General features: G+C 39.3%; 3 protein-coding genes across 5 annotated transcripts in view; 2 read left to right on the top strand and 1 right to left on the bottom strand.

Annotated features, from left to right (window-relative positions):
- myb (v-myb avian myeloblastosis viral oncogene homolog) overlaps positions 1-3,817 on the bottom strand; it is an 8,826-nt gene extending 5,009 nt beyond the window's left edge. The window contains exons 1-6 of one of the 2 annotated variants that reach the window (XM_061707056.1): positions 3,641-3,817; positions 1,506-1,638; positions 1,297-1,414; positions 1,039-1,110; positions 770-862; positions 1-118 (exon numbers count right to left, since the gene is read on the bottom strand). The exon at positions 1-118 is cut by the window's left edge and continues 103 nt beyond it. In XM_061707056.1, coding sequence (XP_061563040.1) covers positions 1-118; positions 770-862; positions 1,039-1,110; positions 1,297-1,377 — 364 coding nt within the window. In that variant the 5' untranslated portion in view covers positions 1,378-1,414; positions 1,506-1,638; positions 3,641-3,817. The remainder of the gene's footprint in view (positions 119-769; positions 863-1,038; positions 1,111-1,296; positions 1,415-1,505; positions 1,639-3,640) is intronic. The other variant, XM_061707055.1, reaches the window with a different exon arrangement.
- Positions 3,818-12,393: 8,576 nt separating this feature from the next.
- Positions 12,394-45,762, top strand: hbs1l (HBS1-like translational GTPase). 2 transcript variants are annotated; one of them, XM_061707314.1, is made up of 19 exons: positions 12,394-12,532; positions 13,119-13,184; positions 14,791-14,922; positions 16,438-16,689; positions 17,304-17,474; positions 29,580-29,688; positions 29,856-30,106; positions 30,906-31,071; positions 32,472-32,589; positions 38,139-38,285; positions 38,752-38,826; positions 38,955-39,072; positions 40,947-41,015; positions 41,089-41,193; positions 41,374-41,464; positions 41,985-42,093; positions 42,682-42,782; positions 43,936-44,080; positions 44,248-45,762. In XM_061707314.1, exons 1-19 carry the CDS (start codon positions 12,490-12,492, stop codon positions 44,257-44,259), a joined length of 2,280 nt encoding a protein of 759 aa, XP_061563298.1. In that variant the 5' UTR covers positions 12,394-12,489; the 3' UTR covers positions 44,260-45,762. The 2 variants fall into 2 exon arrangements, with proteins under 2 accessions (XP_061563298.1, XP_061563299.1); XM_061707315.1 differs by lacking the exon at positions 17,304-17,474 and having other exon boundaries at positions 12,400-12,532; positions 44,248-45,759.
- Positions 45,763-47,598: 1,836 nt separating this feature from the next.
- aldh8a1 (aldehyde dehydrogenase 8 family, member A1) lies at positions 47,599-55,169 on the top strand. The gene is made up of 7 exons (XM_061707004.1): positions 47,599-48,048; positions 48,792-48,939; positions 51,057-51,212; positions 51,299-51,448; positions 51,554-51,810; positions 53,802-53,963; positions 54,044-55,169. The coding sequence occupies exons 1-7, from the start codon at positions 47,902-47,904 to the stop codon at positions 54,494-54,496; spliced, it is 1,473 nt and encodes a 490-aa protein (XP_061562988.1). The 5' UTR covers positions 47,599-47,901; the 3' UTR covers positions 54,497-55,169.
- The last annotated feature ends 16,920 nt before the right edge of the window (positions 55,170-72,089 follow it).

Raw genomic sequence — 72,089 nt, 5'->3', positions numbered from 1 at the left:
CCTCTGGGTTCAGGTGGTTGTGCCAGCGCTCGCGGCACTGCTTGCCGATTCTTCCCTTCAGGTGCTTTGCGATCACCGACCAGCGCTTGGCTCCGTACTTCTGGACCAGCTCGATCACCTGCGGGCGTTGGGAAGAAAAAGGAGGAAAGGCAAAAAGAGGAGGCAGAGAAGGGTTGAGAAGACAAGAGGCGAACGTGGGAGGCGGACGTGGGGAAAGGGGAAGGATGGAGTAAGAACAGGGAGGAGGGGGAGAAGTTACAAAAAGATAAAAACGGTTATCAACAAAAATTCTCAAACTTCTTCATCATCTCATTAAAAGCTTCTTTCTTTTCCATCTTTTTTTCTCTTCCAGTCTATGAAGGTGATTCCGAACACCTGCTGGGGAGTAGTGAGGGAGTTTCCAGTGGAACGTTAGCCACTCTGCTAATCATTACAGTGGCATCTGGGTGGAAATATAACCCTTTTGGATCAGCTTGATAAATACGCTCCTGGTTTAAGCGAGCAAGTTGTGTAACTGCAGCTCGAAATGTGCAACATCAGATTGAGTTGCTACAGAGGGGTTGCTTTAATCAAACAGGAACATAGGGTAATTGTGTCTTTAACCTTATGACCAATTGCCTGTGAGGTGAAATCAACTACATTATTTCAGACAACTTTCTAAATTAAGAGCTCTCTGAAAATAAGCATCTTTATGTTTATAATGTTATAATAACATTGGAGTGTATTCATCATTCCTGATGTGAGCTCATGAAGTAACGTAATCTCCTACCCTCTGGTCCTCCTCTTTGGTCCAGGGCCCTTTAATGAGTTCCGGGTTGAGGACCTTCTGCCACCTGTGTTGGCACTGCACATCTGTACGATTCTGGTGGGTTTAGATAAGAAAAACACATTCAGTTATCAAATGTATACTCTCTGGAGTTACACGCCTATGTAAATTAACATCAAGAAATATCCAAAATAATACAATAGTTGGTGTGTACACATTGAAGAAGTTGTTTTCAACTGTTGCATGTATATACTTCCTGAACGACCACTTACAGGTAACAGACTTGCAATGATTTTCCAGTCTTCAGATCCATGTAGTTCGACAAGTTTCTTCAACTTCTCATCCTGAATTACAGAAAAAAAAAACAACCATGTTTGTCATTGGAATAAAATCATCCCCTCCAATTAAGTAATTATCAGTGAATGAGATCAGGCAATAAAACGTGAGATAGACACATTCCTGGGGAATGATTTCAGCTAAGATAATTGCTATCTGCTAGGGTTTATTTGGACAGGTGATATTGTATGAACCTCTTCTCGTGTCCAGCGTGTTTTGCCGAGGTGGCGTTTCCCTGCCTTGACCAGTGATCCGTCATAGTCATGTTCATACATCTCTGTCTCCTCGTCATCCTCTTCGCTACTGTAAACACTGTAGACACACAGAGAGAAGGGGAAGGAATTATAACAACAATAATAACACTCGACATTGGAATAATGGCAAATAATGGAATAATAATCACCTGTCTATTGCCACGCTAAACTACTCTCCAATCATCTCTTTAAAAAGAGCTCATAAGGAACAAGCCCACTCTTAAACTCATCAGGTGTCGAGGCCGACAGAGAACCAGTCATTCTAGAAGGTCTGGGTGCAGGCTTTTAGCCAAGACACCCACAAGCAGAGAGAGAAAGAAAGAGAGACGGAGAAAGAGAAGAACAGCAGCATGAAGGAAGGGAGGGGGACGGATGAACAGGTTCCAGTGTTTTTGGTTTCCACAGATACTGGGATTGGCACATGTGATCATAATTTTGTGACACCCTGGCGTGTTCAGACCTGCAGTGGCATTGTACTGCACAGCCATGCATGCAGGCATATACACACACACACACTCACTCACACACACACACACACGGATACTAAGTAGTTGGTTAACCAATCAGGATGTTGGGCTACAACAATGCGGAAACCAGGTAAGGTGGTGTGTGGACAGCAACAGGTGAACAGGAACCCCACTGTGTGCCTAAGAGTTATTTACCTTCCTTAACCCCCCCCAAACTAAAACGGTCTAATTACTCTATTAACAACACTATTTCTGTTATACTGAACTTATCTTACACTCAAAGTCACTACTTTAGTCAAAATGTTACATTTTAACCAAATAATATGCATGCATTTCAGAACAAGATGTCAAATTGCTAAGACATAAACACACAGAGGCCAGATAAGAATAATTAACCTGTAAAAATGACCCCAAAAAAGTCTAATGAAAACTTAGACCCCCCCCCCACAAACTAAAACGGTCTAATTACTCTATTAACAACACTATTTCTGTTATACTGAACATATCTTACACTCAAAGTCACTACTTTAGTCAAAATGTTACATTTTAACCAAATAATATGCATGCATTTCAGAACAAGATGTCAAATTGCTATGACATAAACACAGAGACCAGATAAGAATAATTAACCTGTAAAAATGACCCCAAAAAAGTGTAATGAAAACTATCTCATGCCTTCAATGAACATTACTTTCACTATCGTGAGTCATTTTTTCGCAGACCAACTTACTCCACATTATCAAAGCGAGAGCAGAAAAATAAACCAATTAACCCGCAATGAAAAAATACCATAACCCGAGAAACGAGTTTACGCGCCAGCTTAATGGAAGCAAACTTTTACGTGTGTTTGCTTATTTCTCCAGGGAAAGGTGGAGAAAGAGAGAGGGGTGGGAATAACCTGATGAAATTGCGTTTGTTGCGATCTGAGTGTCTGAACGAGAAGGGAAAAGAAACAACAACAAAAACGAAATAAAGGACAAGTGTGCGCACTGCAGAGGACGCTGTTATTTTGGAAAGCGCACTTTCCAAAATAACAGTGAGGGAACCTCTTCTCTCAGAGATGCTGCGAAACATTTACCAGCTTCGCAAAACCTGTTTTTAAAACAGCCTTTAGGTCAAGTACATGCGACTCATCTGCAAGTCAAATAACCTAAAAAAAGCATGCAAGGAAATCCAAGTTTGTGCAAGCGGCTGCCGAACATGATGCATTCACACATTCACATATTCACACATGGACCTTTTCTTTTCTTCCTTTCTTTCTTTTTTATTTTTTTATTTTTACTAAACAAACTCTCATGAACTGCTCTTTTTATTTCTTATAACTTTGAGTTATCAACATCTTGTGAAAAGTGGCGTCCACGCGCGCCGGGCTCGCAGCGTGGCGTGAACGCGTCTCAATAAGCCCGAATTATGGTTCCGCGTTAAATCGACGCAGAGTTACGCCGTAGGGTACGGCGTACGGTGCGCGTCGCCGCGTAACGCTACGCCGTAGGCTCTGCGTTGGGGTAACGCGGTACCATAAAGCAGCCTTCAGTGACAGCAGCGCGAGCAGCGCACATGCCAGATGACCACCACCTGTCACAACTACACCAACTACACAAACTACACCAGTAAGGAGCCCAAACCCGCTCAAATACCAGAATAAAAAGGAGCAAAAAAGTAAAAGGATTAAATAATAAAGATTAAAAAAAAGATAGAGCTTTGAACACTCAAACTCATTGAGAAAATTCTGTCTAACTTGAGAAATGTGTTAAGTATTTGTGAGGGAAATGTGAGGGTAATATCAATAATAGTACAGTTTGAACTCATTTCTGTACCTGTTTCTCGGCCGCCGAGTCATGTTTGGGTCCGGACGGCTTGCAGCAGGTTGCTCCGAGCCTGTACTTTCGCTATCAGCGTTGGTTTGTTCTCCCGGCTCGAAGGCAGGTTGACATTAATTTAAACTGCGGCAGAGCCTGTGCAGACTGCGCTGCTCCTCCTCCTCCCTTCCTTCCTCCCCATCCCGGTTAAATTGGCGCTCCTCGGCCTTTGTGCTCCATTGCGCATGCGCAAGAGTACTTCACTGACAGTCTGACTTTTCCCCTTTACAGTTTTAAAAACGACACATCAGACTATACGAGGCTGATAAAGAAGATATATTTATATATTATATATATTTATAGATATACATATATATTTATATGTATCTTTTTAATATCTATATCTATATATGTGTATATATATATTATATTTTATATATATATATATATATATATATATTTTATATTTTTTATTTTATATTATATTTATATAAATATATTTTGATGCCTTACTATTATTTTGACTATACGAGGCTGATAAAGAAGATATATTTATATATTATATATATTTATAGATACATACATACATACATACATATACATACATATATATTTATATGTATCTTTTTAATATGTATATATATATATATATATATATATATATATATATATATATATATATATATATATATATATACTTTACATTTTTTATTTTATATTATATTTATATAAATATATTTTGATGCCTTACTATTATTTTGACTTGTCAAACCAGTTAATATGTAAACCAAACTCGGTTTGCCTTTAATAGACCAAATAACACAATGCAATTTGGGTGGGTAATATTTAAAAAAAAGTTTCATATATATATAAATATAGGCTATATATATATATATATAAACTTATCATCCTGAATTCTCCATACTTCTCAGAGTACCAAGTAGTAGTGTCCACATTTACGTGGGTTTAGTGAAGTATTCAGTCCACACTACTACTCTCGCGGATCAGTCTGTACTCCAAGCGCGCTAAAATCTTTACTGTTAATACTTAATTACTGTCTTTTCTTGTTTTCGTCAAAAAAAAACAAAACAACCCCGATGTAAATTCGTGTATCTTGACGAAGTGGGCAAAAACAAAAATGTATCTAAGGAAAGTGAAGTTTCAGTACTTCCACGCCACCTGTTCGTGGAGTGGTGCTGCAGATGTTTCCCCTGTGATAAAACTCGCAACAAAACCTTGTCTTATCGTCCCGCGACAAAAAGAGCTTTGAGCTCGCCTACATAAACAAAGTTAAAGGAATCCAGTAGCAATAAAACTATTTGCGGTAATTAATTGCAAGCCAGCCCGTAACTCAAACGCGAACTGTCTTTATTGAAAGGATGAGCGAGTTGTTCTTAAAGTTTCCTCTTGAGTCAGATAAATAATGGAAACAACTTATATATATTAATTAGGAAATATTTGATCCTGTTTTTTTTTATTTATTTTTCCCCCCTCTGCAGCAAGCTTCTTTTAATGACGAGTACTACAATAATGCCACGATAAATCCAGTATTGTTCTTTTTACAGCAACTGCAGACTCATCATGTATTATGATTATTTTGTTTTGGCTGAACTCTCCATTCTTCATCTGCAAGGACCGTCATCTCTCAACCATTCAGTTCAGAAAAAAAGGAGGGGGCGTGGGGAGGTTAGGGCTTTATTTGTATAAATGTGTCTTCTCATTGTATTAGTTCCTCCATACGCGACCGTATTGTCCTGGTCACTTTTAATTACCATCACCCCAGAACAGCCTATTGTCCCAGGGAAGTCCTGATAATAGTGGGCTGATAATACACATGCGCAAGCACATGCTGCTGCAGACAGAGTTATTTTTTTTTATTGATGTAATAGCTTGTATTATTATTGTTAAGTCCACTTAAGGAAAAATATCTCGTAAAAAGTGCTGGACCTGGATGGTGTTTGAATAAATGCTTTAGGATGATAATATGTTTTAATAAATAGTGAAAAAAGGTGGTTTGTAACATCACAAATACTGTATTCTGTGCTAACTTAAAATGCCATTAAATGCAATTAAAAACCTGTGATTAAAAGTGTTAGATTGGTTGCTTAGATGCAGTTCCTCGGAAGTTTCAAGACCCATACACACCTGTGTACACAAGCATTGTTCCAGTTATTTTTGCCTTGAGGAGGTGGTATCTCTTATCTATTCAAATCCTTAATTATATAGTCACTATGGTGCAAGATTACAATACTAGATGTCCAAATAGGGGGGAAAAGTGGACTGCTAAAAGAATTAGAGAATGAAAAGTGTCTGAAACATCACTGAAACCATAGTGTTTTAACACATTCTTATTCCTGTTTTATGGCTTTTTTACTGCATAGGCCTTAAATTTTATAGGGAATTAGTTTTCCCTCGAGGGTAACATTTTAAATCTACCTCTTGTTATCTGAAACCACATTGAGAGAAGGGAGCCATGGTATGCAAATCAACCTTTGTAGGTCAAACAGGAAGTCCAAGACCTATTGACTCTTTAGCTGAGGACATTTGCATGGGCGCGATTGGACAGGTTAAGGGCAGGTATTGTCATGGCTGCCCCCTTTGCAAAACACTGTGTGCACATGTTGGTTCATTTGAATGATTTTAATGATGACTCCCAGGCCTGAGGTATCACACCACCAGACTTTCAAATCCAGAGTTGGGATGGCCAAACAGATGTCCATTGTCAATTGTTTGAGCATGTCTGCGAGTATGTGAGCTTATACATGAGTGTAAATACATGCGCTGAGGAAGGATGATCCCAAATCAAACAAGTTGTGAATGTGATTGTGTATGGTTATGTGGTTAATGGAACCACATTTATTCTGATCACCAACAGGTAAGACATTTATGTAAACATTCTTTAGACTTCTGCATTACAGGTGTGCCATTATGCATACAATTTGGACTATTTTTTCAGAATTTTGTATGGAAAAGCTTTACATCTATTAATAACGTATTAGTTATGATGCTTTTACTTGAAGGGCCGTACATACCGGTATACTTTTCTTTATTGACTTTATTTGTAGGGGCTTGACTGCCAGTGGTGCAGGTTTTGCATTTTCCCTGGGGGTGAGTTCCCGTGAAAGACTTCCCATCATGCCTTGTGCCCTTGGCAAATTATGTAAACCATTACCTCATATCCACTGCTAGCTCTAAGGATGGACTTCCACCCCCTCACCCACATGTCCTAAAGCTTTGTCTTCTACAATTACACCAGGATTAGAGTGTTTTCAAATTTACATGCTGTTGTCAGCAGATCTGCCGTCTTTTGCTTTCACTTGATGCCACGTACACCGTGGTCAATTCCCTACGCATTGTCATTTGGCATAATTGACATGTGAAACAAAACATGGAAGAGGTACTGTATGTTGCAAATTTTTCATCAGTGTTGAAATTATTTTAGACATTGTCTAAACAATGCACCACCCCACTCAGCCACCCCTCCTTCTTCCACCAATCTGTTCATCCATCTGTTTAATCCAACTAATCATCTCAACATTTTTTTTTCTTTCAGAAATCCAGCAGAAGTCTCAGTTTCAGAAGTCTGCCTCTGATTCATTGATCAGTGTTTCCGAGAAGTCCGTGGCCTCGTCTGCAACACAGATTTTGACCAGATCACGCTTGAAAGTCATTCTAAGGAAGGAAACAAAACGCTAAGATCCTGTGTAAAGGTGTTAAAAATCACACCCTAGCCACGCTGCAGCAGCACCAATATGATGTAAACTTTCTTACCCTGAAATGAAAGAGTTCATAATAGAGACATACATATATGTGTATGGCTACAAGTTCTGTGATTTTTGAACCACAGAAGACTCTGAACAATAACAGAATAGCAACAGACAGAATAATTTCAGAGTTGAGCCTCTTTCATAAATTTCTTTCCACTTCGCCGAAATGTTCCATTTCATATCAAGTGCTCTTTGATGCATTTGGCTTTTTAAAATGCCCCAGAAACATTTAAGTGATGCAAAGGAAGACTTCCCTCCCTGTCACCTGCGTGACCCTGTAAAATGAGCATGTCTGTGTGTGTTTGTTTGTACGTATTTGCTCCATGTGTGCATGTGCAGTTGTTTATTTTGGTATGTAGATGTGCAGCATCAAAACGCAGGAAGTGGAATTTTAGTTGGGGGGGAAACCTACACCCACGTAGTGCCACACACTTTTGTGTATTCATACTCTCAACCAGAGGTACACTCTGTGCAACATTTTGTAAACACCTCATCTGGCATCCCCTCCTGATATAAATGATCCTTTTTTTTCCTTTTTGTTCTGAGCAAACTGTGCCCTTAAATGTGCTCTTTGTCAAACTGCCATTTGCAATATGAGCCCTTCAATTGTGAAAAGGTCTACACAATTACCTAAGCAGAAATCGTTCTTTCTTCACCCTGCTCTATTTTTAGTTTAGGGAGACACACCAAAACCTCATATTTCATGTCACTACGCAGATGTGCAAGTGCGGATCTCGCTTGCATCACTCATATCAGATTATTGTTTGACATTTTCATCATCCTCTCATTCATCACCACACAAAGGGTGTTGGGTGAAGACATTGCAAAAATAGTGGCATGCATTTGTACACAAATTTCCTGTTACGAAGTGCAAGTGGTAGACCAATTTGTAGACATTGTATGAATTTATTGACAAATTAATTTTTGTCATGGCTCTACTTTCTTGGCCTTTTGTGGCAGACAGGCTTTAGATGGGTAGGAAAATATGATGTCACTTTGGAGTGTGCGTGCAAGGTTTAGAGTGTGGGCTCAGATGGCTTGGTCTCTAACCATAGGGCATAACCTTTGACAAAATAGTTCAGACAGCCCCCATTATATAAGTGAGATTGAACATGTGCATGTGTTGCATGCAAGAGGAATGACTTTTGTTGTTTCTATGTACTACTGATGATCTGCAAAACAAAGATTATCTACTTGATGCAGTGCAGAAATGCAAAAGCACTTTTTCTTTCCAATGAATAAAACATAGTCGTAAATATACAGTAAATATTTAGTTTGTTGACTCACAAATGGTTACAGAAGGGATCTCTGATTGCTTTCATAAACGTTATTGTTTGCACAGTCATTAGTTCCATTATCACCCATTATCTTCCCACTTATTTCATATTTAGGGTCACAAAGATCTGCTGGAGCCTCTCTTCAGACAAAGGGCAGGGGGGCACCTTGGATAGGTTGCCGGTCCATTGCAGGGCCGCACACTCTCAGTCACTTCCATGGAGAATTTAGAAACGCAATTTAACCTAATATACATATCTTTGGAATGTGGGAGAAAACCACAGGAGAAAATCAACGCAAATGTGGGGAGATGCAAACTCCACACAGAAAGGCCCCTGTTTGGGGTCGCACCAGGAACCTTTTGGGTGTGAAGCGACAGTGTTAACCACCAAGCCATGCCAGTGGGGTTTCAGGACATTGCTACTGGGGTAGCCGAAGTGGGCCGTAGACGTAGTGCGGGGTGACCATGGCATAGTGAACTTTGATGAATGCCAGGTGATCAAAACACATAATATAGATGACCAATGCTTAAACCAATACACAATTGAATTATTATTTCATTTCAAAACACTCACTGTAATCTTTAGCAAGAATTGAATGGTTTCATGTCCACCATCACAAAATCTAAAGCTACTATTACAATCTGAACAGTGCTAACATGCAACTACTAATTTATTAAATGTTCTATTTGACTGTGATCTATCACCGTCTCTGGGCAGCTGTTTTATCATGTTTATTTTAATAATCAGTCACCATGTCAGGTCAGGTCAAACATGCTTTCTGAGGCATTCCCTTATAGTGGAATAAAGCTCTGATCTCTTCCAAAGTTAGGATAGCAAATCTCCTTTTTATGTGAAATCTACTGTACATTCACACAAAATGATATATGTCAAACCAATGATTAAATTGACATTTGATATAAACCAAAATGAGTTAGTGTGTGACATATATTACATTTTGAAAGTTGCCAATAAACAGTAACAAAAACCAAATAAACCTAAAGTTTGTACTTTCATTTGTGTTATGTTCTATGAACAATAGAGAATTGTCAGACTAAAGTTATAAGAGGGATAACAGTTCCCCTGCGACACAATACTTTCGCAGATAATAGACTTCGAACAAGTAAAATAAAGGTAGTAAGCTCTGGTTTTTATCTTACACTTTACCGTTCAGTTCTCTTGCTGCAAAGTGATTTGACATAGGCCATTATAATTATAATATTATAATTATAAATATAATTATTGGCTCCTACCATAAGCTTTTGATAGCTTCTCCAGGAGACCAATTCACATGTGTGAGTGTGAATAAAAAAATAAATAAAATAAAATAAAAAAAAAATAAATAAAAGATAACTTCTGTGTTGTAAGCCACACACCTGATTCTAATTAGTGGTCATCACCAACTTGTCATAAAGGTCTGCACACCTCTGTTGGTGACACGGCCATCTGTATCAGGGTATATTGAAGCAGGGAAACATGTAAATTAAAACATGGAAGACAGTGGCTCTCAAGGACCTGGAATGAAGACCACTGCCTACTACCACCTGAAAAACATTGCTAGAATTAAGGGGTTTCTGTCTAAACAAGGCATGGAAAAACGTATTCATGAATTCATTTTCAGTAGGTTGGATTATTGCAATGGCATCTTAACAGGCCTTAACAAGAAATCCATCAGGCAGCTGCAGCTGATCCAGAACGCTGCCACCAGAGTCCTTACAATCACCAGGAAACTGGACCATATTACACCGGGAATGAAATCGCTACACTGGCTTCCAGTGAGTCAAAGGATATAGTTAAAAATCTTACTGCTGGTCTACAAAGACCTGAATGGTCTTGGACCAAAATACATGCTGGATCTGTTAGTTCCTATGAAGCTCCCAGACCCCTGAGGTTCATCTGGATCTGGTTTGTTGTGGTTCCCAAGAACCAGAACCAAGCAAGGTGAGGCAGCGTTCAGTTATTTTGCTCCTCACCGGTGGAACAAACTTCCTGTAGACCTGAGTTCTGCTCCAACTGTCAGCTCCTTTAAATCAGGCCTAAAAACATTAGTTTACTGAAGTGCACTCTTAAATTAAATACGTACCCACTCAACTGCCTTTACTTTTTAACAACTTGTGCTTTTTATTATTTTACCTCTTTTCTTATCATTTTATTTGTTATTTACTGTTTAATTGTCTTGCCTCTTTTAATGTTGGTGTAAAGCACTTTGAATTACCTTGTGTTTAATTGTGCTATACAAATAAACTTGCCTTGCCTTGCTTTATATCGTGCCTTTGCCATGAACTCTCACTTTTCTTTAAGCTCAAAATCTTAAACAAAAATGTTTCTGTTTTCCTGCTAATTCAGGGTAAATCTGGCCTGAATGTATTTCTCTCTTTTCATTCCTACGTATAAAAATAGTTTGACCGGGGGTCAGTATCAGACAAAAAACACACGTTGAAACCAGAGGTGTCAAGTAACGAAGTACAAATACTTCGTTACCTTACTTAAGTAGAAATTTTGGTTATCTATACTTCACTGGAGTAATTATTTTTCAGACGACTTTTTACTTTTACTCCTTACATTTTCACGCAATTATCTGTACTTTTTACTCCTTACATTTTAAAAACAGCCTTGTTACTCTATTTCATTTCGGCCTTAAAAAAAAAACTATCCAGTTAAATTGCTCCATCCGGATAGAGTGAATTTGGTTGTGGTTGTTTCAGATGTTCTTGTCCAGTTTTGTTCTTACATCCGTTCCCTCAGATTCCTGCAACTAAACTTGGATGTACATTCCAATAAAGGTTAGGATAAATGATAACATGCCTCTGAAGTTTGACTTTTTGCACCATTACAATACTTATAGGCAACTAGTCATCATATCTTCTGCTCTCTGAAATACATGTTAATGCTCAATACTACACATATATGGTTTTTGATTGATTGATTGATTGAAGAATTTATTAGAAGAATTGGTACAGTTACATGACAGTACAGATTCGCTGATACAAACTCAACTAAAAGGCCTTATTCCAAGAAAGCATTACACTTGTTTACATTGGAGACCTTTTTTAAATTCATATAACATTGAATGACATACAGGTAAGAAGCAGTACTTTGTAGGGAAGATTGTAAAAAAAAGAAAAGGGGGGAATTACTGTTATTTTGCACCGAGAGAGACTAAAAAGGTGATGAGACAAATAGAATAAGCTAGGTAATACAAAACAAAAGCAGAAAACAAAACAAAAAAACAAAAACAAAAACAAGAAGCAATAATCATTCTTTAATATATTTGCATTATACTAAGATGCATTCATTTTCAATGGATTTTGTCCTTAATGGCTTTTTCCCCCTTACATTACTTTTACTTTTATACTTTAAATAGTTTTGAAACCAGTACTTTTATACTTTTACTTGAGTAAAAAACTTGAGTTGATACTTCAACTTCTACAGGAGTATTTTTAAACTCTAGTATCTATACTTCTACCTGAGTAATGAATGTGAATACTTTTGACACCTCTGGTTGAAACTTTCTTTGGCAGAAAACACATGTGGATCCAGACCGAGTTTAATTTGGCAGTGACCGGAAGTTACGTCAGGGAAACGTAAATTAAAGTTTATTTTCTTTAATTTAATTTTTCCATTATTTTTATTTTTTATTTTAATTAATAATTAACATACATAGCATACAAGTTAAATATTTAAACATGAAGTCCTGTGTTTCCCTCTATGTAACGCGGCTCCAGTGCTGGAGCAGCTGCAGCTCCGATGGCAGCGGGCGATGACACACATGTGTCCGGGAGTTGATCACAGTCACCTCGGGGCCGACTAAACACTCACAACTAACATGTCTCGCCACAGAAATGTTCGGGGTTACAACTACGACGAAGGTAGATAACTTTCACTTGCAATTAGCTCGCAGTTAGATGTTATTGTGAGGCTGAACCCACTGGCCGCTGAGCTAAATCTCTCTGTTGTTGACAGTAGCAGCAGTTAGCATCTAGCGCTAGCTTGTTTAGCTGGCTGAATTATGTTGCTGTCGTGTCACTATTGGCACCAAGCACTAAATAAAATGCATCACACTCCCAGTGCCCATGTACATGCTTTAACATCCAGTTTAATTTAGTTAAGTTAATGCCAAACTGAGTTGTGATGACTCAACTTGTTATTGTGAACGTTGTTAGCATATTACATCCATTGTCATGAAGATAACTGTGATATCTTTTCAGTTTACTTATTTAGGTCTTAGGGGAGTTTGCCTAACTTAGAATTAGCAATGCCGTTTACCTACTAATAGTAAAAAAACTAAACAAACCGTGGGTCTTAATTTTGAGTTTGTGTAGATTATAAAAATGCTGACATGGCAAAGTGACAGCTGCCACTACAGCTACACACATCCATGTACACGTCTATTTTATTTGGCAAAAGAATGAAAAGCACTCATTTGAAGCTTGTTTTTCCATTGTTTCTATCCAGATTTTGAAGATGATGACATGTATGGACAGTCTGTGGATGATGACTACTGTATATCACCAGCAACAGGTTTGTTACCAATTCATGTTGGATTCTTGCTTCTTCAATGTGACACTTCATTATTGTATTATATATATATATATATATATATATATATATATATATATATATATATATATATATATATAGTTTATGCACGTTTATAAATGCAAAGAAAATAATTTACTATGTTTTTCCCGTCTGGCCAATAAATTTTAGTTTAGTTTAGTTTTAGTTTATTTGTTCGCACATATTAAAAGCAATACAAAAATAGTGACAATACAATAATTAGTGCAGTGCAGGTGAGAAAAAAGAAACCCAAGGTGGGCTTATGAAGGATTCTCACCAGTGATAAATACAAATAATAAGTAAACAAGGTAATCAAACTTTGCAAAAGCAACACATGAAGAGAAAAAAAAAAGAAATGTAAATAAATAGCTAAATACATAAAAATACACCATCAAATTTACAAATAAATGATTGCAATGTGCGTGTGTGGGTGCGTGCGCATACGCATACTCCCGAGCATGCACACAAAGCTACATCTTAGAGATCGTGTGAAAAGGGTTGATTTAAGAGGCCCTCAATCTAGTTCTCAATCTCAATCTAGTAGCTAGTTGCAAAACAATTAGACATTTCAAAACGTGAATAATTTAAATCTGTAAAGGCTTTACTGTTATGGCATAACCGATCACATAATGTACTATATAATAAACACAAACAGCCGCATCACTGAAACCATCTGCATTAGGTTGTATTAAACCTTTTCCTTGGTTGTGAAAATGACAAACAAGATCATATAAACTCATTGTTTATTGCTCATTATTTCGATTTAACTTTTAATAATTGGGCAAACTTATTTATTTAATATTATTCAATTTACAGAAGCAATTTGATTACAATAAAAATGTGTACTTATGAATTCATAAAGCTGAAAGACCAAATGTACAGGAAGACCCTGGGTGTGCTCTCACTTTTTATGTCAACATGACATGTTCTGATGATACCCTGGAGACTGGAAATACCAGAAACATTTCAGTGAGTGTTTCAAAGTCGCAGAATTTTCATTTTACACTGGCGATCAGGAATTAGTAAGATTCTGAGAGGTTCTTATAACCTGACTTTGCAAAAACTTATTTAACTGAAAAAATCCTACAGCATGCACTTAAGGCTGGAATAAACGCGCTGTTCACAACGTGTACGCAACCGCATCACGGCTGACATGCTGCGTTCATTTGACACGTTGTTGTGCGCGTACTCCAAAAAACAAGGACCGCGTACGCGACCTGCTGTTCTAGTATTGGCCGCTAGTGGTTTTAGTGCAGGTCAGGGCACGGCACCAGTTGACCACAAGTGATTGGTCGGAGAGATCCACCCACCCACCCATCCACCCACCCACCCACCCATCCACCCACCCACCCATCCATCCATCCATCCATCCATCCATCCATCCATCCATCCATCCATCCATCCATCCATCCATCCATCCATCCATCCATCCATCCATCCATCCATCCATCCATCCATCCATCCATCCATCCATCCATCCATCCATCCATCCATCCATCCTTTTCATTTTTAATTCTCATGTTTGAGTCCTTCAAGTGAATAAGTAATTTTTTTTTTTTTAAATCAGCAAATCAATTCATCTACTCGCGTCAAGAGAGACAAGCACCAAAAGAGGAACCTCTAGAGGAGGAAGAAGATGAAGCTGAGGATGTTCCCATGTCCCCTACCATCAATCCGGACCTCGACCCTCTTGATCAAGGTAGTATTTTTAAGTTAATATAAGCACATATAAATGACTAGTATTCTGATTCTTATTTTATTTTCAAATGTTTTATTATTATTATTTTTATTTTTATTGTTGTTGTTGTTGTCATTACTACTTTTGTTGTTGTTTTGACATCTAGAAATATGTATTTTCAATAAACCAGGAGTCAGGGTGGGGGAAATGTATGCAAATATTTTGATGATTTTTTTTTTTTTAATATTTATTTTAATTTTCTTTTTCTTTTTTCTTTTTTTTGGTCGACAGTCAAAATCCTAAAGTTGTTCAAATTAAAGTTCTTACCACTTTGTAATTTGTCATTCCTGCTGACAACAGTCTGTTTTGGAACTTAGGATACCAGGGTAGATGGCGTTTCAGTTATTTTGTACCATTCTTCCTACAAACATGTCTTTAGGTGTGCAACTGTAAGTCAGTCATTAGTTGGGCAACATTGCCTTGCAACTTCCTGTTTTGAGCCGCCAGGCAGAGAAGCAGTGGCACACGAGTTGGGAGCTGTCATTGTAGCATTAGCATTATGTTAGAAATATGGTAGTGATGCACCGTGTTGAAAATTTAAGCCAACAACTGCCCTGCAGTTCTGAGAATGGAAAAATCTAAGATGCAGTGATGAAAAATTAATATGTTAGTTGTCCTCACTCTTCAATTGCTCATTTATTTTTGTGTGAGTAGGGCACCACAATACTTCGTAAACTACACTATTAACAACCTTTGGATAGAGTTGGGACGTGTCAGTATCAAACATAGTCAAGTGGTTGAAACAAAAATCGACTTACTTCACACTGAATGTTTTTCTCCCTTTTTATAAATCTAAAACTTAAGCCCTCTAGTCAGTTGTTGTAGATGTAGACTTAAATAAAAAAATAAAAATCCCCAAAAATGTACAGCTGCAAAAGGCACTCCTAATCCAAACATTTTGAATACAAGTTAATTAAATCAAATGCACCAGTGTGTGACAATACACAAAACAAAAAACCGCATCTCTTATCTGTTCAGCTTTTAATGTGTGAGTGACATACGCTCCCCTCAAAAAGTATTGAAATGAGCATGAGGAGGTGGTGGCTGTGTATGGTTCTTCGACACACTACTGACGCTCCTCTTTGTCAAATGGATAGTTTGTTAAATTGCGTATGTGTTGTTTCTTCAAACCATCCAATCAATCCACCAAATGACTCAAAGTTGTTTGGCATTGGCAGAGAAGATATGGCCAATTTTTCATAGACGCAACCTACATACTCAGCTCTGCTGCTCATCCCACAAATGTACGTTCCTTACAAATGTGGCACCATTTTAAAGGGAAATGAACAGGCTTTTCAACCGTATGAGATTTATTGCCAAGAAGCATTGTTACAACAAAGAAATAGTCTACCAAACATACATTTCCTTACTTTTTGTGCTAAGTGTTATATTACTAGTTTTTTTTAAGTTCAGTTTCTGTTTATATTTTTTATTTTTATAACAAACGCCGTCTTTATCTTATTTTGTACTCTTCAGCCAAGCTGTATTCTTGCCTGGATCACATGCGGACCGTGCTGGGAGATTCCGTGCCAGACTCAGTTCTGACCCAGGCTGCCATAAAACATGGATTTGACCCACATAAAGCGTTGGACGCTGTCCTGTCTGAAGACACTAAAACAGCCCCAGCTACCAGAAGTGCAGTTGAAGAGGTGACTTCGTTAGCCAGAGTTAGTCAGGAGAAGACGCCGCTTCCACAGAGAACCAAACGGGAACCCACTGCTGAGAAAGGTACGCCTGGAATAGATCAGAATATAATACAGTCATCTTATTAAGATACGATCCAAGACAAAATTAAGTTTTATTCAACACTGAAAATGTATGAGCTGTTTGAAACCCTTCACCTTAGATTTCAATTCAGGTTGTGGTTCTTTGATTTGGTCTTAGTTGCACCTGCTCAAAGCAAACTCTTAAGGTCAAATATTTCCCATTTGAGATGTGATTTTTAGTTCACCGTACGTCTTCTGTCAATCACAAAGCATGAATATCCAGATATATCAGCTTTCATGTAACTAAAGTTCATAACGCATTGTGAAGAGATCACTTCCATTCATGCGGATGTTTTAATGATTAGTATGCTTATTTATTTATTTAATTGAGAAGATATTTTAAAAAGGGATAAGGGTTATAGGAACGTAATACAAATCTGTTTTATCCAAAATGATCACAGATAGGCATATAATGTTGACTTAAATGGTGATACATTTTACTCATGAAGATTTTTAACAAAGTGCCTTCTTCCTGTTTTCTTCCTCTTTTATTTATGGCATGATTCACCTGACTTCTGTTCTGCTATCCTCTTGTCCCTCCTCTTCGACAACTCTCCTTGGCTTTCGTAAGGTAAGGAGCCTGCTTGTCTGCTTCTCACACGGACATTACATCTAAGGCAGATAAACAGCAATTTGTGCAAGCGCAGAGTGCGCTAAACTTATGTGATCTCTTATCTCATCATAAGGCTGAGCCAGTGGTTGGCAGCCCTATAAATCAACATTTTCACCAAGAAAATCCACTTCCAGGTGTTAGCAGCAGTACCAGTCTGGCTCAGCTCATGTCTCAGCATGAGCAAAAGAGCAAGATACGAGATGATGATGATGATACAGGGCGAAATGTGGATGTTTCCCCATTAAGCACTTTCACAGTAGGATGTAGTTCACCCTTGTCAGCTATTTCTAGCCAGAGTAGTCTTTCACTTGGAACGTTAGCATCTTTAAATATGTCTTCAGCACCACAAACATCTGCTTCCTCCTGTCTTTCTGTTTCACTCGGTAGTCTTTCACTAAAAGGTTCAAAGTCAGTGACTGAAAGCTCCACTTTGGCTGCTCCTCCTGGTTTGGAGAGTCTCACTTCTGTCCCACACAATAGTCAGTACTCAATGGCAGATCCTAAGGGAGGTGTGTCTTTGGCTGATTTAATCCAAGAGCACTCGACCCGCAGCTCAGTTCTGAGTACCTCCCCACTTACTCCTTTTCATGGTATAACTTCAGTAAAATGCGAAGGAAGTGCTGCAGGAGTACAAACACTATCACTGTCTGAGCTTGCTTCACAGCATCAAAACAAGAGGACTGTATCTCAACCGTGGAGCTCTCAAAGACCAGCAAGTACACTCTTGACTTCTAACGTAAACAACGCTACGTCCACTTTTCTGGGTGGAACTGCGTCATTATCAGAGCTAGCTTTGCAGCATCAACCCAACAGTTCTTTCACCTCCCATCCGCCTGTGAGCACAGAACCTCAAGCAAATGTGCTGAAACAACAACCTGGCCTCTCAGAGCTGCTCTCTTTGTCACGTTTGGCATCTGAACATAAAGGCAAAACCTCAACCACCTCAAATGGGTCACAGTGCAACTTCACCTCAGTGTTTTCACCAACAAAACCAGAGAGGGCTGATCTGTTGGCAGAGAGTACTACAGAGGGAGGGACCAAATTGGAGTTCAACCGCAAGCCGTACCACCAAACCTCCAGGGCATTCAACACGTCTCAGGCTATTGATTTGAGTGCACTCATGGCCCAAGCGAGCAGAGCAAGCCCGCATCAGTTTGCCACTGATCTCCCTTCACCGACATCTCCAACTCTAGCCTTGGGATTGGATTTTTCTGTTTTTGCAAAACCTTCAGTATTTGCAGTTACTTTGTCATTTCAGTGCCGCAAACAGCAAAGGAGGAGGAAAAACGTATTAAAGGGAAAATTTAAAACTACAAGAAGCTTTTACCAGTCTTTACTTGGCAAAAATCATCTGCAGGATAAAGTCAAAAAGCAGCTTACTCCACTTCTGCCAATTGAACCTTTCGGCTTTGACACGCCTTCACCTGACGACATTGTCCGTGCTAATCAAATGAAAGCGTTCACAAGGTAGACGCCACAAAAGCATGTAGTCAGTTATATCCAGGTTTTTGCTAAATTAATTCCATTTGGATGTAAAACTTAGATGCTTGGGGGGCCTTTGCCACAACTGAACAAAGCCTGAAAGTTGAACAAAAGCTCCATATGAGCCACTTAAACCATCTCCTGCCTTCAAGCAGAATTGTTTGGGGACCAACAGAATGAAATACTAACTGATCTCAACTAGAAATGTTATAAATTGTATTATTCTTTTTTTATATATAAATAGGCAATCGAACAAGTTTTATTTAGCTATTAAACAGAAAAATTATTAGAAGGTTGAAATTAAGAAATACCTTTTGGCAGCTGATTTAACAACAAAATCTGTAAGCTCTGTGTAGAAACTTCAATTTTATGATATTTTAGAAATATATTTTTTTTCTTAGTTTTTGTGAGCCATATTTCAAGGCATTTTAAAATTTGAATCTTATTTTTGTATCTTTTCATGCCAGATGGCTTTTTAATTTTTGTACTATTAGAAGTAGGTTAATCATACTCAGGAAAAAGTGAAGAATTTGTCATTTATGGCAACCTCTTTTCTAGTTGCATGAACTCTCAAAACAGAGGAAAGAAAGGGGGGTTGACTTTGTTTGCAGGTGTGCTGCAGCTATTGGAATATGGATCAGTTAACCATTGTGCTGGTTTACTGCTGCTTGTGTTTGAGATCATGAGGCTGACTTTTTGGTTTTGAGGACACCTGGAGATTTTCCCATGAGAGAACAAGAACACACAATCATGCACATACAGACACAAATACATGCTTGCAGAGAATTGATTGTTTTTTTTATGTGTATAAGTGAAAAAAAGCTATAATTTGAATCCAGTGCTACGAACAAAAAGTTTATCTATACAATTAAGTGTATGCCTAAAAACCTAAAAGAAAAAAAAAATATTGTGATGTTAACATGGATTTAATTTTCTCTTGGTGTGTCTTTGCACACATTCAGAAAATACATTTGTTACTTGAAATAAAGATGATTGAATTTATGTGCTCTGAAAGTGCTCCTCCCTGTTTGTTTGTGTGTGAGTGTTAATGTGTGGCTTGCTGTTTTCAATTTTCTTAAAACATGATGCATTCTTTCTAATAGTAGTTCAATATGTGTGTTTGCTTCGCAATGAGCCGGTACTCTGAGATTAACTTTTGGCATGTTTGGAATAATATTTAGAGATTTGAAATAATTTACAAAATGATTTATACATTGGGTATCTTCTGCTGTGCATGCTTTTTTTGGCATTCCTGCTTTGAATGGACAATATTTGCACAAGAAAATTTACACTTAAAGGCTGAGTATAGTAAGTTCAGAGATTTGCATGAGGTCAAGTTACATGTGGTAGACAATAGTTTCTTTAAACATATTAAAGGCACACTATGCAAGCATAACACTCCAAACTAAATTAGGGGCAACATATGAGTAAATTCAAAAGTTAGCACGTAGGCCTCCCCTCCCCCACCCCAGATCCCACTCCATTGCTTGATCACAGGAGCTAATGCAGAAATGTATAGCAGTTTACAGCATTGCCTTCTTTGCTTTGTGGGATTCCTTTCCTCATCGTGATATCAACCCATTCATTGCCTAATTTTCTGTAGCTTGAATGTTGATTACCCCCACGTCTTTAAATATTTGGTATGCTGGATATTTGTCAGCAGTTGGGTGTGGCTCAGCAACAAGTCTTTTTAAGACATTCAGTTACTCATCCATAAACATGCAATCAAAGTTTTCTTTTTATTTATTTATTTTTACCATCCCAGTGTAATACTAACCTGCAACAATTTTATGCTTACTTTGGATTTTTCTTTTCTTGTCAGTTTTGAGTGAAAGCCCACCCGTCCCAGACACTTCAGTGGTATACTGTATATAGTTTTACTGAGATGAGTTTAGCATGCTAACCGGAGCAACTATGCCATCTAGCTCTATATCTGACTGCTATTTCTTCACTGGTTGCCAGAATTTGCTGAACTTAGGTTGATATCCTGCTGCAGTTATTAATGGGCTGGTGCTTATTTTCTGGAGTAATATGTATGGTGGAACAATGCTTTAAAGAGCCTGTGTCATATTGTTTTAAGTTTGAGGGATATGCACCTATCCAGACAACCCAAGAGTGGGTTGATTCTGTGCACAGTGATGGACAGTTGAGAATAAAAACCAATCCCTCCCTCAATAATAGGTTTTACTCAGTTGACCTGGCCAGCATGGTGCCATGATTGTAACTTGGCTGATTTGTTTGAAGGAAATGCCTGACATGAAAATGTAGTATGTAAAATTAAACAACATCATTAATTTAGTCCACAGATGTCAGATAACCAAAATATTTAATATTTGCATAGTGTATTAGTTATGTAATATCCAAGCAGTTAGAGTTGGTGGAAACAAACTAGGGTCAATTTGACCCCTCCATCTAAAAAAAAAAATGTTTTCTCGTCCTCATTGGACAAGCCTTGAGCTTTGACAAACTGCAGGTGCTTTTCTTAAGATTTTGTGTGACCACCCCGTACCCTCGAAAGAGTGTTAGTTCTTTTGGGCACTCTTGTACCCAGGAAGTCAAACATAGTCAATTGTCTGACAATTCAGATATGCTAAATAGGCAATTACCATCAATTTTACATGTAGATTGAAACACAGTAAGTAATTGAAACTGAAACGCCTATGTAGGAAGTGTGGAAGAGCTCAATTCTGCTCCCAAGTTGAGGCTGTGGAAGATGGTTTCATGCCACATGTCATACATCATGAGACTGAGCACAGCGACCAAATACTTCTATTGCATCAGCAAAGTCTTTCCCAAGCAAAGATTTAAAAGCAGACAGGGGTGTCAAGATGTGCTGTTCAAACTCTTTTTTTAAGCAGCACAAAGACACAGGCAACATTATGGACTGTAGATGCAGTGGTTGGCTAAGACAACTTAGAGCAGCAGATGAAAGACACGTTCTTACTTCAAACTAAAGCCCTGTTTCCACTGAGCAGTTCAGTACGGGCAGATCGGGCAGGCTATTTTGTTTCCATTCTAAAAGGTTCCCTTATAACCAAACCAAACTGCACCATTTCTGCACCCCCTTCATTTATAGGTCCATAGGAAAATGGTATGGTACCATTTAGGGGTGTAACAATATATCGTGCCACGAAATTTCGCGATACAAAAATGTCACAATACGTGTCGTGGAGGTGACAAAGTGTATCGCGATATTGGGTTATTAATATTAATCTATTGTGTTGACTAGAAACGCGCAGCCGACCGCGACCGCGGCCGGACCGCGCGGACCAAAATCTTACTCCGCTCAGAAGAAACTAGTCCCATTTTACGGTCCCGTTTTGAGGTCTGAACCTTTACTTATGTAAGTCTGGTGTAGAGTTAAGCCTTACCTTATTAAATTAAACCTTTTTGGGGTGGTGAGTAGGATAAACACGGAGACAACTTCTGCTAAATTCCAGTGTACTTCAATGTCCGCTCAACAGCGTAGGATTTTAGAACATCAACACAGCAACTAGTGCTGTATCACTCCGCCCAATCTAAAACAGACTAATCACTACAGATTAACTGACTAGTGTAATTATAGTCCCTGATTTACAGAATATAAAGAATATATTTATAAAATAATGAACCCTGAATTAACAAAATAACCTTCTTAGCAAAAATAAATCTCCTCTTACACTTATAAGGTGAGCATGAATCAATCTTTTTTATGATGTAAAATTGTATGAATGTATTTACTTGTAATTATTTATTTAATTTTAGTTGTTAAATTTCTGGAAAAGAAAAAAGTCAAATCATACATGAGAGAAACTATTCAGTTTGTGGCAAAATATTTTTACTTGTATGAAACTGAAGATGCATAATGCAAACCTGACATTTACTTTTAGTTCAGTTTGTGGAAAATGGTTGGCCTGGCTTTCTCTTTAAAACTTAAACAGTTATAAAGCATTACAAACTGGAACAATATGGCAAACGCACAGCATTGTTTTGTATTTTGTGTCTTTCAAATAAAAGACAATTTCCTCATGACTACCTCATTCAAGGTTGTTAAAAAAATACTGCTATATCGTATCGTATCGTTATCGTGACCTCAATATCGTGTATCGTACCGTATCGTGAGATTAGTGTATCGTTACACCCCTAGTACCATTTAAGATGGAGCTATTGTGGTCACACGATACAATCAGTTGATTGGCAGACAGAAATACATCACTGCCCATGAGACAAGCCCACGCCAAAAGCAATACGTTTTCAGACCATTCTAACCCTTCTGAACCATACCAGCCCAGACCGAAGCGCTCAGTGGAAACGGAGCTTAAGTTGTCTGACCATGCCACCGACTCATAACTAGCAGTAACTAATGACGCCATCCAAGAAAGTCTGCTCAGAAGCGGTCTTTGTGTAAGAATTGTGTCCAAAAAGCCAGAACTCTGACATGAAAACAAGGCCAAGTGACTAAACTGTGCATGGAGGGGGCGTTTGATTGGATAGGGGTACAAAAATGAGTGTCTACATGGAACAGTGAAGCATGGTGAAGAGTCCTTACAAACTGGAGGCTGTGTTTATACAAATTAGGGTAGGGATTTGGTCAGGATTAGCAATCCTGAAAAACAACAATCAGTCCTTGAGGTGATGTTAAGGCTCCACAGAGCCCTGATTTCAATTGCATTGAGTTTTTGTTGGCTTACCTGAAGAGACAGAAGGATTTGCGTTAGCCTACCTCTACAGATAATCTGGGGAAGATGTTTGGAGGAGCTTGCCTGCAGAGTTCCTTCAAACATTTTGTGCAAGAATTGGTGCTGTTTAGAAGGCAAAGGGTGGTCACACTAAAAATAGACTTAAGTTTTTCTTCTCTTTATTCACTTTACATTTTGGATTGATTGGAAAATTAAACAATTTCATATTTTTGAGCGCAATCTCAAGTGCACAATGCACAATGCTGTGCATTTGTGAACCAATTAATCTTGGCCTGAGTCAATAACTCTTTCTGCATTGAAATAAATTTGAATTGTTTTGCCTTCTGGCTCCACTGGAACCTAAAGATAAATATGCTGGTTTTTAACCTTAAAACTCTCATCCCCCTTGAATGTGTTAAAACACTCGTGGTGTGTCATGAAACGGCAAACAAAACGCCTCATGTCAGACTTATCTTCCACAGCTTTATTACTGTTTGAAATATGAGACTGCTCTTTTGGTGAAGGTGTGGTTTTTGTTTGTGTAAACTTTATACAGGTGCAAAATCTGACTCAACTAGACCCCCAGGGTTGCAAACAGACTGGTGGACCTCGGGAAAGTTGTATATACTAAAGAGTAGATTGTGGCAAAAGTGACATGTCAGGTTTCCCACAGATCAGTGCTGTCCTGTGAGAAGGGGGGGGGGTTGACATTAACATTTATTAGGGTTATTGGAGTAGCTTTTAGTGAGTAAAGATGCCTGTCTTTTTTTCAGTTTAGAAAAAAAAGGCTGAAAGCTAAACATTTTGTGGTCATAAAAAGTAGAGTTTGTCCAGCGACTACTGTGACTCAACTTAAGACAAAAGGACAAATTGTGGTTTTGAGCAGGAAGCCAGACTCTTGGAGAAAATGTCACCCAAAGCACACGTCGACTCGGCACACCAGCCAATAATTTTACACCGTGCGTCTCTTACACCACCTACGTAGGAAAATCTGATTCTCTTGACTTTCACAGCTTTGACAAAGTGTGTGATAGATCAAATCATTTTCTTTACAGGCTCTGCTTTTCTGCAAGGCAGACATGTTGCACAAACACTGCCCTGCTGTGATGTGTTGCCAGCACTGGAAATAGCATTTTATTCACAAATGGTGAAGAGAATACTGGTTTATTTATATTTAAATATTGTTCCAACAGTGTTGTTTTGTTGTGGTGCATTATGATCATGTACAAAAAGCTATGGTTTGATTGTTTATCTCAGTGGAAAATGATCCACATGAACACGGTAAGAAAAAAAGAGATGCAGTGCTATCATTGAAAGCAAGCCTAAATACATGGCCATTATTAAACAAAACAAAGATCTGGTCCTCAGCAGGTTTCCTTAACAGGTAAATGTAAGCTTAGATGAAGATCTACAACACATGACATATTACACTTCATTTTTTCTAACAAAGCCAAAGTCAAGTAGTGTGTGAAATAAAAACTGTGGGCAAAGACACAATTTAACACAAAACCGAACTGCATCTGCAATAAGTGTTTCTTCTTCATTAAAAAAAAATAAATAAATAAAATTGATATTATACCACGGTATATGCATGTGACATGGTTGTCCATATTTACCTGGCATGCTTGCATGTACAAACAGGCTGTTTTTTTTTAATCTTAGCTCGTAATGGCTTACCAGGTAGTTGCCTCTAAATAAAAAAACAAAACATTCTTTACCAAAAAAGGAAACAAAAATCTCTGTATTGTTGTTGTTTACACCATTCTAAAGATTGTTTGTGTGCTGTCTTTTAGGGATGATGGTATGATAGGTGTTTGGCTGATTTAAAAAAAAAAAAAAAGTTTGACTTTGAAGAACAAGCCATGAAGTGAATCGGGGCGACTGTGTCAATGTTTCCACATTTTTAGGCTTCTGTCCATTCACATTATGCTGCAAACGGCTGCCTTTAGAGGTAACACTTTTTCGGTTTCTGAGGGTTGAAATTGCTGTAATAGCGTGGATGCCAGGTGCAACCAAACCAACTTTCGCTGTTTCATATGAAAAATAAACCACTAAAATGATTTCCAAAGAGTGGGACAATTGCAAGTGTAGCAGAGATGGGGGAGCGTGGTTACGATCTCCAGGGTTCACCGTGAAGGCTTCTGGGTAATGTGTTTGTTGCCTGGAAGGAAGTGAGTTGATGATGTCACACGCAGCATTGATGGCTGATATGGACGGACATTCTCAGTAGACAACATGGACAGAACCTCGGAGCCAACAGTTGAAATTAGTTTTTCTATTGGTTTCTCTGTATAGTCTTGAATAGATTTTTAAAGATAAATTAAAAGAGGTGAAATGGGTTTAGAAGACCCCACTGCTGCCATTAGAGTTGTCATTGTTCACCACGGGTGTGAAAACCTGTACCCCGTTTTATCACCACTAATCAAGTCAAGCCATCCGTCTCCCCACTCATCGTCATCCTTTACATTCTCCCCCTTGCAAATATAATTCGTAAACACACTCTCTCAGTGCTATGCTGATGATTACCAAATCCATCACCTGAACCACCTGCTGCTCTGACAGACTGCCTCACTTCAATCCAGTCTTGTGCTCAAACCAACTTCACTGTGTCTCCTCCAAGACATATCTGGAACCTTGGCATCATCTTTGATAGCGATTTAACCTGTGATCACCAAATCAACATCATAACCAAAACGGCTTTCCTTCATCTCGAAAACATCGCCCCTCTCTGACCTTCACCGTCCTTCCCTGCTGCTCAAGCTCCAATCCAAGCTTTCATCACTCTGACAAATGGAATATCCCTCTCTATGGTTGACCATCCAAAGTCCTCAATAAACTTCAGTGTACCCAGAACTGGGCAGCCCACCTCCTTACCCACTCTAACTCGTGCAACAACACCACCCTTGTCCCCCTGACTCTCCACTGGCTTCTTGTTCCCCAGTGCATATGGTTTACGGTTCCTCTCCTTACATCCCGAGCTTCATAATCAGCACATTGATCTCATATACCACCACACCTTGTGTTGTTCCACTCTAATGCTGCTGACCAACTCCACCGCTGTCCCCGTCCTCTGGAACCAAACTCAAGACCCCTCTCTTCAGAACGGCGTTTAACCTTTTGATAATGTTGTTCATTGTTTCTTAACACTGTAAAGTGTGTATTTTTGAAAGTGCCATATAAATTAAATGTATGGACCTGCATGTACCCTTTTTTGCACAAAGGGTTTATAGCTCACTTTTTAAAATGTAAAAAACACACATTAGGTGTGAATTTTTTGCATGGGTTGTATGACTCAAAGGTGTATTTGCAGGGTATGTGGGCGTTGGGATCACAAAAATCTTATAAGGTGTTCAGAGACAGTACCATTTTTGTCTGTAGGTTTTGACTCATCTTGAAAGGGGTTCACATGGATCCTACTCTAAACTTTACTTTCAGCCTCACATCCTTCTGTATTCATTTTCATTCATGACTTCAGTCTTTCAATATGACTGAACAAATATTCCCAGGTTGGCTAACAGGTTAATTCATTGTTTAGCAACAAAAAAATGATTTGCAGGGTGCTGAGGAGTCCCACGATATATTCATGTAAATAGACTTGATTTGACCCTCTTTGACTGAAAGACATACTTTGTTACAGCTTGAATTGAACCGTGGTTATTGTACTTAATGTTGCATGATCTTTTTCAACCAAAGATATTCTGGACCTCGTATTGGCTAATGTGAAAACATGAGTCTCAAAAGCTTGGATAAACTTTAAACGTTTGCTTTCCCCAATTCTTTCACTCAACATGAAGATTTGAGATTAGATGAACCCTCATCACGTCCGTTGCAGCCTTTAGCGGCCTCAAGTGGCAGGAAGCCTCATAATCAATGTGTTTCTTTTCCAGAATTCTCTTTTAGTCGTTGTTATGACAAGCCGTTCGGAAAATATTGCATTTAGGATTTTTTTTTTGTGTGCGTGTTTGTTATATTACCTATTATTAAAAGTGCATTTTGGTTCTCTAAGAACATGTACACCACTTTTCTGTGAACCCAGTGGTCAGATTGAACAAAATCTTTCTTTATTATCATTTCACTTTTCTATTCACAACTGTTTCTGTGTATTTGGAGGGTAGGAATGCTTGATATTTGCATATCCTGGACGAATCCCTTTTTTATCCTGTGCTGAGTTTTGCCTTCTGGCCAAGGTGTACAGATGACTCACTCATTCTCAGCCAGTGTAGAGGTTGGCTCTTGAAATCCTGGATGGGAGCGTGCCAAATGTTTACCTGACAGCACAAACAATGTAAAACGATCCTGCTTTCGGCATTAAAACCCTGACTGAGGCAAACCCATAAAAAGAGCTCGTAGGTTCGTTGTTTGCAGAAGTATTGAGTGTGTTTTGACAGAGCCATGTGTCCGTTTGTTGAGAAGGGAGTTGATGTCGAGCTTGAGATGTCAGGTTAAGAGGTACATTTTTAGTTTATTAGGCTGATCACCAGACTCCATTTGTTTTGCTGAAACCACGCGTTTCTCAACTGGTATTCACAGAAGTGCAGTAAATTCAGTCTGGTGGGTGACCTGCTCATTTCAGGTGGGAGATGCCTCTGGATCACGTTAAGGAAAGCACCCAGCTCTTGAAAGCTCTCAAATTTCCCAGAGTCACTGTTGACTACAGATGAAACTTTCACAAAAAATATGAATGATTCTGTAGTTTTAGATTGCTCTCTATGAGCCTGCATGTGTATCATTTCTGAAACGCCCTGTACAAGTGTTTCCATTGTCCTTTCTTCTATACAGCCGGTAGTTTTAAGTCTCACTTTTATTGGATAGGTATGTTTAATACACCTTTGCTTTCCCGCCCTTCATTTTGACTAGTTATGGATCAGTATGTGAAAATAAACACTTGAATGGCATTTCTTTAAAAGAGGGGAAAAAACCTCACCAGAGCCGTCTGGCTTATTAATATTTAGAGTGAAAGGGACTTTTTTCTTTATAGCTAAATGAGTCATTTAGAGCGTGTTTGGTTGGAGAAAGTCCATTAATATTCTGTTGAATCACAAATCTTTCCACCTATTTTGCCTCTGTATGTTTTTTAAGATTAATAAATTGCATTAAACATGCATACAGAACCAGCTATTATAAAATGCTTGCAATTAAATGTAGAATATATAAATAGTGTGAAAACTGATATATGAAGAGCTTTCTGGTAAACCCTTCAGGATTTCTGTTTTTAATCAGAGGCGAGTCTGAAAACTGGCACTGACTTTCAACCCTTCGCTTGTTGAGGTGACACCTTTTTTCAGAAGATTCATTTTGTGAAATGCTGCATCACACATTGATCTATTTACGTGGCGAAGGGAAGCAACGGCCACTTCAGAAATTAACCCTTTCTGAGCCAGGATGTCAGATGTGAACAGACACAAGAACATTATACACACAGTATGCACTGGGCTTGGCTGTGCATCTCAGTCTAAATGAATCAGAAACAGATTGATATGACTGGAACCGGTGGCCATACGGGCCAGGGATGACGAAGCAATTACCTCAGCAAGTCTCACTGTTGCAAAATTTTAGCTTCCCATAGATAAGGTGAACAGGTTGCATGTTGTACACTTGCATTTCAGATACAGTATATATATTTAAGACACCCACACGCTATAACTGACTAGTAATAATAATATCATCTGTACAGTATCTGTTTGAATACCACATCTCTGACAAGGACACCTAGGTGTTTCATATGTTACAAGATCATCTTTGCATTTTTAACTGTTTTTTAGGCTGTTAGAAAAGGAGTCTTGCACTTCACAGCCATATATGGAAATTGTGGCTGCCCCACTTACTGATATCTATAAACTAAAGGGAGGTGAAAGCTGGCATCTAAATTATTTTTACAGTAATCCTACTCTTTGCACAGGAGAGGAAAAAGGTTGCTTTCAACAGATTGTGATAAAGACTTCTATTGAGTGACCAAAACATGTTTTTTTTTTTTAAACTTTTTTGTTCATCATGCATTGAAAGTAATGACTAAAGTGCTTTGTGCTACTCATGCTGAAAGTGTTGATGCCAGTGAATCATGGATGCTTTTGTTTGCTCCCTTACTTGGTCGTCTCTTAGGTAAAAGCAGAGATGTGTCTCACAATAAGCTGGATTCTGAAGTGGTGCCAAAGGTGGCCCGGATGACCGTCTCTGGCAAGAAGCAGACAATGGGCTTTGATGTACCCAGGTATCAAACAGCTCTCCCAAGTCTTATGTAGGCAGTGTTTAAAGACATTTCCAAAACTATCTTAATGGTGGTTCAAGAATACATCAGTGCCGTGAGTCACGGTTTTCATTTGCAAAAAAGAAACGTTTTGTTTTTCATTGTGACTAAATGTCAAATTCCCTCCGTAGCACGGAGGAGAATGGCCTCGTGAACGCATCGGCACAGCGAGGCAACAGCCCTGAAAATGCCTCCATGCCTCCCGTTTTGGAGACAACCCCGAGACGTCCTGGGACTCCTTCTAAAAGCTCAAATGCGGACGATGCGCCTGCCGTTCCAACGCCGAGCCGCTCCTCCGGGAAGACACGGCAGCAGATCAACGTCAAGGCAGAGCTGGAGAAGAGACAGGGGGGAAAAACTCTCTTAAATTTGGTAGTTATAGGTAGGATGCATTAAATAAAACGCAATTACTCATCACACTACTCCGAACTGCTTACACCAAATCAATAAAGGAAGAGCGTGTTTATGGGAAATGACAAAGATTATCTTATCTTTTATCCCCATTTGCAAAATTACCTACTGTGCACACCAAGGCTTACTGTCACTTTTTTAAAGCAATTTTCACTGCAAGGGTTGCACTTTCAGACTGCCCATGTTTTTTTTGTTCTTTTAAATTAAAGCTACATTAGCAGCAATTTATATCACCCTTTTAGGATTTTTTGGGCCTCTTTTTCTTGGATGGGCCATCATCTGATACATCTGTTTTCAGTGGGATGCAGATCTTTTTGCAGTGACTCTTTTTTTGATGATGATCTTGTTTCATGTTCATGTCTTTAAAGTAAATGAGTCAAGCTTTGTAGTCGTGCATATTTTTCTCATTTTCAGTTGCAGCATAAAAAAATTACTCGGAAGTTTCATAAGTGCAGATGATTTAAAGTTTCTCAGTGTATGAAACCTTTTGCGCTACCCCGTCCCCCATCGCAGTCTTTCCCTCAGTACCCGTTTCCTTTTTCTCTCTCTGATTATAGTCCTAGTTACTTCCTTCTACCATCTATGGTTTCTCTTGGTCATGTTTTATCTTGCCTTTTGCTCTACCTGTCACTTTCAGCAGATTCCTGCTCTTTGCTTTATTTACCCCACCTTAGTGTTTCCCCAACAGTTCCCATCCAGCGAGTCTCAAGTTTTCTGTCCTCACAACTTTCTTTCATAACACTTTTATCTTCATTACTGTCTCCCTACAGGTCATGTGGATGCCGGTAAGAGTACACTGATGGGCCACCTGCTTTATCTGCTCGGCAATGTCAACAAGCGCACAATGCACAAGTACGAGCAGGAGTCTAAGAAGGCAGGAAAAGCATCCTTTGCCTACGCTTGGGTTCTGGATGAAACTGGAGAGGAGAGAGACAGGTAGCTGAAGGTTAACTCTTGAAACTACACACAACGTAAAAATGGAAGGAAAAAAACTGTTTAAATGCACACTTAATGAAGGTTTGTGAAAATGTATGCACATTACTATTATTAGATTTCGGTGCATAACAGTTATAAAACAGTTATTTCTCTATAGAAGTAATCTCCACATTGAAGTAGGGCTGGGCGATATGGACCAAAAGTCATATCTCGATATTTTCTAGCTGAATGGCGATACTCGATATATATCGATATTTTTTCTGTGCCATAATTGGGGTTTCCCCCAAAGCATTATAGCATAGCATCTCTGTTAGCTTCATTCATTCATATTCATTTTCTGAGGCAAACCCTTAAAAAAACAGTTTTAATACAAAGCCTCGTGCCAAATGTGACACAGGTACCTTTATTAACAGAGGTCTGCACAATATCAAAATGTATAAAACAAATGAAATAAAAATAAACTGCCTGCATTTATAGAATAAAAATGCTTCTTGAATAAAATAAAACAAATATCCCTTTCCTGCATAACAATTCAATTAAAATACACTTTGCATTTAATACAATGTAGACAGTAACAGGCAGACTTTTCCACTGAGGTTGACAGTTGTGCAAATAACAAAACATTTGTGCAAATCTCAAATAAAACATTCAAGTTAATTTGTCACAAAATAAGCTATATCAAAATCATAAAAAAAAAATTTAAAAAAAATAATAAACGATATTGTCTCATACCATATCGCGTTTGAAAATATATCGATATATATTAAAATCTCGATATATCGCCCAGCCCTACATTGAAGGCAGATATCTGCTCTGTCCACAGAGGGACATTTCTGCAGCATTGAACAATGTATAGTTTAAAAAACTACCAAACTCATGTCCATTTTGAGCTGCTAGATCATTTAAAAAGCAGACGGGCAGTGGTAATTTAACTGAATCTTGTTTTTGATGGAATCTGGACCAAACAATAAAAAAAAAAAAAAAAAAGTTGTTTTTCACTGAAAGTGCATTATCTTGGTTACACTTAGTGGAATGTGTTCATTTGATAATGTTAAGCACTGACTGTTGTTGTTGTCAAGAACGTGTCCCTCGTTGCGCTCTCTGTTGTTTTTTAGCAGAGTGAAACGGAAGCGAAATATTTCAGAAACAGAAAGTGTCTTGGGTGGGAATATGAATACACTTATCACTACAGTAAGTTCTGAAGCAGACGTGTAATCGTCGGGGGCCACGCCCATCAGAGGATGCTGCTGTAAAAACCAAAACTGGCCGAGAGTGTAAATCAACACAATGTGGCCGTCGGGCTGCTCAAGGAGTTTTCACACAAATATTCTTGGGTGTTTTTCTTTTTTTTGCAACAGATAAATAAATAAAAAAGATGACTTGTTTGTGTTTTACTCCAGAGGTGTGACAATGGATGTGGGCATGACCAAGTTTGAGACGAACTCGAAGGTGGTGACGCTGATGGATGCACCGGGGCACAAAGACTTCATTCCCAACATGATCACAGGAGCTGCACAGGTACACCATGCTGATCTCTTTGAGTAGCCTGTATCCTGCATGTAAAAAACAAAACAAAAAAGCCCATAACTGAAGAACTGCTGTTGTTGCAGCGTAAATAAAGACCTGTCTGAGTGACAGGCGGTGAGAGATTCCAAGCCTGGTCTCAGGCTCAGCTAATCTTTTTTTAATTTATTTTTTTTTAATTTATATATCTCCTTTTTGACAACTTGTGTTCAAAACACAATAAATAATGGCCAGACTAAAACAATTTACAGACAAACAGGGTAGAAACAATTTTTTTTTTTTAATCAGTACGGTTTATAACCGATTCCTCACTGTGTTCTCATTAAAGCAAAACAAGTTTATATAAGTTGGATCATGAATAATTATGTATGTAGTTAAGTTCCTGTTTCCAGTGAGCCATTTAAAGTTAACGTACATTTCTGATAATTGCTCTTTGGGTATGTACGGATCTCCCAACCCTAATTATGGTATAAGATTCTTAAAACTCCTTAGATTATATTAGTCAGTTAAAAATGTTGGCTATGCCATCTTCAACTGTTACAGTCGTCTTGATTAAAATGGCTCCTTCCCCCCCTCCCTTCTGTGCCGCAAAATTTTGCCACACCCAGTATGATGTCTGTGGTTTTGCTTGCTGGTGTGACAAGGTGTTTTTGCAGGCATGGGTGTGTTTGTCTGTCTCTCTTTTGGGGAACTCATGTAATTTCTCTTTTTACCATATGACTGTCCTCCTGCTCAGCCTCCTCGTGTAGTGACTAAGGAGTTTCTGTTCGAGGAGCCCTTACTCATGGCATTTTTGTGACCTGTAAAGTTTCTGACAATGTTGCTACCTTATTATATCCACTAAAGCTTATTTAGGTTTATTTAGTTAAGTCGTTCAAAATGAATTGCAGTATGTCTACATTGCAACCTGCATGAGAGACATTTATTCTGCTTTCCAATGTTGCCATTTTTGATATCTTTCATACTGTGAGAATCTCTCCAGTTCAGCTGAGTAGATGCTGCAGGTCTGTTAACAAAATCAGTCCAAAGTGGAATTATCCAGCCTATCAAACTTTATCTCCACACAACCTTTTACCTTTCAACTTTATATCAGGTTGCATTTTTCGTCGTTTGTTGAAAAAAAGAATGCAACTTGAGTTAATGAAGACTTAATAATGCTTTATTAGTGCTTTGTTTAATGACAAGAGTGGAAAATCCAGCAACTCATTTGTATTTTTTTTCTCTCCCAGTCCAAAGTTTAAAATTTCAGTGTCTAATCTGTCATTTAATACCTCATCCATAGCAGCAGCAGTTTGGCCTTTTGAAAGAATAAATGTATTGATCAAAAAAATTCTTAACTTTTAATTCTTAATTTATATTGAGAGGGTTGCTTTTTATCGTTTACTTCAGTGTTCCTATCTACAAAGCGAAGTAGTAAATAACTATAATATATATATATATATATATATATATATATATAAAATGGGGAAAAAAGATTCAGACTAAAATAATATTAAATTCAGCAGCTAAAAATTAACATACATAGAAAAATGTAATGTATACATTTTGTGTCTGCAATTATTTTAAAGTGAACATGTTGACTCATTGATCAGGTTAATTTTCAGATAACAGATCCACATATTTCATCAGTATCAGGACTGATATCTGATTGTAGCAAGGCAAATGTATTTATAAAGCACATTTCACATGATGAGCATGGACTCAATGTGCTCAAATACATAAACAAACAAACAAAATTACAAGTTTACAATAACAGAAACAGACAAAAGTATGTCAAGAGAAAAACAACAATAACAACCATAATTCCATTTTAACAAAAGTGCGATCACCCAGCCAACCATGTAGAGGTTAGTCAAACGCCTGTGCAAAAAGGTATGTTTTTAGTCTGCTTTTGAAAGTGGGCTGTTGGAGCAGACCTTAGTTCCTGCAGCAAGGAATTCCAGAGAGTGTAGTAGTGACTGAAAGCACCATGAGCAGATCTAGTGCTAATTCTAGGTATGATTAGAAGACTCTTTTTTGATGATCTAAGGGATCTGTCCGGTATGTAATGTATTCAGTGAGCATGTCAACCATGTAGGAGGGAGCTAAGCCATTCATAGATTTAAAGACAATAAGAAGTACTTTAAAATCTACTCGTTGTTTAACAGGGAGCCAGTGAAGAGAGGATAAAACAGGAGTGATGTGTTCATTTTTGTTAGAATTCTGGCTGCAGCATTTTGAATAAGCTGGAGTTTATGTAACACTTGCTTTGTCAGTCCTGCAAAAAGCGGATTGCAATAATCTAATCTACTGGAGATAAAAGCATGAACCAACTTTTCAGAGTCTGATTGTGACAGAAAGCATCTTACTTTAGATATATTTCTAAAATGATTGAAGGCAGTCCTGGAGACGATAGCTATGTGTTTCTGGAAGTTAAGATCAGCATCTAACATAACACCCAAGTTTTTGACAAGTTCACAAGGTTTTACTGACAGAGGAGTTAATAAAGGGAGAATATGTTGCCTCAGAGCACTTGGACCAATTAAAAGAATCTGTTTTTTCTTCATTCAGCTGTAAAAAGTTTGTTGCCATCCAATACTTTATCTGTAATGCATTGAAAGAGGTCATTGACTGGGCTCAAATGATTGTCAGTAACAGATACATATAGTTGTGTGTCATCAGCATAAGAATGATATTGAATATTATGATGCCGAATGATGGACCCAAGTGGTAACATATACAAATTGAAAAGTAGGGGACCTAGAATTGACCCTTGTGGGACTCCATATTGAATGCTGACATTATCAGATTCATAGCTGCCGACCGAAACAGAAAGATCTACCACTTAGATATGAAGAAAACCAGTTAAGAACTTAGCCCCTGAGGCCCAAATACTGTTCAAGGCGCTGAAGTACAATGACATGGTCCACAGTATCAAAAGCTGCACTAAGGTCGAGAAGTAACAGAATACAGACTTTGTGGTTGTCTGTGTTAATTTTCAGATCATTGATAACTCTGACGAGGGCAGTTTCTGTACTGTGGTTTTTTCTAAAACCAGACTGGTAGGCATCAAACAGGCTATTATATGACAGATACCTGTGTAATTGCTGGTAGACAACCTTCTCCAGAATTTTCCCCAGGAATGGAAGGTTTGAAATGGGCCTGTAGTTCTTAACAGTGAATGGATCAAGGTTACTCTTTTTAATGGTGTTATAATAGCATGCCTGAGACCTGAGGGGAAGATTCCAGACTGTAGGAAGGGATTTACAATTTTGAGTACATCATCACCAATACAGTTAAAAACATCTTTGAACAGTTTAGTACATTTTAGCACATTTAAGAGTGGATGCTGCAGGTCTGTTAACAAAATTAGTCCAAAGTGGATTAATGCAGCCTACCAAACTTTATTTCCACACAACCTTTTACCTTACAACTTTAAATCAGGTTGCATTTTTTCATCGTTTGTTGAAAAAACAAATGCAACTTGAGTTAATGAAGACTTAATAATGCTTTGTTAGTGCTTTGTTTGATGACGAGAGTGGAAAATCCAGCAACTCATTTGTATTTTTTTTTTATTTCAGTTTCTAATTGGTCATATAAAACCATGTCCATAGCAGCAGCATCTCTGCGTTTTGAAAAAATAAATGTATTGATCAATAAAAAGCAACAATTCTTAACTTTACCAAAAATGTAAATTTAAATTGAGAGGATTGCATTTTATCACTTACTTCAGTGTTCCTATCTGCAAAGCGAAGTTCTAACAGCCCGTGTCAGTTAAAATGGATACTGACTACAGGCATCAGGCTGACTTTAGCATTTATTTCCAAGCAAAATAATAATTTATTTTTATTTTTATATATATATATATATATATATATATATATATATATATATATATATATATATATATAAATATATCACAGACATTTCACTAGGGCCTCAACTCAGGGTTAAAATATCTCTTTTTAAACTTATAATTGCCATCAGAGAATTATACTCATGTTTTAAAAGAATATTTGAACAGATGTGCATTTAAACTAGCATGTCTTTAAGTAGCAGCTACCTGCATTTGATTTTTGATTTGATATCTTTTATTTCAAACATAAGCAAAGAAATAAAAAAAAGAATTAATTCATAAAACAGAACAATAAATCAATAACATAAAAAAGAACAACAATAATCATTAAATAAGACATGTTCCATCGTAAACAAAATAGACGAGAATTAATAAATATAATAGCAAATGTGTTGTGCTTGAAAAAAGAGTAGGAAGAAGTTAAAAACTACCCCTTGAACTCAATATTTTTTTCAGTTGGACCCTCATAATTAAATATGAAAGAAAATAAAAAACTTGACATAGTTAAAGGTTTTATACATATATATTGAGTATTAATCACCTGAGTTATTAACCCTGAGTCCCTGTATTCATCTATACGTAAAGGCATGCATTATTTAAAAGAAAGAAAGAAAGAAAGAAAGAAAGAAAGAAAGAAAGAAAGAAAGAAAGAAAGAAAGAAAGAAAGAAAGAAAGAAAGAAAGAAAGAAAGAAAGAAAGAAAGAAAGAAAGAAAGAAAGAAAGAAAGAAAGAAAGAAAGAAAGAAAGAAAGAAAGAAAGAAAGAAAGAAAGAAAGAAAGAAAGAAAGAAAGAAAGATTCCCTTAGTACTCCCACAATGGGGAAATTCTTTCTCTGCATTTAACCCATTTTCTAGTTGAACTAGTAGCAGTGGTCTGCCATGCAATGGCACGGCGCCCGGGGAGCAGTAAGGGTTAAGGGCCTTGCTCAGGGGCCCAGGATGGTTGACCTGGGTTGCATTCTGGGGGCTTGAACCTGGTCCTCCAGACTCCAGTCCACTTCTGTAACCACTAGGCTACCACTCCCCATGGCTCCCCATTACGATGTGAATTTATATACACCCACGTACAATCTTATTCAGTTACAAACATTCTTACTCAGAGGTATTTGTACACACATATATATGTCTATACATATACACATGTACTTATTTCTGTTCATACATGCGTTTCCACATACGTATATACACCCACAACCATACAAGTCCAGTCCCCCACCAACCCTCACCCAGCACCCCCTTGTGACCGAGCAAGAACAGGACCAGGAAGCCCCCCGTCCCGATCAGGCTTGATTTGTACAGTTAACGAGCTCTAAACTGCATGGCAGTATTTGAACTGACCACATCTTGTGGACAGAAGATGATGCATTTTCAAGAACGAAAGGGGAAAAAAAAAATCAGCTTACCGTTTCAATCCTTTGAGAGTCACTATGATCTGGATGACTGAGAGTCTGCAACAGCGTTTTTACTACTTTAGCTTTTGTGACTGTTTCAGTTTAAGTAAACTTGTCAAGGCATCAGGTTTACAGGGTTTTTATTTAAAGAATTTAGTAAGAGATTATATCAAAATTACAGTCACTCAAGTGGAGGATTTCAATCAACTCGGTGTACAGATTTTAGGTACCGGTATGTGTTTTTTTTTTTTTTTTTTTGTTTACTCAATCTAACACTCTCTTTTTGTTTCTCATCTTCCCCCTCAACTTTGTCTCCAGGCTGATGTGGCAGTGCTGGTGGTGGACGCCAGCAGAGGAGAGTTTGAGGCGGGCTTCGAGGCGGGCGGTCAGACCAGAGAGCACGCTTTGCTTGTGCGTTCGCTGGGCGTCACTCAGCTGGCTGTAGCCGTCAACAAGATGGACCAGGTCCGACCTGCTTCTTAGTGCACCAACACATGTCAGCGTTGTACATTAAACACAAGACTACACATTATACATAATGTAGAATTGAAATACAACTGCATTTTCTGAGACCAAAGCTGCGCTTTTTCCACTTATTTATTTATCGTCTTTAAATGATTTAAAAGCATGTTTTTAATTATGATGTTGCTTGAGTGCATGCTTTAGTTTCAGGCATGATTTCAAAGAGGATTGCAGAGAAACATGTCCTAACTATGGTAACCATGGTAAAGGTTTTACACCTCACATACTCTGCGATGAAATAAAAAGGAGCCTTTGAGCATTAAAGTCTTATCAGGAGAGGTTGTGTTTTTTGTCGTTGTTTTTGTTTCCCATAATCATTGGCATATTGCTGACACATTTCCATCTTGAAGCCTCACTGAAGAGGAAACTTTCGTCTTGTGTGTGTTTCCTCCGTCTGTGTACAAATCAGGTAAACTGGCAACAAGATCGTTTCCAAGAAATCATCTCAAAACTTGGCCATTTCCTGAAGCAGGCAGGATTCAAGGTGAGTTGGGACAAAGTCGCTCGGTGTTCTTGCTTCATTCTCTGTCAGCACTTTAAATATTTACCTCAGCTAAAAGTATTCCTGTGCCCTTTTTTTGTTTTTATCTAAACTTTATGTCTCTTCCCCAGGAGTCTGACGTTTTCTACATCCCTAGCAGCGGCTTGTCAGGAGAAAACCTCACCGCCAGGAGTTCAGTGGCGGAGCTCACCTCCTGGTACTCGGGACCGAGCCTGATGGGGCAGATCGGTAATACACACGGACACACAAATCCGTGGACCCAAACTTTATCACTTGCATGCTTTTCTACTTGGAAAGTAAAACAAAAAGTAATGTCACACTCTGGAGATGTGTGAAAATACAGTCTTTTTTTTTGTGCAAGTTGATTCGCTAATTACCTTTTGTATTATTGGATATAACTTAAGTCAATTTAAAAATTGGAAACCGAAGCCAGAAACTTTTAACTGGCTTCCGCAGCAACTGATAAAATCAGCATATGAGCAGTATATAGTTAAATATATGTGTATACACAGTTGCCTGCTGCTCTTCTTGTAGCCATGCACAATCAATATTTAGTTGTGTCTTGAAACTGTTAGTCAGCATACTGCCATGCAAATGGGGAATGGATGCTTTGCAGAGTTTCCCTCAATGTGAGAGCTTTAGTTTCAGTAGTTATTATTGTCCTTATACAGTAGGTAACTGAAGCAAGACGTGACACCTTTTCATGAAGTAAAATAAAGCACAGAAGTGTTTGAAAGAGTTTATAATGAATTAAATCTGGAAGCATCATGGGGAATCTCTGCTGCAGTTGTAATTTGTATCAGACAAATTAAAGAAAAATGATTAGAGATACTGATGTTGCTTAGTTCCTATTAAAACCGAAAGTGGCTGGTTCATATTTCAGACTGCCTAAACGTTTGTCGAGTCTCTGATCATTGTAGCAGCAGAAAGGAGCTTAAGTGATCTACAATATAGGATAAATGTTATTGAATGAGTCACAAGATGGTATAAGGACTTTAACATCTATTTGAGTAAGAAGAGTTCAGATTTTAGCTGTTGCAATTCATTAGTACCAGTTTTACTCAGGTTTTATGATCTCTTTTGAGCACTGTGTCACAAGAAAGCCATATGAAAGTGGAAACAAGTCAAGCCTGGCCACGCATTTGAAGCGACAACACCCCGGTGTTTCACTGGCAGGAGTGAAAAAACTGCTGCTCAACAACTGCACATCCCTGCGTTGGACAATCTGACCGGGCTAAAGCCTTCACAAACGCTATCGGTGTGTTTAGAAGTGCAGACAAGGGACAGTGACTGCAAAGAGGTCCATGCTCTCCCCAGACAATCTAAACATCCTTGTCTTTTGAAAAATATTTTTTAAATAATAAGCTCAGGTTTGCTCTGCTTTCTTTCTTTTCTTCTTCTTTGATGATGTGGACACAGCCTTTATTTCACTGTCCATGTTTCAAGGAAGATGACTTGCCTTCTTAAGTTGCACTTAAAATTGTTTTTCATTAATTATGTTAAAAACAATATATTATGCCTTGTGCACCTTAAGTTGATTTTATATATTTCAATTTAATAATATAAAAGTGTTATTAACGAAAAAGACAAAACTTATATTTATTTCGTATTTTAGATTTCTTTTTCTTTTTTTTTCTGATCAGAGAAATGATCTGATAAGTGAGTTATTTGATCCATTGCGTCCCTAATTTAGAGGCAGTTTGCTAAGCAGCCGTTGGTGCTGCCCTCAGATCATTTTCAGACCCTACATCTTGCTTTTCAGCATTTATTTCATCGTGATTGCACTGAATGCAAACAAACGAACAAATGACCGCCGTGCAGTGCCACAGGGGTCATGCTGACTAGTTTGAAATTAAGAGCTTTAGAAATTAAAGATTGCATGTGCAATATCACTTTAAGATGTGTCAGTGCAGCTCAGTCATAATTCTTTAGAGTTTTGCGTGCATGTTTTACGGTGTTGTAATAACCAAAGTGATGATTGTCCAAATGTTGTCCAGTACCAGAGAAAATTATTCACTTCTCAATGTTTTTTTTTCTTCCTTTTCCTCTTCCTTATTTTTTACTCCCCATCCTCCTTCCTTTTGTGTTTCCCCACTCTAAAGATGCGTTCAAGGCTCCTCAGAGGTCTATAGACAAGCCTTTCAGACTGTGCGTCTCAGATGTGTTTAAAGGTAAAGTCACTCATTTGTATTAATGTCCCTCTTTTTTTTAATTGCGTGGATAATTGATGTTTTTTCTTTCCAGACCAGGGTTCAGGCTTCTGTGTTACTGGAAAGATTGAGGCTGGTTATATTCAGACAGGAGAGAGAATACTGGCAATGCCTCCTAATGAAACCTGCACTGTCAAAGGTAAAAGGCAAAAAAAAATTAAAAAAAAATCCCCTAGTTTAGCTTTGTAACTGTTTCTCTGTTTGGATACCAAACCACGGAAGCCGCCAATCCTCCTGCATGTGTGTGTGTGCGTTGTTGCTGATGAACACTGCCTTCTTGTGGTGACTCACCAACATGTACTTTGTGTCTGTACTGCAGGAATAACTCTCCATGACGAGGCTCTGGACTGGGCCGCAGCAGGAGACCATGTCAGCCTTACCGTCACCGGCATGGACATCATCAAGATCAAGTAAACTAATGACACTGTGACAAATGTTTGCTGTATCAGGCCCGTACTTCAGAAACAACTGCAGTCTACCTTCCCATTATCATTAACTGTAATGATTACAATGGACCAAAATTAAAGTTCCACAATCTAATTTATTTCTTTGACCATCTTGAGCTTTGATTATCACCCTGCCAAGGCCTTCACATTAGAAGATTTTACAAAGTCACAACTTTTCTGTCCAGAAAGACACGCATTTTAGGGTTTTACTCTGTTGGATTTGTCACAACAGAGTACACACCTACAATTTGAGCCTGATTAATCCTGGTTTATTATCTTCAATATGCCTGTGCCACCCGGGAAGTATAATGTATTGTTGGGAAAACCTGCTGCACCGAGACTTGATCATAGTTCTGCAGTCATTTTTTATTGAAAGGCGTTTACCCGTTTGCTTTGTTTAATCCAGGTGGTGAGTTTATTATTGGCTGTTTTGATTATGTCTACATTTCCCCTGTTTTACGGTGTTTCTCCTGCTTCCCTCCAGTGTGGGCTGCGTGTTTTGTGATCCCAAGGAGCCGATTCGAGCCTGTACCCGGTTCAGAGCCAGAATCCTCCTCTTCAATATTGAAGTTCCTGTCACACAAGGCTTTCCAGTAAGTGCCAGCAAACACTGAAAAACAAACTGAACTTGATAATGTCAGATACAAAAAAAAAGAAAAATGGGTGTGTCTCTTCCAGACAAGGAGAGGCAGTCTGAAAGAGTTCCTCCCTTTCAACTTAATATATTTTCTTTGTTTTCAAAGTGTGGCCATTGATTTTTGTTTTTTCAAATGTGTTTATCTACCTAAAAGGCCAAAAAACTTTATTTTCTTTTTTTAAGGTTATCTCAGGTCTTAATATTTCAATATATCCATTTTCTTGTGTTTGTAAAGTTTTAACCCCATTAATGTTACATAATGGGAACTTTGGTTCTTCCGATTTTTACTGAAGGACTACTAAGCAGTTTTAATAAATATAAAATCACATGGGAGCCTTGTAGCTGTATAATGCTTGATTAACCCCTAACCATCACAGCTGAACGTCCAATCGAACCCTAACCCTAGACGAAGCCTTAGCACTCATCTTAAAGCCATTTAAAACCCGTCTGCTGGGGCTGCGTTGGCAGCAGTTGCAATTTACAGGCAGGCCGTTTCCGTTTTGCACCTGTGCATGCTTGTTAATCTCATTTGTGTTTCCTGCAGGTACTGTTGCATTACCAGACGGTCAGTGAGCCGGCCACCATTAGGAAACTAGTTAGTGTTCTGCACAAGAGCAGTGGTGAAGTCCTCAAGAAGAAACCAAAGTGAGTTTTGGCAAGAGAACGATTGTATTGCCGTATGTGTTATTAATCTACCCATTGGGATTTTCCATCCTCCGGGTGGTTATCAATTGTTTTGTTTTATTTCCCTTTTTGAAACTGTGTAGGAGTAGTTTACCCAGTACATCCTCCTGCCGCATGCATTTGCTTTTACCTTTCACACTTGATGCAACTTTAAACATTTTTTTTGCTTAGGTTTTTTTCCACTGTCAAAATCCATTTAAAACCAATGCATTGTTCAATAATATTTATAATGTATTATTTAAATGATGGAAAAAGCAGTAATTTACTATAAACACACGTATAAGGTCTCAATTGCTTTATGTTCTATAACTTCAAGTTATACAGATCTTTCCTCCTGATGTTCAAGAAGGAAGTACAGTTTTTCCTGGACGCGTTTGCTCGTTGCTAATGCCAACATACTGCTACCCTAGGATGGAAACTACCACAGGCTATACTTGTAGCCTCTACAAATTCACTACATAGTGGAACAACAAAAGTTTGTCTTTCCAGAAACCTGCCAGTAACTGCAAGCACTGGATACTAGCAAAGCAGACTCTGTTCTCTCCCAAATCCACCGCATGATAATGTCCGTTTCACCACGAGCAAGCTGACACGTCACCTCCCCTATTTTCTTACACAGGCATGCAGCCACATCTGATGGTTATTTAAACTTTGTTATTTTGATGTAATGCATAAATATAAGCAAACATTTTAATCAGATAACGTTGGCAAACAAAAGTACCTTCCCTCTCTTGCACCTTCTTCCGGGCGTAATTCCTTCGCTCACTGTCCCGCTTCTTTTTCATTATTTTTAATAACGGATCAAAGTTCTCATGAACTCAGTTCTGATACTGCCACTGGGGCATCCATCAGTTTTTATTTATGTCTTTATTTTTTATAATCATACTCCAGGAGGGATTTTCACATCTATTTCAGAGATGGTCACATGACTTCACAGGGCTAAGAAGTGGGCTGCCACCTTCACAATTTCCAAAACAGCTCAAATAAAAGCAGTTTGTAGGGATTTTCTTATTTACAGTAATAAACAACAAGTGAGCCATTATTCTAAAGGGAACTTACCTGGAAAAGTGTATATTTATGTGTTTTGATCCCCTGCTGTGTTTTCTGTGTAAAGGTGTTTAAGCAAGGGTATGAATGCTGTTGTGGAGATCCAGACCCAAAGGCCGGTGTCATTAGAGCTGTACAAGGACTACAAAGAGCTGGGCCGCTTCATGCTGCGATATGTGGGCTCCACCATTGCGGCAGGGGTCGTCACGGAGGTAAACAGCAACTGTGTTTTGGGATAAACTCAAGACAACTTCCTCTGTAAATGTAGGATGTTGATGTGAGCTGTGTTTTTGTTGTTGTTGTATTTTTCACATATCATTTTTTTCCCCTCTCTTTGATAAAGTGGTGTCAGTTTCTGTCTGCTCTGTCTTTACCACAGATCAAAGAATGAAGTTGTTTTCCACCGACGCAGCATCACAGAGTGAGCCTTTGCGCTGCAGCCTGCATGCAGCCAGACAAACGGGGCAGTTCTTCCAAGAGATGACCCTCATAGAGCCGGAGTGCCATTTGTTTTGTTTTTTACCATCCATTTGTCCATCCGGTGCAGTGGCTGCTTCGATCAACACTAACTGCACACACGCCCACCTGAAGGCCAGACGTCACCACACAACGCAGAAGGCTTCTGACACCCTGACTAAGTGTTGCTGAGTGCTTCACATCTCCTACCGTGCATTCATTTGTCTGCCAGTAAAACCTTTCAAGTCTCTTTTTGATCAAGTCATATCAATACTGTGATCCGGCCTGGGGGGGGGGGACAACCAAACAAAAAAAAAAAAAAAAAATCCTTCCTGAGGGTTTCTAACAGCTCGTATTTTTCTTGAGGGAGCAACTTTAATCTTGACTGACAAGAATAATGACACTTGTGCTCGTCTTGACTTTAAGGAATGAACAAGTACAGATGAGGTTTCTGCTGTATTTAAAAGTTAACGTGATGTTTTGGCATCCTTTTAGCATCCTGTTTACAAAACAGCTGTTTTCAGGATGAGTTTCTCCTAATCCAAACAGAATCAGAAGCTTGAAATAAGAAAGTGTAATGATCCAGTGGGTTTTCTTTGTTTTTTTTCTTTTCCTTTTGTCGGAAATAAATTTGTTTTTTAATTCATATGGCTGAGGGGAGAATGCATGGAAATGCATTTCCAAGCTTACTTTTACAAAAGAGGAATAGTTTGTTCACAAAAAGAGGAAATCTGTGTGGGAGACCAAGACACAAGATAATAATATGTATCATACGGAGGATATTTTTAGTAAAGCTGCAAAAAAGCTTCTTTTTTTTTTTTCCGGACATTGTTTATATGTTTATTTGGAAACGAAAGACGTGAAGTGAAAATCAGCAGTTTATGATTTTAGTTTTAATTCATTGAAGGTGTCAATTTCTGTCAAACTGATTCAAGCTGAGGAGAAACCAATGTGATGGGTTTACGATACAAGAAAGCTGCATGTCAATAATCACAAAACTCAAAAGAAAGAATAATACTCAGTCTTTCAAAATGCATCAGTACAATATTTAGAGTACTGTATGCAACAACAACATGGTAACTTCCACTCATGTTTAGTAGCAGCATTGAGAGCACGAGTGACTCAAAGATCAATGATGCTGTCATTAAGGTCTTAAAGAAGGGATAATGGCAAACCACACACCTATCAGGTGAAATAAAATTCATAAATGCTTTCAACCTTTGATGCAAGCCTGCTTTTCTTCTTCCGTTTCTGTTGTTACAGTGGTGGTCAGAACCTCAGGTTCAAAAAGTTCAGTTGAAGTTGAAGCTGGAGAATGAGAGATTCAAGGATGGATCTGAGTCACCAGTAGCCTAATTAGGCAATAGTCAGAACTAAACTTACATTTTCCAACTTCCTCTGGAAGATCACAAATGTAGAAATGCTTTAATACGTTCTGGAAGATTATTAAACACTATTAATCACTAGGTGGTCTTTTTTGAAGTTAATTATTTGTTTTTTGACAGATGTCAGTAGGTTTGCAGATACCCTGCACTCAGCAGAACATGAAGAAAGAAAAACAAAAACTTCAAGTTAAAAGTTTCTATCAAAGTTTTAGTATATTTTCATAGGAATGAATACTTGCATAAAATTAGCTACAGATACTGTATATTCAGTGAATGGACAGAGAACAAACTATATAAAATGCATTCATTTCCAATGCATGTAAACATAGTTAAACATGTTCAGACTTTATGATTGACAATTACGTTGCCGTGATTTGTGCAGGTTGTGTTGGAGCAGTAAGTCACTAGTCATATTTACTTCAGCCCATATTTAAAATAAAATGGATGGAATGCAGTTCAAGTGCAAACTTTAAGCTTCAAACAAAAGTAAAATGTTAGGTGTTGTACTAATTTAATCATTCCTCTTTTACTAAGAGATTGAAATTTAAATCAGGCTAATTAACTTTTGTTACAGTAAGATGATGATTTTCAATATTTTGTTGAGAATCTTCACTTGAGACGGTCACTGTTAAAAGCAACTTGATCATGTTGGGCTTTGGGGCCAGATGCATAAAAGAAAATCTAGTTTCATGACGAAATAATTACGCATGTAAGGACAAAGGTGTAAGTTTCATTATTTTTATCGTATTTATCTATGGATCTCTTATGGGTTTCAGTGTTGCAGAACCAGTAATAAGCATCAATGAGCATCTACACGCCTTACTTTCACCCCCATATTTTACCCTGAATATGTATTTTATTCCGTGTGAAAACCAGGAATGGCATTATTTCTGGAAAAGAAACTACCGGTACTGATTAAAAAACCATGTAAAAACAGAAGTGATTAACTCTGACTTCCTGCGGAGAGAAAGGGAATAATGAGTGTACCGCGAAAAGTAAAACACATGAACAATATCAGAACTTTTCTGGTGCTGAGTGATCCTGAATAACCTTTTTAAAAACTAATTTTTTTGCTGAGGTTCCAACACCAGCAGAGCAGCCGTGCTCAGGCGTGACTACAATTAAACTAAGAATGACTCTAAAATAACAAGAAATTCAATCGTTATCATACCATGTAGCAGTTTCTGTGGAGCTTTTTTTTTTTTTTTTCCCCCCCCCCCCCAAGTACTCTTACAGTTCCTTGTTGAAACCCCCCCCCCACCATATCAATTGATCTTCATATCAGATTGAGTTATGAGTGTGTTCCTAATGCATTGACAGAGGCAGGAGTGAGGAGTGCACTTTAATTCTCACCACACACTCTTGCTCATGCATACTAGTTTGTGTGTATACCTTTCGCCTACATGTTTATGCACCTGTCCCCAGGTCTTTTAAGCTGTGATTTTTAGAATAATTAATTGACTCTTTTAGTTATCATGTAAAGTGAATCGACTTGACTTCGTTTGGCTGAATTTCATTAAGTACAAATCAAAATCATTCATCATGCTTCTGTCACAGGTGGAAGTGGAGCCGTGCAGGCCGACAGCATCATGCTGCTACCTAGTGTTTACTGAGTAATATCGCATGGTCCGGACCATGAGTCGTTCTATCTTTTTAACACTTCATTCATTCGTAGCCTACAGGTTGAGCTAAGTTTAAAGCTTCTTCGCCTTTATTTTCCTAAGACTTATGGACTTATCCCCCTTGGAGTAAAATAAATGTCCACCTGTTTGCTCCATTTTATCCAATGTATTAATTGGCAATGGAAATAAGTTTGCTGTCACTGTAGAAGGTTATACTTGTGGTCAGAAGTGATCTCTCCATCACTGACTGAGCATTTTATTGCTTAGCTAATTATCACAAGTCTCAAATGTAACAAAATAATGAAATCCCACTGAATCCCAGCATGGATTTACGACATGTTTATAACTGAGTTATTACTGGTGTTAAGCAAGCCACCATCGTGGTCTGGAGGGATAATGATTAGTCAGTGTTGCAGCTGCAGTGTTGTATAATGACAGAGGAGGCCACAGTGGGAAGATCGGTGCAAGAACTGCCCCACTTCTCTTCACCTGTGTGTTACGGGCAGCAGTCTTCTGTCAGTTTCCCAGTTTGTTCTGTACAGAGTTTGGAAGAATTACTTGACTGCAGCCATGCAGAAAAGCTCAGCGCCACGCTCGTATCTGGTTCTGGAGAATTACATTGGAGGGAAGTTTGTTTCTTGCCAGAATCACATCGACTCCTACGACCCGTCCACCGGGGAGGTCTACTGCAAAGTCCCTGACAGCGGCAAGGAAGAGGTGGGAGAGCATTAATGCTCTATAGCTGCAGATAGTGCATATTATCTATGGTTACTTTTCTTAACTCTGTCCTAAAATAGTTAAGTCCTTCTGGATTCAAATTAAGTTGGACTTCACTGTGCTGCAATTCATACATTGGTTTTTACTATTCCCAAGTTGTGTTCTTGATATATAAACCTAGGAAATATATTAAAAACCTTTATTTTTTGTTGTAAACATCACATACAATTATCAGGAAATTGATTTTATATTATTTTTTATTCTTGTTGAACAAGTTAATTCAGATACAGCCTCTAAAACATTATTTTAGAGAGAATAACCTTTGCTCTTTGTAGAGTCAACAGTCATGTAATGATTAAACAGTCGTGTCAATAAACCATTACATTGCTTAGTTTTTTCTTTTTTTTTTTTGCTTAATAATTACATTCTAATGACTTACTGTTAGGTTATACTCAAGGAACATACACTTGCCCTGTTATTGAAACCTCCAAGCAATTTTTAAACGGCTTTTATGCGAATAATTTGTGAGGTCAAACACACAGGGCTGCCTCCCTGCATCAGGGGGCCTTAGGTGAGATTTTCTTGACAATGAACATTAGCCACTGAAAATAACAGAGTTTTAATCCATAGAATTAGTTTCAAAAAATGCTTTTATTGCCAAAAATAAACCAGGGCTAAAGCATCTGCATGAACCTCCAGAAAACACCAAGAACAGCATGTCTCCACTTGTCTGACGCCTGCAGGTGGATGCGGCGGTGGAAGCGGCTAAAGAAGCCTTCCCAGACTGGTCAGCGCGCAGCCCACAGCAGAGAGCAGATATCCTCAATAAGCTGGCCGATCTGATTGAGGCCAGTGTGGAGGAGTTTGCCCAAGCTGAGTCCAGAGACCAAGGTTTCTTACACTGTTCTGTTATTCGGGTTAGACTTCAACAATATGACCACAAATGATACCTCTGTGTTTACAAATAGAATACAAGTACATGGTGTATTTGGTGAATGGAACAGCCTGAGCATAGATCTAAAACAAAGTCAAAACATATCACAATTTAAGAAAAGATATAAAGAAACTTCTTTCTCAAAATACAGTGGCGAATAAAAATGTAGATATATATAGATTTATTTAATATGTGTAGATACATAGATTAATATTATGAAAATAAACATGTTATATATATGTATGTATATGGATATATAGAGATATATTATACATACATTATTTATGTATGGGTATATCTCTGTTAATATATATGGATATATAGTTACATGTAGATATGTTGATAAATGGATGTATATTCATGTTGATATATAGACTTATATTATGCTTTTTGTGTTCTATAAGTGACCTGATAAGTATGTATATATATATATATATATATATATATATACCGTATTTTCTGGACTATAAGCCGCTACTTTTTTCATAGGTTTTGAACCATGCGGCTTATACAAAGGTGCGGCTATTCTGTGGATTTTTCTTCCACCGCTAGGGGGAGTGCTAACCGGAATTAGAATAAAAACTAAGACAAAATAAATGCAAAGAAGAATACGCTACTTCTTCTTTAGCAGATAGAAGTAGGTAGAAGCAGATTTCAAACAGATAAATAGATAAATAAATACCGGTTATTTTCTCTTGGTTCAGTCCAGTTTTAATCAGCAAAGTTGCTGCCGTGTTAAAAGACACTGTTAGGAAAGGATCCATTTAGGTACAAACATTGTCAAAATCGTTCTGTACATGTAGTAAATATCTAATCTAACAACATAAATATCTGCGGCTTGCATATCTTTTTTTTTTAAATAACAGTGGGTGCGGCTTATATACAGGTGCGGCTTGTATATCTTTTTTTATATTTTTTTAAAAAATAGAGCGGGTGCGGCTTATATACAGGTGCGGCTTATAGTCCAGAAAATACGGTATATATATATATATATATATATATATATATATATATATATATATATATATATATATATATATATATATATATATATATATATATATATATATATATATACTTATATATAATATGCATATTCGAAATAAAGCTCAATAATAATAATAATAATAATAATAATATTCATGAATAAGAGCTGGCTATGAATGACTGAGAATGTTAGTTTACAAATGCAGCTCTCAGTCAGGCTGCTGCTGCTCTGCAGGACAGACGCAGAAGGGGGAGGAAAAGGGAGCCCTATCAGTGCTCATGTATTGACACTCTTCATTACACTTGGTTTGCCCATCATGTGCCCAGATATGAGGCCACTTGCTTTCAGCTCAATTTGTTGCTGACATACAGAAGGGAAAGCAAACAGAAGCAGAGCTGTGCTTTACATGGAGTATTCAAACACTCAAGGATTGCTTTACCTGGGAAAAAGGCATCGGGTGATATTTCTACAGACTCCACTATATATCTTGTTAAAATTTGGTTTTAAATAGTCTTTGGTTGTATCAGTCTTCATAAGATAAAATATTCCAAATTCATGAATTGGTTTAATTTTGCAACAAATTATAAGAAACTGAAAATAGTGAAAGCAGCTTCTATTAAATGGCATTTGACAACGTGTAATATTTATCGCAGTTGGAGCAGTTCACTTTTTTGCATGGGGTTTCTTGTAAAACCGTCCTGTTTATCCAAAAATCTTGATGGTCATGCTCATGACATGTCTCAGTATAAACGTGCCAGACTGGCTGAAACACATACTGAGGTCATCGCTATTTATAGGCCGCACCAACAGCGGGGACAGAAGTGGAAGGTGTGGAAGCCAAGTCCTTGATATATGTCACTTCCTATTCTGTCTCCTGGTTTCCTGTCACCTCTCAAGGCTCCCAAAAGGAAAAAAAAAATCCTTGGTCCAATGTGTGTCTTAATAAATGCTTTAGCCACAGTAGGCTATGTGGGGGAAATAGTGTAACTTCATACTTGGTTTCGTTTTATAAACACAACACTTTAATGAAATAGGATATCTGACTTATTCTCGACTAAAAATGCCATTTTTTCTCCCTTTCTGCAGGTAAAACCGTAACTTTCGCCCGGACTGTGGATATTCCTCGATCTGCGTACAACTTCCGTTTCTTTGCATCGTCTGTGCTTTATCACACCAACGACTGCACCCAGATGGACCACATGGGCTGCCTGAACTACACCATCCGCTGTCCAGTGGGAGTGGGTGAGAGCTCGTTGTGTTTGCAGAAACCTCCATTAAAAATCTTTTGGTGCTGTGAGTGTCATGAAAATTGCGATCGATGTGTGCAGCTGGTTTGATCAGCCCCTGGAACCTCCCACTATACCTCCTAACATGGAAGATTGCACCTGCGATTGCATCAGGCAACACAGTAGTGGCCAAGCCCAGTGAGATGACGTCCGTGACTGCGTGGATGATGTGCAAGTTGGTGGAGAAAGCTGGTAGGGCTACATTAGAGGATTAATCCACAAAACCATCAACAGGATCTTTTATTGTTACATATGAGATGAGAAATTAGTTAATCACATGAAGATGTGCCTCTTCAGGTGTCCCTCCAGGTGTGGTCAACATAGTCTTTGGCACTGGCCCAAAAGCAGGTGACGCACTTGTTGGCCATCCAGATGTCCCACTGATATCCTTCACTGGCTCGACAGCAACTGCCACACACATCACAGAGCGCAGCGCCCCCCACTGTAAAAAGCTCTCCTTGGAGCTGGGAGGTAAAAACCCAGCAATTATTTTTGCTGATGCAGACCTGGACCAATGCATCCAGACCACGGTTCGCTCCAGTTTTTCCAATCAGGTAAGAGAAAAACACCTTAATGATACTGTTACCAACCTGGCGCTAGTTAGCAACAATGGAGAGAGCACACAGAACCATAAATGTATACCCAATTCAAGTTAAATCAGTCAAAATACTCCAAACTGCACAGAAAACAACAGGCACCACCAACAACCTGTTGGAACCATGTGGTCCGCAGGAGAACTTTGGTAAACTGTCAAGGGTGGGATGCTGTTGGCATAAACTCGGGATGTGGATGATGGCGGGAATACTTTGAGGATCTTCTCAATCCCATCAACATGTCCTCCCTAGACGAGGCTGAATCTGTGGGCTCTGGAATGGGTTTGGTCATTACTGGACCTGAGTTAGTCCAAAGTCCACGGTGGCAGGGCTCCGGGGTTCTTCAAGTTATTCGATGCTCTGGATGATGTAAGGCTGTCTGGGTGGACACGCACGCCTCTGTAATATCACGTGGACATTGGGAGTTGTCACTCTGGATTGGTGGACTTGGGTGGTGATTCTCCTTTTTAAGAAAGGGGACCTGGAGCGTATGTTCCTGTTCCAGGGGAATCCCCCACCGCAGTGTCCTTGGTAAGTTATATTCAATGGTGCTGGAAAAGTCAAATCAATGATTAAACCTTGAATCCATCAAGAACAATGTGGGTCTGGATCTGGTCATGGAGCACTGGACCATCTCTATACCCTTGCTAAGGTCTTGGGAGTTTGCCAAATGAGTTGACATGTATTCTGTGGACTCGGAGAAGCCATTCAACTCAGTCCCTTCTGGTACTTTTGGGGGTGGGTCTATTGCTATGGACTATTCAGTCCCTAAACAAATGGAGTGAAAGGTTTATCTGCACTACTGGTAGTTATTCAGATTTGTTCAATGTGGGAGTTGGACTCCATCAGGGTTGCCCTATATCACAGATTCTCATAACTTTGATGAACAGAAATTCTAGGCACCAATTCCAGGGGGCCGAAGGATTCCATATCTTCTTTTTTCTGATGAGATGCTCCTGTTGGGTTCTTTGAACCGTAATCTTAAGCTTCCTTTGGAAAGGTTTGCAGCTGAGTATGAAGCAATCAGGGATGAGATTCAGCACCCCCCTATCTGAGAACATGGTTCTAAGTCAGACGAGGGTGGAATACTATCTCCAGGTTGGAAGTGAGGTGCTACCTCAATTGGAGGACATCAAGTATCTTGGGTCCTTGTCCATGAGTGAGGGAGGAATCAGAACAGATGGATCGGTGTGGCGTCTGCAGTAATGCAGACTCTGTATCGGTTTGTTGGGATGAAGAGGGAGCTGAGTCAAAAGACAAGGCTTTCTGTTTTCTGGTCCTACCAGTTGTGGGTAATGACTGAAAAACAAGATTGTGGATACAAGAGGCTGAAATAAGTTTCCTCCACAAAGTTTTAGCTTCTCCCTTACACATAGGGAGAGAAGTTAATTTATCCTGAGGGCCTCTGAGTAGAGTCTCTCCGCTTCCGTCTCATGAGAAGTCAGCTGAGGTGGTTATGGCATCTGGTGACAATGTCCCCCTGGGAGATTCTGTGTAGGGCATGTCCAAACCGGAGGAGGCCCCAGCTGAGACCCAGGACACACTGGAGAGATTATACCTCTTGGCTAACCTTAGTATTCCTCCAGAAGAGCTGGAGAGGGCAGCCATGGAGAGTGAGGTCTGAGGTTCTCTGCTTAGGCTGATGCCTCTGCAACCTGAATCTGGATACGCAGAAGTTAATAGATTCTAACTTTAGTTTCACAAGTATTTCCTGTTTCCTTCTTTAAGTACAAAAAAATATTGCATCTCCACAGATCATCTTAAAATGTTTAAAGTGCCGTAGTGAAAACTATTGTTATCTACTAATTTTAGATCCCATGTTTTGGGGATGTAGTGACATTATGCCTCCACAAGGTGGCAATCATGGCACACATTTTTCCGCAAGCTTGCTTCATGGACACTGCTTTCTGTATCATCAGTGCTCAAGATAATCTCCTTTTTCTTTCTCATAGGGAGAAATTTGCTTGTGTACTAGTAGGATTTACGTAGAGAGGAGTATTTACTCTGAGTTCCTGGAAAGATTTGTGGCTGCTGCAAAAAAGTGGAAGACTGGCACTCCCTCTGACCCCAGCAACAGTAATGGAGCACTCATCAGCAAAGAGCACCTCGAGAAGGTGGTTATTCATGCAATCATTGGTTTATTTTGTCTTTTACCTGAGTTCAAATAAATATTTTTCTCTGTTTCAATCCCAAGGTCCGGAGCTTTGTAGCACTTGCCAGATCAGAAGGGGGCATCATCCACTGTGGAGAGGGAGTTCATGAGCTGGACCTTCCTCAGCGCAACAAGTCCGGCTACTTCATGCCTGCCACAGTCATCTCAGCCATATCTGACAGCTCACGTGTCATGCAGGAGGAAATCTTTGGTCCCGTCACCTGTGTCAGCCTCTTTGACACTGAAGATGAAGCTGTTTCCAAGGGCAACTGCGTGCGTTATGGCCTGGCTGCCACTGTGTGGTCCCGTGATGTGGGGAAGATTCACCGAATGGCCAATCGGCTACAAGCTGGACTGGTGTGGGCCAACTGCTGGCTGGTCAGAGATCTGAATCTGCCTTTTGGGGGGATGAAAAACTCTGGTGTTGGGAGGGAGGGCGGGAAGGATTCCTATCACTTCTTCACAGAGGTGAAGAGCATCACTGTCAAACACTGATGGTATAAAGTAGAGTGGTACTACTAACAAGTTTATTTTCTTTTTGAAGGATTGTACACAGATGTAGGACAACATTTTCCCCTTTATCAATCACTAATCTCTGTCATGTCTTGTGAATTTTAACATCAAATTTCTCCTTTACCCCTCTGGGATTGTTAGACTGCAAACTGTTCTTAAATCCTGTCACTTAAAAGTCATGATAGAATAAGACAAATATCTTAAATACACCCTATTAGCAATATTACTTCTCAGCACATCGGAGCATGGACAGTAGATCTGTTGTGTTGACATCAGAGTCACTGACAATACTGTACTGAGTACTTTGGTCTGATATGTTTTAGCACTTTGTTCCACTAGAAGTCCACTCTGTTGTGTTTTACACTATGAACTGATGCATGAACGCTCTTCTGATATGCTGCCCCCTGTGGTCAGATGTGGAATTGTTACATACAGTGGCTTTAACTAAGAGGTGTGTTTAATTAAGTGAAATAAGTTTTACTTCTATAATTTTTTTATTTTTATTTTTTGTAACTTGTTACCATCTTACCTTGTAAAATAATTCATTAATTCATGCTTGTATCACCATCCATTAACACTGAGCAGTTGTATGGGTGTAAATACTGTGTGTCAAGACTTATGACAAAATAAAATAAAAAATCTTTTTGCAAGTTTAGAGAGAGCAGTTTAACCTTATTTTAATGTTTAAATCAGACGTGAAAGTTTCCATTCAACAGCTGTCCCATTGATCAGTTTTTTTTATTTCAGATAAACAGCTTTCATACCATGTCCATATGGTATATCTTGCTTTTATAATGCCGAAGAAAACACAATAGGTAATCTAGAAATTACATTATAACATAGTTCATCCAGCAGATAGCATTGTACTCAAGAGTCTTACTACTTTTTTAGTTATATAATGTATCATGCTCTCACTCTAAGTTACTCAAAATTGCTGGAAAGATATATACATACACTTTATATACAGTGTTCTGTATATATGTAAGGAAACCCTCTGGCTTATCTGTATCCAAAGCTGACAAAACCGTGGGGCGAAATATCTGCATTAGTCCCGACTGCACGTTCAGATTGCTGAAATAGTTTGACTGTTGCGTAACACAAAACAAGGAAAAAAGAGGAAGCAGATCATATCCATGCAGTTCAGTGGCTTTTTACTTTCAGCGTCTGTGTCGTATCATTGTTAGAATGCAGCAGCGCTCGATAGCATCTCTGAAAACTGTCAAAAGAAGATAGATGTCAGACTCTAAGTCTGACACAAGCCATCGGTTCTGAATACTGATGAGCATTCCTTTGATAATAAACACCCCATGTGTTTTTCTTAACTGTGTTATCCTTTATAGAGGATGGCCCATTTGGCCAAAGTCTGCCTCGTTTCGTGCGTCATGCTAACTTTACACTATGTACACAGAAGTAACTGTTCTACTTCGACTTGCTTTTATGTCTGACTTGCTGACGTAAGAAAGGTGAACAAATGCTGCGCTACCTCGTGCAGTGATCAAAGAGCTTAATGAAAGTAATGAACTTGTTGAGTGACTGGATAATCCAAAGGCGCATGGAAAAAATCTTGTGAATTCATTGCATATTTATATAATCGCTGTGAAAGCTGTGGTCCTTAAACCAACGGCTAGTCAGATATAAGCCTCCAAAGCTGCTCTGTTAGAGCATAAACACTGGGGTCATAAAACCTCTAGTCCCACCGTCCAGATCAGACACACGGAGAATCTAATTTACACGCTCTCTATGCATCTGTTTCACTGTAGCTAATGGATAACAGATATACAGACCAAGACCACTTCTTGCAAGCAGCAATTATTATTCAAAATAAAAGAATAAAAAGAGAAGTCCTGCTCAGAAGACAGCTGATGGTTTCCAGGTGGCCTCATGTGTTCCATCCCTTTTGTTCACCATTAACTGCATGTGACAAAAGCCCCCATGATTGTTCAGGATCAGGCTTTAAGTCCAAACCACGAGTCTTTGTATCAACTGCACATTCATCATTAGCCTCTTCAGACACCAGTTTGTTGAGGTTGTATCTTCCATCTGAGCAGAGCCCTTTAATCGTAGCTTAACCTTCCTTACAGTTTATAGCCCCCCCTAAAAAAGAAGTTAAACTCTTTCTTTGCAAGTGTAGAAATGTGTATTAAAGTGCTGTTTGTACACGCTTCTCCTTTCAGTCACTTCCACCTTGTTATAAATCCATAAAAGTCAGCTACTGATATCACGCAAACTAGAACACTCACAGCCTCCGCTTCCATAAAACTGAATCAATACTCAGCAGAAGCCAGGAACTTGTCTCCTTTTGAGTCTATTGAAAGTACCTTGTGTGATATTTAGTAGTACACTGTGAAACATTATCTCTAAGTAACAACAAAAAAAAAAAAAAACTTGATTAACTAAGATGAAGAATATTTTTGGCTATTTGCTAGTTTTAAGAATTTTAGTTTAAAAAAAAAAAGTTCTAACCCCATGGACAAAGATTAATTTTGCTTAAAATAAGACCATATTGACTAGTATTATTTTATTATATCTATTATATTATAGAATATACCCCCCTATTTCTTTCTTTTTAAATGGCTCAGTACAATGTCTGAAATTGATCTGTTTGCTATATTCTTCAGGGTGAGTTTTTAAATATCGTGTATTTTAAGCCATGATCTTTTCCTCGTGAAGGAAGCTGGAAAATAGAGCGTTTCACATGAGTCTCACAAGGGTCTCACAAGGCACATGGATTGCATTCTCCAAGGCAAAACATCTTTTACGTATCCAAGAGATGCTAAAAACGTCTACAAAACAGCAGTATCTGATGAGAATGGCCTGGTATTCATCATGTGGGGAGAAAGTGCTCCATTTGGAAACAACTCTGTAGTCTGTTTTGTGCAGGACATTGTTTAGCAGCTCTTTTATAATTTTGGACTCATCAAACGCCTTTTGGACAAGTCAAATTCAAAATCATGTGCTTTGCAAAAGACTGAACCTTCAAAGACCGCACCTTTATTGTGTACCTCCTCTTTAGATCGCTCCCTTGGATGTGTCTTCGCCTCACAAAATGTGATCACGACTTTATGTTATGTGAGGTGAGACTGATGCCAGGGCTGCATCATGCATGCAGATCAGACTGCGTGCATGCACTCGGATTCCTTGATTGGGCCAACGTGCCGAATTCAGGGAAAGAGGGCACGGGAAGTGCCCCATCCGTTTTAAGTGTTCCAAATCACGTCCACTGGTTTTCTGTATGTGACGTTTGCTGCAGAGCCGGTGCGCGTCCCACCCTCTGTGTTTTGGCTAGGGAATGGGTATTGTACTACTCTGCATGACTGCACACAAACGCACACACACACACTCACACACAAACACAGACAGGCACCCTGATATGCCTCCCAGAACATAGCGTGTCATGAGACCAATTCCACCCAAAAAGTCAGGTCAGGCTGTGTGAAACTACGTGTTTTGTTGCACTCACAGCCACCCCTGCAACGGAATGGGTACACAGCAAGTCGGCATTAATTCCAAATTCCTCCACATCCGTCGTTTTTTCTTGATTTATCTCCCATCTAACCTCTTGTGGAAGTTTCATTGAGAAGGAAAGGCCTCATTGACGGAGGTCACGCCCCTCTGTACGTGACTTTGAAGGCACTGGCCCAGACTCCAGCCAAAGCAAATACATGTAGCTTTACTCTTATTTAGCGCTTCAAGAAATGGAGATAGTTACTTTCCCCTATTCCAAACCGCCAATAAATATGAATATTTAGATCAGGGGGTTATATAAATGATTTGCTTTCATCCATGGGATGTGATAGGCCTCCTGCAGAGTGATGCTTGTGGAAACAACACCCAACAGCTATTTTCTCTGTTTTTTTTTGTTTTGTTTTGGCACAAAACAGAAAGAAAACAATTGAAAGCCTTCGTTGTCAGTGTGAAATTTAGTGCGATAGGTCTGTGAGGGGTTACCTTTGCACCAATGTACCATAGGCACATTTGTTTTTCCATTGGCAAAGTATGTGAATGTGTGTGTAACACAGATAGATAAGGCAAACAAGTAAGAGAGCCGAGAGACATCCCATCCCGACTTGACCTGGAATCGCTTTGTTTCCTCGCGTCCCAGATTTTGCAGATTGAAAGCTTTGTTGACATTTGTTATTTAAGCCAACACCGCCTCGGCTTGTATTTTAAGTGAAGTCTCGGCTTGAATCACCACATGCGATCGTGTTAATTAATTCTCTGAAGAAGCCCATCTTTTATTTCCTTTTTTCCTGTCCTCTCTGTGGTCTGCTTCCTCATTCAGCGCTTTGGTTCTCCACTCTTTTCTCATTTTCTCTCCATTAATGTCATGTGGCACACGCTGTGCTCACCACCCTCTGCTTCTCTCCCCATTCTCCCATCTCTTAAGGCCCTCTGTCACATTTGGGTTTAGGGAATTTTCCACAGTAGGTCGGCCCGGATTCGGCGGTAGATAAGCCCCCGGACGAAGCTGAGTCCTGAGAAAATGCTGCGGTTCAGACAGGTTAAGCAAACTCAGCCAATAAAACCCAAGTGTATGAAGAGACGGAGGGAGGGGGAGTGTTACTTGGCTACAGAAGCCCAAGTGTTTGCAACCACATGTCAGTCTCTGTGAGGTGCAATGTCCTGTCCAGTCTGAAAGGACCAGACGAAACCTCACCCTGCAATCACGTACTGCACTCATTGAGGACAAATAAAAATACAGGGCGGGACAGAAAGAGGTAATAAATATGCAACTTTAAAAAAAAAAACATAGACTCAAAAGATAAGAAAGACATCTGGTGTGTAACTTAACTGATTTGGACTGGAGAGGCTGTATTGTTGCATTAGATAATAAAACGTCTATTAGCATTTTATAATATTTGCAATACTAATCTGTTTTTTACATCAACAATCCAGTCAAATTTACACAATAAGGTGTTTTTTGTGAATTTTTGCACGAGCTCGGCCAGTCGTACTCGTACCTACTCACTCCATGAATAATCCTCTCTTGTGAATATCGGTACAGAACATACTGAACCAAAAGGGATGGCTCTATGTGATTAAATATACATGAGCATCTGGGAAACTCCATTCAAAACAATCAGGATGGTGGAAGAATTGCTAATGACACCTTAAATCAGTAAGTTTTCACTAGAATACTGACAACAGATATTGATCGGGGTTCCTACTTCATAACAGGGATTTTCTCAGACACCAGAATTTGATCCGTTTAGGTGTTTACATGAAAACGATTTTGCTGAAATGCATCTCCGTCATACTTTCAAACTGTTGCATATTCATGCGACAAACAAGTGAGAATGATTCTCATGCACTGCCAGGCGAGCAGACACCTTTGTAACTCGCAACCGTGACAACCACCACATGCCGATGCTACAGTGAGGGTGTTCTCCTCCAGAACCCTAAAAACTAGGAGGAATTGTTGAACGTCTTATTTATACATTCCAGGTGGATTTCAAGAGAGACATCACGAGAGTGCTCAGAGAGTTTGCACACCACCGGTTTAAGCATCTGCAGCGATGCGTAGCTGTGTAAAGGGTTTTTACCTTATGGTGTCCTTTTTACATTTTTACTTGAAAATTGCAATACTTTGTGTGTTGTGACGTTAGGGCACATCTCAGTGCTCCCTTGTTTAACGTATCTTTCTGGACATGTCTGATTGTTTCATTTGTCATTTTAATTTTTAGCTATGCGATAACTGTTTAAAGGAGCTTGAGGCTCCTTTTAAGAAATGAGACCCTCTAGCGCCACCCTTCACCACGACGGCCGTTGGGGGTACTGCAGCCAACAGCGAAGCCGGCACGGGAGAACGGGGAGAACGTACATGCAGCGTCATGTGACGTCACATCCGCAGGACAGCGCGGGAAATTCGGCCCCCGAATTGCAGCACATTTTGCAGCACACAGCCTGTTCAAGGCAACGGAGAGATACACTAGACTAGAGGGCTCATTCTTTTTGATTTGGAACGCTTCATCTGACATTATTACTAGAAAACTTAAAACGTATATGAATTTTTTTCATAAATCCTGCCTCAAGCTCCTTTAAATACTGCTCAAAAGTTTTGGAATTACCTTGATGGAGGCCACAAGCCAAAACTTTATTTCTGCATAAAGCAACGGCCAAAACCACAATGAGAGATTTCCATTTCATCTGTATAAATGGCTTCTTATGGTCCCAGATCGGTGGAGCTTCAGTCCATCTTCTGAAAAAAACCCCAAGAAAACAACATCACTACAGGCAATTTCACGCATTAGCAGCGGAAAATGTCAGGAGACTGTGAAAAATCAGGTATGGGAATTCTCCACATTTACTGTCCACCAACACCCTCCATAGCCCGGGTATGTTCTCTGTTGCAGAAATACGAAGGAGCGGTGCCTCGTACCTGACTGCTCCAGTCCCGCAAACTCCAAAAAGAAAACAAAAAAAAACAAACCTGCTGTTACACCTGCTGATGTTGATAAAGTGCACATTATCAGCAGCACCTGACTGCTACGTATCTTTCTGTAGAGGCATTCAAAGTGTACTTAGTTTGCCATGCATTGTTTCTACTTCTGCATTCTGGCTTAGGTTTAGTTGCATCAATAATGACATGAATGATGAGATGTAATGTGTGTTGTTGACTTTACTGAATGTTAAGGTCAGGTCTAAAAAAAAAGAACAAAAAAAGAAAACAATGTCTTCTAAAGTGCGTCATATCGTTTGGACTGTATTTAGTTTGGAGGTGTGTAAGTGAAGCCAAGCCTTCAAGTGTACTGATCCTAATGACAATAAAGCTTTGAAAAGTTTGTTTTGTGTCAAGTAGAGCGCAGTTCAAACTCATATCAGGAAGCCAGTCAGTTCAGGTCTATAACAACTGTGAGCATCTGGAATATTGTTAACTTGAATGGTGAAGCAGCCGATACATTTCATCAGAAAAGATAACAGATCAAGAGTGAAATGGAAGAAAGTTGTGAAATTCTACCTGAAGAACTGAGAATGATTTCAAGTGAAAGTTTTCATCATTTTTAAGTATTGCATTTCAGACCCTTAGGCAGCACTGTTTCATGCCTGAATAAATACTTCATCAGTTTTCAAACCATTCCCCGCTTATTATGGTTCCAGTGTTTTGCCGTGGGGGATTCTCAACAACCCACTCCAGGAGAGCTAGTTAGTACTTCCATTCTTTCAGTAGCATGAACAGGTCTTCTTATTTTTTAAGGATACTGAAAAGCGGTGCAGTGTTGCTGGAGCTGGGTTGTAGTGCTGATGCAGATACAGTTCACTGCCCCAACGTGTTTCTCTCCTCCGTCCCAATAAAAATGATTAAAAGAACCAAACCAGATACAACAGAGCCTTTTTTAAAGTCATTTGTCAAATTCCAGTTTTGCAACATGTCACTTTGTCGAGGCTTTATAAGTTTGGTTACCAAAACATTGTGAAACTATGACGGGCATGAGGACACAAAAAGGTAGGTCAGCCAGAAGAAAGTAAACAATAAAATGAAACTAGGTCAGGGAAGGAATAATTGATGCTTTTACAAGGCTGTTTAAAGGCCGTCCCACGTGCAAGAGGAGTTGCCACCAGCAAAGAAACGGAAGAACTTGTGAGACGTATACTTTGTAGATCGTTAAAATCACTGGTTGACACTATATTTGTGTTGGATCAGAATACATTTAAACACCTGAAGAGAGAACTCTTTTTCATTGGATGAGGAAAAGATTGTATAACTTCATTTGGAGGACCAGACACACAACTGGTCAGGTTGTCATGTCAACGACAACATGTTTACTCACTGTTTATCTTTGTGGGCAGCTCTTCAGCCGAAGAACAGCAGTGGGCAAAATAGACCAACTAGAGTGAAGGGTCATCAGGGCTGAAGGCCAAAGGGCTGCCCTTCTTTCTATGTTAACTGCTCTTATCACAACAGGGAACACATTACTGAGTGTGTTGCTAATTACCTGTCGGTGAACCCTCGTGCAGATAAGCACTCATCTGTGTTGAAGTGTGTGCTTGGCGTGGACTGACGTGACCTCAGTGAATCATGCTCACTATTTGACATTTCTTCTACATCTACCCAACTTTTTTAAATTCTATAATGCACGTTAATGCATGTTAGTCACCTATTCTACACAGTATATGGGTTGAAGGTTTAATGTGGTCTTGCGTGGTCCAGGACCATCGTATCTAGCAAGGTGTTGGACTACATTAAGCTCAGTATAACAAGCAGAGAAAGCAAAGCTTCTGAAACTCACAGACCATGAAGACACAGTTCAGTTTACTCTGAAGTGTTTCTTTTCTGTGTTGTGAGTCAAAGAACACCAAAATCACAGTTAACAATTTATAAAAGCATCTTAAACCAACAAAAAGGTTAATGAAAACAAGCAAACGCCAAGCTGACCAGTATAACTACACGGCTGCTTCTCCAAATTGCTGAAAAAAAATAGACAACTAAATTTAGTTCACAAGACTTGGAACCACCTGATGTAGTGAAACTTTCTTGTTATGCTACAGTATAACTTATAGCATAACGAGAAACAATAGAGCCTATGAAGAAGCATTTTTTATTTACAGTAGGCTACGGCAGCAACAGCTTCAGCTTCAAACGCAGCAGCAGTTAGCTGTAATATAGCTTGCAGCACTGCACACAGTTCATACAAGCATACAAAAACAAAGAAAAATGTTATGCAGTTTTGCTTTAAGTGCATGATTTGAAAAAAAGGAAAAATATGTTTTGTTTTTCCTTGTGTTAACTTAGCCTCTAATTCCCAGGATTATAGCATATTAAGGGTGTTGAGTATTGCACACGTTTAAACCACAGAATTGAGGTTACATTGATTTGTATTGGGTGGAGATAAAAACAAAATGCTTCATTGTTTTTCCAAAAACTTTGGACTGTCAGCAACATAGACCCAATGTATTATTCATGCACTTTTACCTCACTTACTGTAGCAGTTGTGCTGATGCTGTGTGGGGATTTTGATTGCAAACAAAACTCTGTAAACTAGGTTAAGCATGTCTTGACAGTGGCAAAAATAAAGTGTTTAACTCAAAATGCAAAAATAATATCAGTGAAAAGCAATGAGAGATATGTACATTTTAAAGAGGATCATCAAAGTCTGCAAGCAGCAAAAGTCAAGACTCCTATCTGAAGAAGTTGGCAGGCTCTTAAGCGCAGAATATGCCGCCAGACTGATACGTGACCCCACCAGTAGACATGTCTGAGCACGCATGGACCTAAAATTGGTTAGTTTTCTTAACTTTAAGCGGCCTTAGAGATTTGACTTGATCAGAAGGTATAGAGGGCAACACTATACATAAAAGCTGCTGTCAGAGATGGCTGAATAAAGCTTAGAAGATCCAGGTACTACCAGTTTCAGCTAGTCCATAGATCTACTATAACCTCAGGAGAAAGATATGATGCATTCACTGGTTAAACATGAACTTTATAACACTGAACTCCAATTACTTTGGAACAAAGTTTATTCATTTAATGAATCCCTTCATGTTTTTACTGGATTTATAGTTGCTGAGAGGACAAGAGGTAGTGAGAGCGTTTGGAAGGAAGAATAACTGGTTGTGGTTATTTCCTTTGTGCTAGTTGCACCAAACAAGTGTACCGGGATGCCTCGGAAGGATAGATGACTCCCATGAGGGTGTGATTTGTTTTGTTTTTTTTTGTCTGCCCATTGTTGAGCGAGAATGTGAACACCAAATGAACCAAAACCTTCAGCTAGAGAAATTAACTAAAAGAAAACAGCCTAACATCCAAAACTTTTGGACTTTGTGAAGAAGCAGAACGCTGACACAGCAGCCTGCCGGCTACCCAGCAGGCACAGGGAGAACATAAAAGCCCCCAGTCAGGGTTTGAACTAGGGGCCTTCCTGCTGGGTGGTAAGTTTCATACAGTAAAAATCTGCCTTGACCAGAAAAATCAATGCAGCCTTACCCAAGTCTCAAGCTGGGTATCTTTGCTGCATACTGATGAATACATGAATCCAAATTCTCCTTAGTGTGGTTTTAAAAATATACCTCATGGCATTAGTGTCTCACTGGATGAATGCTTTCACAGCTTGATTTCATTTTCCATACAGAGGAGGAACGATGACACCAAATCCTCCCCCTGGATGGAAAAAATAACGAAGCCAGCATGTCACAGCGGAACGCTGCGCCGGGACTGTCGCCTCCAGCATGGCAGCCTCACAAAGGCCATCAGGGTTTCATGAAGACTGCATAGAGCTGAGGCCTGTCTGTCAGCGCGTGGGTGGAGATGAGCGCGCAAAAAAAAATGGGGGGGGGGGGTTTAAATGCTGACTGGCCAGTTCCAGGCCGTAGGAGCAGATGGCACGGTTTGGCCTCTGATTTCTCTGGCCATTCTCTAGGTGAGCTTTTATCTGCACTCGCCTTATCTCCATATAACGGGTACACGAACTTAAATCTCCCAGCTAAAATTTTACTTTTGTTGTATTCTTGTGAAAAAAACGTTTTCTCTTTCACGTCTTGGTTTATCTCCGCAGCATATTATTCCCACTGCACAGGCTGGTCCCTGTGTGTTAAGAGAAGGGGAAAATGACAGAAATAGAAAGCTTTGAAGGAATCGCTGTAAGGAGCGCAGCGCCTGCGTGAACAGAAGGTGACAGACAGAAAGACACACATATAACACAAAGTTCAATATAGATGTATTTATGGTGTAAAAGTGACAAACCAAGAGAAACGGGGAAAGGAACGTGGATAAATGGGGAGCATATGAACAAATTATAGTTGTTTAAACCTCTCTGTCTGATTATAAGCAGCTGTAAAATGACTTTATTCATTTAACCTTCTTTACCTATATATAATAATGATAGCAATGACATAATGATTAGAATTAGGATGATTTTTAATACTTAAATATAGTTTTTGCGCTCCGTGTCTAGTTTGTAGTCCAGAGAAATGACCAAAGTGAATTTATGGTGTACTTACAATTAAGTCACAAATGGTTTGTATCTGGGAGAAAAAAAACCCCAAGAAACCCCTCTGTGGATACACAAATGTACGGTAAGCATTTTTTGATTTTCGACCTTGGTCATGCTCAAGAGAGTAACGATTGTCTCAATTGCAGCATTCCTGTCTCAGTATTGACAGTTTCCCTTAAACGGCTTCCAAATAAACTCCAAAGAAACATGCCAACACAATAAAATGTCATCAATAATGACATGACATAAAATGACCATAAACTGCACTGTGCATGTGTGTGTGTGTGTGTGTGTGTGTGTGTGTGTGTGTGTGTGTGTGTGTGTGTGTGTGTGTGTATACATATACACATATACAGTCACACCTTGAGGTGGACATTGATTGTCCCTGTGTGTGGGCGTGGCTAGCTACGCTGGTAGACTCCCGTTGTAGCTGGACAGGTGGGGGGGAGTAGCGGAGAAGAGAGGTGACAATGGAGGAGCATGTGAAAGTTGTCGGTCCAGTGAATGGGGGATTTACATTTCTAAAACGCCCCAACGGCGCCATTGATAACGGTAGAGGGATATGTGTTGTTTGTGGAAAAGAATTTGCTCCACCGAATTAGCTCAAGTTTAGCCACATAAACGCTAAGCACCCGGTCCGAGCGCAGCCACAGCTAACGTTAGCAGCAACGATGTTGCCACAGCAACGCTCTTCCCCAAACTATACTCGAGGACAAGAGACCGGGCATGCGCACGTCTGTGACAGAGAGGATGGAGAATGTTCTTGCCAAGTGGATGTAAACGGCTAAGACTGCATCTGTTCAAGTCTGTTGAAAAAATAAATAAATTACTTTATAAAGCCACTTTTTTTGTTATATATCAATGTTTTCATCAGCCACAATAATGTAATGAATTCAAAGGAAATCGCTTGGCAGCACTAATATATCCATAGCGGGAGCGATTTCCATAGGTACACGCCCACGACCAACTCCGCCGGCCGGAGCTTCCGCCATTGTTTGGAAGCGGTGTATCGTGTGGCTGTTTCAACAATGAGGGACAGTAAAAATTATGTTTTGCATCGACACTTACCCTCATAAAAGGATCAGTACCAACAGTACGGACCCGGCAACTGCACATGAGTCACCGGTAACTAAGTGACGGTAATTTTTTATGTTATTTATATTTGTCTACGGTGCTCCGGTGGCTCCAGCGTTCCCTAACTGAGCCACTCACCCGTTAGGTAACACCGGAGCTCTATTAGTAATACATTTTTTTCTGTCGATGGTTTCAGATCTTCCAAGCACCTGAAGCTGTTCAACGACACCTTCAGAAGACGCACGGTCCTACCTTGAGCCAGCAATAGTGCATACATGTTATTTATATACAACTTGGTGTATATAAACAGTGTATGGTTTATTTAAGTGGTGTATATAATGTGTACAAATGTTGTTTTTTTTTAACAATAAAGTTGCCATTTGTGAACATTCAGTGTTGTGATTTCTTTACAGTTAACATGATTCATTTGTCTTGTAACATAAGAAATGAAATGATGAGGAATCGGAGTAAATAACTGTGGTTTACCTGTTTAGAATTCAATTAAATCTTCCTGTGTGAATTAGTGTGAAGACGAGGTGACTAAAGGCTGATTTATGGTTCCGCGTTACACCAACGCAGAGCCTACGGCGTAGGGTACGCGTCGATTTAACCAGAACCGTAATTCAGGCTTTAAGATCCCAGGGAGTCGTTTACAACGTGTCATAACTGCATGCGAGCGTCCGACTATCGCGTCGAGGTGCGTGACATCGGACGCTCTCTGTCCACACTGAAACCGTTAAACTGGCGGCCAGTTAGGACATCCATCTATCCATCCATTATCTATACCCGCTTTATCCTTTGCAGGGTCACAGGGGTCTGCTGGAGCCTATCCCAGCTCATTTCAGGTGAGAGGCAGGGGTTACACCCTGGACAGGTCACCAGTCCATCACAGGGCCACATATAAACACACAAACCATGCACACTCACGCTCACACCTACGGGCAATTTAGAATCACCAATTAACCTAATATGCATGTTTTTGGACTGTGGGAGGAAGCCGGAGTACCCGGAGGGGAACCCACGCAAGCACGGGGAGAACATGCAAACTCCACACAGAAAGGCCCTTGCCGCCAGTTAGGACAGTCCAATACAAAAAAAATAAAGCAATGGAATTGATTTTGTCGCTGACGCTCGCTCGCATCGCATGGGACACGCTTTAATAGTGTACAGAGTCCCCAGAGCAAGGCTTTGTGTCCTCCCCTGCTACACGTCATTCAGGCAGCCAATCAGCACAGAGCCTCATTATCATAGCCCCCCCTCCCCTCAGAATCCCTCATAGAAAAGGAGGTTAGAAGCGGTAAAAATAAAGACATGCCCCCCCTCCCCTAAATATTTTTGCTTTATTTCTTTGCAGACATTATGAACCCACACAATGTTTGTTTTCCTTGCAAGCTAACTTAAATTTGATTTAGAAATACATGTATATATTTAATTTTCATATAAGGCATGAAAGACATGCTAAAAAAAAACTTTATTGGTTTTACAAAGTTGCCAATACTTTTTTTTTTTTAAACGATTTTTTTGGGCTCCAGTGGCCCTTTATGCAAGTTGCAGATAGGAAGGGGGTAGAGAGAGAGAATGTGGATGACATGCAGCAAAGGTGCGCAGGGATTTGAAGACTGTAGCCTCAGTATATGAGCTGCTGCTTAACCCACTGCGCCACCGAGCGGCCCCAAAGTTGCCAATACTTCATAGATTACTTAGAAGATGTTTCGACATTTAGGTTGCATTTACACTAGGTAATTTTTATTTATCCCCATTCTTGAATGGGTAAAAAATAATCACTGTACAAACCCCTCCCCACCGTATATGCTCTATGTATATATGTTGGCCTCATTATATTTTCCCTCTTTTGTTTTTGAGGCTCGCACGTTTCCTGTCATTTTATTGGTCAGCTGGTGACACACCACTCTGGGGAACGCTGTAACAGAAGATCAAACATACCTAAAAACACAAAGAGAGGCTGACCCTTCCTGACACATGCCAGAAAAGGCGCCATGTTCCCTCTGTCTGTTTACATTTACTGACCGACAGCCCGACCACACCGATATACCTCGTCACTCACATAGATGAAACGTGGAGAACGTCTGCATTTCTAACACAACTCTGAGTGATAAATTACTCAACATTTATTATCAGATACTGTAAGTTCAAATGTAAATTTTTTTATTCATGATTAGTCATTGCAAATGCTATTATTTTATCTGTAACATCATTGATCCACATTGCACCATGTACTGTTTTCCATGGCATGAAATATTGGACATAATCTGTTTCATAACACATCTGATATTTACACATCAAATCAGTGCAAGGTCAAATCAGCTTGTTGGCAAACCGAGACAGTATTACGATTTCAAAAGTGCACTGACCCCCCCACCACACACACACACAGACAGGCGTAGACACACTCCTCGCTGCCTGCTCGTTCAAGCTCTTCGTGACAATAGCTCCTCGTCTCAGTGCATTTCCTGATTCAGTGCTCAGAGAAAGGGAAACTTTCCGGGGATTCTTCTTCTTCTTTTTCTTCTTCACTGACCTTGTCTATAAAGCAAACTCATAAACACACACACACATTTGTGCACAGTTTGAAAGCTCACTCCCCCCTAGGGGAAAATAAAATGACTTGATTTAATTTCACTAATTGGTAGTACACCGTCACCGTCGTGACCGTGGTCGGACAATGAACCTTCTCCGTCCCTGCTGCCTGGCTGCAGTTTGATATCTGATCTAATCAGAGCTGGTTTTCCTTTTTACGTAAAGCATCCCTCTACTCCTCTACTCACAGGAAAGCTGGCGCACCCGAGGACAATAGTTGCTTGTTGTACTGTGACTAACAACTCTACAAAGAGTATTAATGGAGTGGTTCAGTTTTTTTCATTTTGCTTTTCTAAGGACACTCCTTTTCTTATGTGGGGTTATTTTAGATCATGAACATCAATAAAATTAAACGGTTTTCTTGAGATGAGGTATCATCAGCATTCACTGGAGAAAAAAAGGTGAATGGTTTAAACTTTATGCCAAATTGATGAGACCATCGAGAGTTCACCACAGACTGCTTGGACTATAAGGACGACTATAAGGACAAAAGTTTCTAAAGAGTATCTTTGAATCCAGTTTTTTAGGCCTGTGGCAGATGCCACGTTGGCAGGAACCGACTCCATGCAGCCCCAATTAATACATAAATGTACTGGCAGTCAGATGGAACGGATCAACTCAGTTTCAATAGGCAACCTGATTTAGCTGTGCATATCTCATCTGAACGCGTGATGTTAACTATCGTGACACGTGGACACGAGGACTGCCAGAGCCAGAGTGAGGACAGCTGGACCTCTGGCCGAGCTCCGTCTGGAGATACCACAGCCATCCGCAACCTATACAGGTTGTTCTTGAACGGTGTGGGGGGGTGGATGTGGCTCGCCTGATATCTGAGGTGGTGACCAGCTCGGCCCTGGGCTGCTGACTCAGTCCTCAGCCTCAGGTGAGCCACGTCATCGGCAACTGTCCCCAACAGAAGGTCGATGCGCCTGCCGCCTTGAGCGCAGCCAGCAGATCACAGCCCCGAACCCTTCAGGCGTTTGTCCGGCTTTCTCCAAAGGAATCCTTCAAATTTAACGGCACAGCAGCCATTTCGTATAATTAACAGCATAACAAGCCACATTATCTTTAAAATAAGAGCGATTATGCTCTATTAGCTCGTAAATTACTGCTCAGATGTCAAATTCACTGAAAATCTCCAACTTCTATATTGACATCTTAGCAAGATGGATGTAGACTCTTGGACTTCATCCAGTGGTTTTGCTGTTGTTCAACTTTCGTCAGCCAAGACTCATCTGTGAACCAAAACAGCCCTTTCAAAGATCATACCAAGCTTTAAATCTTAATCTAGAGTAAGTTGCAGTTCTTTAAAAATTCAGCCCTGCACCAAAGCGGTGGTTCAAAGGCTGAGCTGGCTTCGAATTCCTATAATAGGAGACGAGAGTTTTCAACACTTCTGTGTTGTTTTTATTCCTTGGCTTGCAAAGTTATTGCCTGCTTGCCAGAAAATCCCACTTTTTAACACATTTCCTTTCAAATCATACACTTACCGGTAATCAATTAATCTCCACAGAGACATCAACACTTCTGTGTCAGATGAGTCACAAGTATTTAATGTAGCATAAGTAACTGGTATGAAATTGTAGATGTGAAGTTAGTAACATTCAGACCTCTAAGCATTAAAAATTGACCCACAAATTGTCTTCTTTAATCTTCATGGAATAAATCAGGTTTTTTTTTTCTCAATTTATTTTGGACTATTTAACTTTAATTGGACTAGTTAACATTTCTCACTTAAATGGCCAGGTAGCTCGGGCTCAACATAACAATAAAAATAATAATAAATGCAGTACAACACAAAAGTGTGGACTGCGTCTCTTTTAAACTTGTCAGAAGAAGAACTGATCTGAAGATTTTTATTTACAAAGGAACGTGAATGATTTTTCTTTTTGTTTCACACTTCTTTTCTCCTTTAATTGGAGGATTTGGCATTAAATATTAAAGTGTAAGCGCCTATGAGTGTATTGCATAACTTCCTGTCTGAGGAGAATCAAGAACTCCTCCTTTAAGGGTGCTGTCAGTCGTGACTATGAATCCAGCTATATGATTAGATAAGAGAGAAGGAGATGATCAGAGATACTCCAAAAGAGAGAGCACTGCGTAGATGCACGGCAGAAAATTGCAACACCCGCGGGCCCGTATTATTGGCCCACTGGGATGCCACGCTCAGGATACAACCAAGAGTGTACTGGGAGGACAGGAAGAGGAAAAGGGAGGAAAATAGGGAGAAAGGAAGAGACAGAACATATGAGCTTCTAAGAATAGAAAGTTGCATTAAAAGAAGGACAAAGAGATGTATAGTAGGCAGTTTCCCTTTTCTAAACATTGAGCAAAGCTATTTATTTTGGGGCTTTATTTAACCACATCCTCGTATTCCACAGATTGATGTGGCATATTTATCCCATTTATCCCAGATTGGGAGCCAGCACTATGAGGGCACTGACTAGAGGTGGGAGCAATAGGGCCCACTACGCCAGGGCTGCATTTTCCCCCAATAGATCAGCAAAACATTCAGTCATAAAATATTGGAAACATCTAAAACGAGCTGCCGGGCTGTTCTCGCATCGCTTTCGCACAGGGTGTCTTGATGATTTGCAATTACAGGCTGAGCCAACCGTTAGTTTTTAAACTGTAAAAAGTGGGGGGGACAAAAACATGATTTTGAAAAGACGGGGGGACATGTCCCCCCTGTTGCGCCGGGGCACTCACGGCGTTTAGCGCAGCAACGGCGTGCTGCCACTCACTCGCTTTATTTTATACTATTTATATACTTTTTCTACTTTTACTGTGACCACCAAATAATGTTGTTTTCCTGGCCTCCACCTCATCCTCAACATTTCGATCTCAGTCTCCGTGAAATTCAGTGGCACGGTGACTCGACACGTCTCATTCATTCTGACGCCAAACAGGCTGCAAGAAGCCGCTGCGCATGCTCAGCAGGCTCATTCATATGCAAATACTACTTTGCATTACCC

Source organism: Cololabis saira, chromosome 18, assembly GCF_033807715.1.
Source record: "Cololabis saira isolate AMF1-May2022 chromosome 18, fColSai1.1, whole genome shotgun sequence".
NCBI classification, from domain to species: Eukaryota; Metazoa; Chordata; class Actinopteri; order Beloniformes; family Belonidae; genus Cololabis; species Cololabis saira.
This window is presented reverse-complemented; position numbering and strand designations above follow the sequence as displayed.

Coding starts and splice junctions, on each gene's coding strand:
- aldh8a1 (XM_061707004.1), top strand. CDS start 47,902: ATGCAGAAAAGCTCAGCGCCACGCTCGTATCTGGTTCTGGAGAATTAC. Junction 51,449..51,553: donor CAAGTTGGTGGAGAAAGCTG/GTAGGGCTACAT, acceptor GTGCCTCTTCAG/GTGTCCCTCCAGGTGTGGTC. Junction 53,964..54,043: donor GCAAAGAGCACCTCGAGAAG/GTGGTTATTCAT, acceptor TTCAATCCCAAG/GTCCGGAGCTTTGTAGCACT.
- hbs1l (XM_061707314.1), top strand. CDS start 12,490: ATGTCTCGCCACAGAAATGTTCGGGGTTACAACTACGACGAAG. Junction 12,533..13,118: donor GGGTTACAACTACGACGAAG/GTAGATAACTTT, acceptor GTTTCTATCCAG/ATTTTGAAGATGATGACATG. Junction 13,185..14,790: donor CTGTATATCACCAGCAACAG/GTTTGTTACCAA, acceptor TTTTTAAATCAG/CAAATCAATTCATCTACTCG.